The following is a 60,948-nucleotide window of genomic DNA, read 5'->3' as shown; positions in this document are numbered from 1 at the left end:
CCAGCCTGGAAGAACAAAGATTGAATGAAAGGAAAACCACTTATTAAGCACTTAGACAGTGCTAGGAATACAAATGACAAGGGAGGAGGTGTTGATCTCTGCCCTCAAGGAACTTATCTTCTCCTGGGGAAGAGAGCTCCTAAAGAAGTATGGCAGCCAGAGTGTAGAAGCTAGGAAGGCCTGTGTTCAGATTTCACCCCATGGCTTTCTCCCTCAGCAAGTTACTTAGCCCATTTGGGCCTCAGTTTCCTCATCTGTAAAATAGGGGGGATGGCTTAGATGGTCTTGAGGGGCCTTCTAGCTCTAAGGCATTGACCCACCTTTCTCTGGCCTCCCCATCTTTTCCCCAACCATCCATAGTTCATTGGACAATATCGCCACCTGGTGGCCCAAAGATTGAAGTTCTGGAGAGACATTTAAGCAGCCTCGGACCCCGAGGCGGCCTGGGCCTTAATTTAATTTAGGGAAAATGTACTGGGTTTGGCAAACAATACCGGCCAGCTCCCCTTGGAGCCAAAGTTTCAGGTCCTAATCGAGGTCTTAGCTCTGGGGGACCTCGGCTGTCCTCTGCTCCAACTCCTCGTTTCACATTCGGGGCGACTGGAGGCTCAGAGAGGCGGGATCCTAGCCAGGCTCACACAGCTTTCTAGTGTCAAAGTTAGACCTGAAGAGCCAGGGTTCAGCCACTCTTGGCACTCATTCTGGGAGGAGCCAAGGCCTGTCTGGTCTGGGTTGCCTCAGAGCAGCCAGCTGGGGAAATGGCCATTTCCCCCATTATTCCTTGATGAGTCCATTACTAGATTAGTTCCTTTTTTTAGAACTTAAAAACCAAAATAAAGGACTTTTCTAGGGGACCACTAGAGATTCGCCCCTTAAAAACATTTTTTTTTTACTTAAAACACCCCCAAAGAGCATTTTCATCTCCACAGCAGAACACAGGAGGATGATTTCTACAGGAAACTAGGAGGAAGTCAAGATTCACTTTCAACGCTGTCCTCCTCCTCTATTCTCCCTTGTGGTTTTCTGGTTTTGTCTCTTTTTAATGCACAGAATTCAGTATCACCCAAGATTCTCTACATCATCTCTTTTATGAGGTCTCTTGCGACAATTAGATTCTCTTTAACCTGTTGGAGTTTGTTCAGCCACTTTCCCGTGGTCTGAGGCCATCTGAGGAACCCAAGAAGAGGCTCATCCTTTTCCTTCCCTCCCCACCTCCTACTTTGAATTATCCCTTCTAGGTCGGAGAGCTTTTTTGGCTTCCTTCCTCTTTTATCCTTTCCCTTAACCCCACGGCTTCATCCCCACAGATCCGTTTTTCAAGTCCATTTCTAATTTTCCTGAAGATTACCCAACCTTCCAACGCATGGCCAACCCTGGCGGGCGAAAGGAAACAGCTCAAAGTTTGGCCTGGAAATTGGCCTCTGGGAAGAAGGAACATTCTCGGAAGGCTATTAGGGTGAAGCCAGGGATGAAAGACAGGCTCCTACGCCCAGGGAATGTGAGGGCTGCGGGAGCACAATGGGAGAGCAGAAAGAGAGCTTGGGACTAGGAACTGACGGACTTGCGCTAGTCTGAGAACCTGAGCAAATTCTGCTCCTGCCCCTGAGTGTATAACCTTGGCCAAGTCCATGTAGGGCTTCAGATCCCAGCCCTACAATTGTAGGGCAGCTGAGCCTCTGAGCCTCAGTTTCTTCAGCTGTAAAACAGGGACAATAAAACTTACTTTCAAATGATTTTTTCCAATAAATATTCCCCATTCATTTCTGAAAGCAATAATATAAAAAACCATCCCACTCTATTAAGGCAGGGCTCTGAAATACCCATTTTTACTAGCAAGACACTGCAGTATATTTCCATGATTCCTCTTTGACAAGTGCCTGAGTTTTTATTCAGAATAACATCCTGCTCAGCAGTATATTGCATTGAAAATGGGGCATGGAGGTGGCACAGTGGATAGAGCACCAGGCTTGGAGTTGGGAAGACTTGGGTTCAAATGTGACCACAGGCAAATCCTGTGGGACACTGAACAAGTAGTGACTTAATATCAGAAGGTTGTTTTTTTTTGTCCCACAGAACTCACGGAGCCCTTCCCAAAATGATAGTGTTTGATGCAGGAGGGGATGCCCAGGATGGTGAAGGCCACCAGTCCTACTGACATACAGCTTCTCCATGAAGCAAATACCAAACAAGGGTGAGAAGCCCTGCCGAGGTCTTCCCATCCCCAGATTGCCAGAGAGAAGGGAAGAATGGAGGGCAGAGCGAGCCAGGAGGGGGAATCTCCAATGAAGAGCAGGCTTGTTCCTCACCTGCACCCAGGATGGAGGTCTGGTGCTGGGCGCCCAGAGGAGAGGCCTGGTGTGCAGTCACTGAGTCTTCTTCCTCCCTGAGGGAGTTCCACCTCACATTCTTTGGTGCAAAATTGCTTCCTAGTTTGTGCTCAGAGGGCCCCAGGCTGTGGCAACTGCCCTGGTGGTTTCCCAGGAAGGATGAACTCTGGGTTTTTTCCGGTTTGGAGATGACGGGAGTTTGGTGTCTTTTAGTCCCAGCATCCCAGGCAAGGCCCGGGTTCCTGGAGCAGCTGCTGACTGGGATGCTTAGAAAAGAGGGGTCAGAGTTCTAATCAGTGTTCCCAAGTGGCCAGTCTATCTAGAAGCTCTGGGCCTGGAGTCAGGAAGGCCCAGAGTTCAAATCTAGCCTCACACTCAGGAACTCTGGGACTGTGGGAAAGTTGTTTGACCTCAGTTTGCCTCCATTTCCTCCTATTGTGGTGAGAAGCAAATCAGATAATATTTGTAAAGTGTTTGGCCCAGGACCTTGCACATCCTTGGTGCTATATAAATGTTTGCTCTAATTATTATTGAATGAGCCTCAGGTGGTTGCCCAAAAAGACAGTCTAGAGAAGCTGGGGGGCAGCAAGAGGAGCCCTGCTCTGCAGCGCCATAAATGCTAGCAGGAGCATCTACGAGCAGAGAAGAAACAAATATGAGATGATGGTGTGCCTAGAGATTCCTTGAGAGTCAACTAAAATGAATTGAAATAATTAATGACATCAGCAGAGTTGAAAACCCTAAAAGAAATCCCCACAAATAATTATCCTTTGTTATGTTTGTAACCTGGAAAAAGAGAGCCACTGAGGTAGTCAGCCAAACAGAGCCTTTAACCAGGAAAAAGCCCTCCATAATAATCAGCCCTGCACAGAGCCTGGTGCCAAATACTACACAGAACTGGAACCCGGGGGCTCTGGCATCTCTATCTCTGGGAGGATCAGTGTGCCAGAAGATTCTCCAAAGAATGCTGGAACTTGGGGACTTCTATACCTTTTGGAGAACTGAGGATGGCGAAGTATGACTGACTAGCCTTACTGTGGCCACTGGGAAATGGGATGTCCAAGACAGGACTATGGGGGAGAGGCTGATGCTTTACAAGGGATACTAAAGAAAGAGTCCAGCCCTTGGCTGGACTACCTGGAGAGGACTTTGATACAATGGGAGAAACTACCAGGACATTTGACTGTCTACTAGTGCCACTTAAACTGGCATCATTAAGTCCTTTAAAGTCTATGTTCAGTCTGAAATAGGTGAGTCTGGGACTTCCCTGGGGTGAGTTCTCAGGGCACAGGAGCAAACTTGGGGTTCTCCCAAGCCCAGTTGACAGTATTGCCAACAAAATCCAGCAGGAAGAGAGAAATTCCATTTAAAATGACTACAGAATATATAAAATACTTGGTGGGTTCCTTACCAAGATTGCACATGTCAATGCAACTCCAAACCAATTTTTAGGGTAATAGAGACAGAGCTAAATAATTGGAGAGATATTAATTGCTCATGGGTAGACAAAGTCAATAAAATCTAAATGATAATATGTTCTAAATTAATTTACTTATTCAGTGCCATACAAATCAAGTTACCCCAAATATTACTTTTTATAACTAGAAAAAATGATAATAAAATTCATTTGGAGTAACAAAAAGTCAAGAATATAAAAATATATAAATATAAAATATAAAAAGTTAAGAGAGATAATGAAAAAAAAAGTGGGAAGGAAGGAGCTCTAGCAATACCATTTCTCAAGCTATATTCCAAAGCAGTCATAACCACAATGTTTTGGTAGAAGTTAGAAAATAGAGAGGTCAGTTGTGGAAGCATATTCGCTACAAATGAAATTGTTGTGGGGTTCAGAGGTGGACCCTGTGGCATTTAAAAGAGTGGGAGCCATAAACTGTGATAATTAAAATGGAGGGAGTCATAAACTGTAAGAGTTAAAATGGTTGAGGTTGTAAACTGTAGTGAGTAAAATAGTTGAAGACTTAAATTGTAGTAGATATAAGAGTGGGTGAGTAAATTGTGACCACAGGAAATATGTTTTCACCACAGTGTCTTGTTTTAAATCAAATATAAGGTGGTCGCCAGGGAAATATTCCCAATTATGAATATACCCAAGTCAACTGGGTTTTATAGAGAATTTTAATTAATAATACAATGAGGAATCAAAGAAAGAGAGAGAGAGAGAGAGAAAAAAAAGGAAATAAATGAGAAAAGAATAGGCCGGCCCAGGCAGCCCTGGCCAATCCAGGCCTAAGCCCTAAAAGATAAGATCAGTCAGTCTTTAATCACTCACCACAAGATCTGTTCAAGCGAGGATTCAGGGGGACAGAGTCTCCCCAGAGGGAGTTCCAGCCAGAGTCAGCCTCCCTTGAGAGACCTCCTTAGAGATTGTCCTTCTCTCAACAACCTCCTTAGAGGCTGTCTCTCAAGAGACTCTATATCTCCTTCAACAGCCTGTCCTTTTCTTATATTGGGGGTTTTCGCCTATGTTACCTCCCCTAAGTTCTTCCATCTATCAATCACAGTAGACGTTTTCCAAAGGACAGCCCATTTTTAGTCCACAGCTAAGTAGACTAATCCTCTTAGTAATCCACACCTGAGTAGGTTAGAATCTCTGAGTAAGTTTCTCACCTCTTTGTCCCATGTAAGTTTGCCTGACCTTTATAAGTACTTAGCACCCCTTTGTATTAATTCTAAAAATAGGCATGGCTTAAGTATGAGTGTAAGTATTTTTCATTGTTCAGCAAGGAGTTTTCTCCCCTAAAGCAGTTTTAAGTATGGGTGGAGTAGAGGTCTTCCCATTTCTGATCTAAGTAGAGTTCTCACTTTCCAAATGGGGAATGGTCCCAATAGGGAATTGTCCCAATGAAGAATTCCCCAATGGGGAATTCTTTAACATTCATAAGCCTGAGAAATTTCAAGATTCACAACCCCTGGGATTCGGGAAGAATACCTTTTGCGAGAATGCAAGACTCCAAAACTTGGTTTAAAAATAAAGAGAAATGTATTAATTTGGAAAGTAATGTTGAATCTGACCAGCAAGCAGCATAGGTGAAAGTCTGCTTCCTAGGTGGAACAGCATGGGTGGAAGAGCTGCTCCTCAAGAGGACAGCAAGACCATGTGGGTGGAGCAACCTGGAGAGTTGCTCCCAGAATGCCTCAACTCTGGGGTTTTTATATTTTATAGCAGTGAGGACTTGACTCTGGAACAAGGGGTTGGGGGGAGGAGGTTTGCTGGAAGGCATGGGGTGGTTCTCCAGATTTGGAGGACAGATGGATGAGGTTTGTCTTTGTCCAACTCAAATCAATGGGATGATCAAAGGAGGATAACCCTCTCAGGGTCAGATGTTTTGGGTTGGGAGTCGGAGGGTATGAGGGGGAAAGGAATTTCCCTGGTAATAGTTTGCCTGAGTTTCTAGGGGTAAAATGCCCAAGTCAAAATGGTATAATGTACTGTGAGAAAGGAAACCGGAGAAGAGCTTGGATGAACTGAAGAGGAATAAAATGAGCAATCCAGAGGAACAGACAATATATTCCATAACAATACTGTAAAAATATACAACTTTGAAAGACTTCTGTACTCGGATACACACTACAGCCAACCACATAGACACATACACACAACCATAAAGAATGATATCTACTTACTAGCAGAGAGAGTGGATGGACCAACAAGCAGAATGAGATACATTGTTGGACAAAGCCAATGTGAGAATTTATTTTTGCTTGAATCTTCATGTTTGTGACAATAATTTGATTCTTTTCTTTTCTCCCCAGTGTTGCTGGGGGCTGAAGACCAGTTGGGAGGTGAGGTGGAAAAAAAATAAATACTGGTTAATTAAAAAAAAAAGATTTTAATGACATAGCATGAATTGAGAGTTCTAAGACTAAATTCTTCTGTCTGCATTCAAAACAATTAAAAGAAATTAGACTGAGCAGGTGCCCTATTATAGATTGAGAGCCAGACCTGGAATCCAGAAATCCTAGGTTCAAATATGACCTCAAGCACTTCCTAACTATGTGACCCTGGGTAAATTACTTAACTCCATTTGCCTAACCATTACTCTCTTCTGCATTGGAACTAATACTTAGTACTGATTCTGAGATGTAGGGCAAGGGTTTAAAAAAAAAGAAGTCAGGCCTGTAAAAGAAAGCTAGGTCAGTCTGTGGTTCCCAGAACAGAAATTGGAAGAATACCATCTAGAGTCCCCACAGATGATCCTGCACTGCCACATACAGTATGTTCTGGTCCCAGAAGAAGAAACTTACCTGTTCTATCATGATCTTTTGTGATAAATTGTTTATGTAGAAAAGAAACAAATGTTTGTGGGACCAAACTAGAAAAGCAAGAGGTCAAAGAATACTTCTGATATCATTCTACCATGGGAAGAGAGGGAGGAGAGCCTGATGATATCTGGATGTTTTGAAGGTTGGAAAAAAAATGAAACTGAAGAATTGGGGTAAGTTATTTGGTGTATTTTTGTTTTGTCTTCTGGAATGGGGAGATCAAAAGAGTGGAATGTGTGTGTGTGTGTGTTTTCCTGACTCAGAAAAGACCCCAAGTACACATTTGCATGCTCATATTCTCTATCTGCCTGCAGATGGACTCATATCATGTTCTCTGTGTTTATCTCAGTAGGGAACTTCCTGCCCTTTTATCCCACCCCCTTTTCCCTCAATCCAGGAACCCCAAAATATCCCCCATCCATCATTTCTGCTTATTCTGGAGTTTCAAAACACCCCAGCAAGTGGGGGGACTCTGGGAAAAGATCTCTTCCTTCTGCAAGTTGTAGCATCCACTTCCATTCCCCATATCCCACCTGGGTTTGTGCCTATGTGTCTTCTCTCTTTCATGGACCTTGGTGCATATCTTTTTGTCTATATTCTTTTGTGGTCTATAGCGTATAGGAATCATGGTGAAATATAATTAAAGCTAAGTTTAATTGGCTAAATTAATTCTATTACATTTTTTAAAAAGTGAACAAGCCTTTATTTTTTCTCTTCTTCTTTCCTCACCACCCATTGAAAAAGAAAAGAAAAACAAATATGGAACAAATATGCATAGTCGGGAACAAGAAAATCTCACATGGGTCGTGTCCAAAAATGTGTGTCTCATTCTTTGTCTTGAGTCAGCATTAATTAAATACCTACCAGGTACCAACCCTTGCACCAAGTGCTATGGATACAAAGAAAGACAAGAAACTGTTCGTGCTGTCAAGGAGCTCACAATCTGGCTTCCCTCCCTCTCTCAGGAGGTGGGAGCACCCCAGAAATGGAGACATGGAGCTCCATCTTAATAAACAATGACTTCCATGCTAAACATACAGGGATAATTTCTTTCATATGATCAATACATTCTCCAATTCTGTATGCTTAATCTATTTGCACTCTTGTTTTCAAAGAGTCTGCATATATATACTTTACTGAGAGCAGTCAGCCAAGGCTGTGTCTAACGATCTGGAAAGATCCCAAGTCCTGCAGGTTCTCAAGACTCAGTGTCAAGGATGTACATGTCTATGGGAAGAGGTTCAATTGCTGGCAGAGGATTTGAAGAGACAAGTTTCACTAACTTTATCTAAGTACAAGCCCTAATCAGTCTTTAGCCCTTTGATCTACTTCCCCAGCAAGTCATTAACTAGGTGAAAGGGCATTTGTTTTTCAAAGATAACTTCCAAAACCAGCAATAAATCTTTCTATACAGTTCATAGGCTCACAGAATCTGAGAGCCAGGAAGTACCTCAGAAGTCATATATCCAAACCACACCTGAACAGAAAAGATCAACCATTTCCCTGGGGAAAAAAATCATCCAAGCCTCAGCTTGAAAATTCTCAGGAACTAGAAACTCACTCCCTGAGGTGGTAACCTAGTCCACTTCAGGGTAGCTTGACTTGTTAGGTTTTCTCTTATGTGGAGGAGATAGATGACACTGCATCTCCTCCACCCCCTCCCTGACCCTGTTCCTACTTCTGTCCTCTGGGTCTGTCCATGTGACAGCCTTGGACAGATATCATATCTTTCCCATCCCACTGAATGTCCTCAGTTCTTTCACTAATCCTTATATGATCTCTCTCTCTCTCTCTCTTCCTCCCTTCTTTCTCTTTCTCTCTCTCCCTCCCTTCTCTTTCTCTCTCTCCCTTCTTTCTTTCTTTCTTTCTTTCTTTCTTTCTTTCTTTCTTTCTTTCTTTCTTTCTTTCTTTCTTTCTCTCTCCCTCCTTTATTTCTCTTTCTTTCTTTCTTTCTTTCTTTCTTTCTTTCTTTCTTTCTTTCTTTCTTTCTTTCTCTCTCTCTCTCTCTCTCCCTTCCTTCCTTCCTTCCTTCCTTCCTTCCTTCCTTCCTTCCTCCCTCCCTCCCTCCCTCCCTTTCCTTCCTTCCTTCCTTCCTTCCTTCCTTCCTTCCTTCCTCCCTCCCTTTCCTTCCTTCCTTCCTTCCTTCCTTCCTTCCTTCCTTCCTTCCTTCCTTCCTTCCTTCCTTCCTTCCTTCCTTCCTTCCTTCCTTCCTTCCTTCCTTCTTTCCTTCCTTCCTTCCTTCTTTCCTTTCTTCTTCTCCAATTACATATAAAAAGTTAACATTTTAAAAAGAATTTTGAGTCTCAAATTCTCTCCTTCCCCCCACCCCCAGATGACAAGCACTCTCATATAGATTTTGGATGTACAATCAGGTAAAACATTTTTCCATATTAATCCTTTTATGGAAAGAGATTCCAACCAAAAAAAAAATTAAGAAAGAAAATGAAAAAAGTTTGCTTTAGTCTTGATTCAGACTCCATCAGTTCTTTCTCTGGAAGTAGATGACATTTTTGACCATGAGTCCTTTGGGGTAGTTTGAAAAATGCTAAGCCGTTCACAATTGTTCGTTGTACAGCGTTCTTGTCACTGTTTTGTACAGTATCCCTGGTTCTGCTCATTTCACTCTGCTTTAGTTTGTGTCTTTACAGGTTTTTCTGAGCTCCTCCTGCTTGTCATTTTTATAGCACAATAGCATTCCATTACAATCATATATTATAACTTCCTCAGCCATTCCCTAGTTGATGGGCACCCCCCTCACTTTCCAATTCTTTGCCCCTACAAAAAGAGCTGCTTTAAATATTTTTGTATATAAAGGTCCCTTCCTCTTTCTGTTTTCTAATCTCTTTGAGATACAAACCTAGTAATGGTATTGCTGAGACAAAGGGTATATACACTCTTTTATAGCCCTTTGGGTAGAGGTCCAAATTGCTCTCCATAATGGTTAAATCAGTCCACAATTCTTCCAGCTGTCCATTGGTGTCTCAATATTCCCATATTCCCTCCTAGTATTGTCATTTTCCTTTTTTTTGTCTTGGTAGCCTATGATCTGATAGGTATGGGGTGATACCTCAGAGTTGTTTTAATTTGCATTTCTCTAATTAACAGTGATCTAGAGCATTTCTTGCATGTCTTTAAAGAGCTTTAATTATTTTGAGAACTTACTGTTCATATCCTTTGACCATTTATCAATTGGGAAGTGACTCGCATTCTTATGTCTTCAACTCATTTCTCTACCTCTTTAAGAAATAAGGCCTTTATTAGAGAGACACACTTCGTAGCTGTGTGACCCTGGGCAAGTCACTTGACCCCCATTGCCTAGCCCTTACCACTCTTCTGCCTTGTAACCAAAAGAGTCAGGCCTAGAGATGGGAGGTCCTAGTTTCAAATCTGGCCTCTGACATTTCCCAGCTGTGTGACCCTGGGCAAATCACTTAACCCCCATTGTCTAACCCTTACCACTCTTCTGCCTTGGAACCAAAACACAGTATTGATTTTAAGACAGAAGGGAAGGGTTAAAAAAAAAAAGTTACAAGAATCCCCTTCCCATTTGCGGCTGTAAACAGTTGAACCTGTTGAATGTCTTTCGATTTCCCTTTGTTTACCTTGTAATACTATGGTCCTCCCCCCCCCCCCCCCCATTTCTATTCCAGAGGCCCTCTTTGGGATTTAGTTCATCAGCCAAAATGCCTCCAATTTGAAAGTACATCTTATGCCGGATAAGAGCTTCTCTGGGGAAGACCAGCCAACGCCGGGGAAATGGAGTAGGAAATTCTTCATTCCCAATAAAGGACCATAAAATGAAACCATGAAATTGGTTTTCACTTCGGTTTGGGACTTCGTAAGGAACGCAGCTTTGCTTTGTAACGCTTCTGCCTACATGTACTGGCCAGCACTGTCTAGCTCGGAGGGCTCCTGGCCCTCACCTCACACTCCATCTCACAGGCGATCCGCTCTCCAGACCAGGAGGGCTTCCCCCTTACACTTGACTTGTAGAACCCCAAGGGGTTTCCAGAACTCAACGAATTTTTCCCAGTGCCTCCCTCGGATCCCTTTTTTAAAAATCTTGACAATTTATACTCATTATCAAATGATATAATATTTGCGAAGGCTTAGCGAGGGGCCCTGGCCCACAGTAGAGAATAGGCTGTCCAACTACTCAAATAAATCTTCCGACACTCTCCCAGAATGGTAGAAGCGTTTTTATTTCATTCTCACATGAAGGAGCACTTACCAGTCAGTGCTGGAAGCGTCACAGCCAGCTAGTGCAAAGGGAGAAAGCTCACAGACTTCCTGTTTTGCTGGTCCCTCCCCTCATCCCCCATTGGCTGGTTACTTGAGAGTTGCACTCTATACCCGGAAGCTAGCTAATCAGAAGGCAGGCAAGCAATACCTAATTATACTAAACATTCATTTGGTCCCAGCCAATCCTAGTTGAGCACATTTTTTCATCCTGCTTATCTGCATAATTTTTTTTCTTCAGCCAACCAGAGGAGGAGGAGAAGGTTATGGACTGCTCTGCAGTTTCAGTTTCCTTCTCATCTGTCCCTTCTTCTCTCTCAGCCAGATGGACTCCAGAGAGGAGGTCAGGCTCGCCATGTTTCCCAAAGTGGGCCACTGACCGGTGCTCGTCCCTTTTCCCTCTTTTATTCGTGGGCTTCCAGGAAGCTCTCGGAGGGCCGGGACTGTCCCACTTTGGGGTCTGTATTCCCAGGACTGTGACGGGTGCATATTAATGATGGATTGATTCTTGAGGCCTGACCAAAGGTCATTGATTTAGCCATTAAGAGACACGTTTCCCTTGACCGATAAAGTTGGGAATAAGAGTTGAGAAGTGAACTAGAGAAGTGAAGGCAACTCTGAATGGGAGAGGAGACACCTGGGAACCCATTCCACAATTGCTTTTTGTTTTCTTTTCTTTTTTAGGGAAGAGTTTGTTCATGTCCAGTGGAGAGCTTGGAACCCATATTCTGTGAAGGGAAAGGTCAAGTCACCATGAGGTCCATGATAGACTTAAAAGCCCCAAGCTGATGGGAAGATGCCAGGATCTTTTTTTTTTTTAAAATATATTTTATTTGATCATTTCCAAGCATAATTCGTTAAAGACATAGATCATTTTTTTCCTCCCCCCCACCCCCCATAGCCGACGCGTAAATCCACTGGATGCCAGGATCTTTTGAGGCCAAAGTGAGACAATTCCATGCTGAGAGCAATAGGGGGCCACCAATAATGATGATTCACTCCCTCACTCCCTTTGGGGTTGGAGAATTTAGTTTTGACCGCACCAAGCAGGCTTTAGATTTTCCTGAGTGCCTCAGTGTGTCTGCCTGGCACTCGGGATGCTTCCTGCTTCTCCTCTCTCCCACAGGGGCTTCTTGACCCCTGTGATCCTCATTAGCTACAGGTTCAGGTTGAAGCCCCCTTCTGATGCTCCCCTGAATAAGGCCAGCAGGCCACCTTCGTCCTGAGATTTTTACATGTAAATGCCCAGATCACCCCCCAGCCTCGATCCTCCCTGGATCCTTGGACAGCACTCACCTCCAGGTTCGGAGGAGGTATTGGGGTGAGTTTGCTTTTGAGAACAAAGACTGAGGGCGGATTTGATTCCTTCCCTTGGGGCCGTCTGTTCTAGATGTCAGGGGACTCAGGGGACACTTCATTTGCAGAGCTGCACCTTTATTTTTTGGTGGATGGGACGGAAGGTCATAAGAACTTAGCTTGGGGTTCCCTTTAGCTGCCATTTCCTACCACTGTTAGGCCCTTTGGTTTTTCCTACCACAGACATAAAAAAAGTGACTTGGCATTAGGAAAAAAGACTGATCAATGAGCGCATGCGCCTGGTGAGCCTTTACTGCCCTAGCGATATCCCGGTGCACTAACTGGGGCGTCCCTGTAGCTCAGCAAAGGCCAAATGGGTAGGAATGTCCTGAACATCTGCTTTGAAGTTCGTTCATTCAACACTTCACCACAGTCCGTGTTAAGAGTGATTTATTTAAGCCATTCCTATAACAAGCATCAGCCTTATTTTTTCATTGCTTGATATAAGGAAGGGAAAAGAACCTGGGAGCCTAAACCTGGAGAGGAAGAGGTGGTGTGAGGAGCTATAGCGGGTTCCAGGACTGGAGCGGGCTTCAGCTTTTCCTTAGTAGACGTCGTTGTCATCATCTTCATAACCCGTTGGCAGAGGATTGACGTGAGGGTTATGAAACAGAGTGTGGTTTCCGTCTCCCCACGGGAAAGCCTTACTCCGGATTCGAAGGTGGCTGTAGGGGATGAACTTGGGCCTCGGGTGAGATTCCCTGGATTTCAGGTACACATTCAGCATACTGACCGCCACACCGGGGAGAGCAACGTAGTAAGTAAGCGCCTTCCACATGCGGGCTGTGCCATCCTCGCCTTCCGCAGAAGTGCCGCTTGAGATTGCCCGCTGCCCTAGAGCGCGGACCTGGCCCAGGAATGCCAGCACTCGACCCCCAGTTGCTGCCATCTTCCACCAGTTGTCCAAAAGCTTTAAACTAGAGTTGATAGAAACAAACAACAGAGACCATACTGATGAGTTCTCTCTACTGGATGTCGGTGTAAGTCCCGTAGTTCCATAAATTCAGGCCTGAAGATCTGAAAGAGATCTTGGAACAAAGAACATGGAATGTTTAAGCTGGAAGAAACGTAAAACACAGAGTCATAGAAGGTTAGAATGTTGGAACTGGGAGGGACTTTATTTTTTAAATAAATTGATTGATTGATTTAGAATATTTTTCTATAGTGACATGATTCATGTTTTCTCCCTCCCCTCTTTCCTATGCTGGCCCCAATGGGACAAGCAATCCCACTGGTTTACACATCATTATTCAAAACCCATTTCCATATTATTCACATAAGACACTTGTCTCATTACTCAAAACCCATTTCCATATTATTCATATTTGTAATAGAGTCATCTTTTAAAACCAAAATCCCAAATTATATCCCCATGGAACCATGTGATCAGTCTTATTTTTTTTTCTGTGTTTCTGCTCCCACAGTTCTTTCTTAGGATGTGGATTGTGCTCTTTCTCATAAGCCTAGGAGGGACTTTGGAACATGGGATCACAGAAAGTTTGAACCTGAATTTCATTCTGTTCATTTGCAGGGGATGATTCAGGGCAACTCTGACCAAGTTGAGAGTTCACTGGGAGCTTAGCCTTTGGGACTGGGTGTAAAGGGTGATCACTGAAGTGGCTTCAGTCAACCTGAGGATCTTAGAAGCTCTTTTCCTATGGGACTTCTTCATCTGGGGTTCGTGAATGCCCCCAAGGGGTTCATATTTAGGGGACTCCAATCCTGAGCACTCTAGTGGCAGGACACAGGAGTCACAAAGTGATGTCTGACAGCTGTACTCCTGGGTCCCCCCCTCTACGTGGCAGAGCCAGTACAAAGTCTCTGTGGAGGAAGGAGCAAGTCGAGTTTAAAACCATGGCAGGAAGCAAATTGAGAACTCTTCTGCTTCCGCCTTTGAACAATGGTCTCTGGAGAGGCTCTTTCTGCTCCTCCCTTTTCTCTTGATCTGTGGCAAGCCCTCGTCTCAGCCATCCAGCTACAACAGAGATTTGGATCTGTCCCTAAAGGCAGGAACACTGAGACCTATTTCTCTCTCTCTCTCTCTCTCTCTCTCTCTCTCTCTCTCTCTCTCTCTCTCTCTCTCTCTCTCTCTCTTTCTCTCTCTCTCTCTCTCTCTCTCCCCCCCTCCCTCCCTCCCTCTCTCTCTCTCTTTCTCTCTCTCTCTCTCTCTCTCTCTCTCTCTCTCTCTCTCTCTCTCTCTCTCTCTCTCTCTCTCTCTCCCTCCCCCTCTCTCTCTCCCTCCCCCTCTCTCTCTCCCTCCCCCCTCTCTCTCCCTCCTCCTCTCTCTCTCCCTCCCCCCCTCTCTCTCTCCCTCCCTCCCCCCCCCCTCTCTCATAAATGCTTATAAATCTGGCAAAAAGCACCCAGATCAATTTTTATTTATAACAATGGATAGACTTCAGGGAGTCCATGATTTGGATAGGAAAAAACTTGCATCTTTATTTTTACTAACTTCTAGCTAAAATTTAACATTTCCTTCAACTATGAATGTAGGAAACAAACATTCTTTTTTTTTTTTTAATATATTTTATTTGATCATTTCCAAGCATTATTCGTTAAAGACATAGACATTTTCTTTTCCTCCCCCCCCCCACCCCCCATAGCCGACGCGTAAGTCCACTGGGCATTAGATGTTTTCTTGATTTGAACCCATTGCTTTGTTGATAGTATTTGCATTAGAGTGTTCATTTAGAGTCTATCCTCTGTCATGTCCCCTCAACCTCTGTATTCAGGCAGTTGCTTTTTCTCGGTGTTTCTACTCCCATAGTTTATCCTTTGCTTATGAATGGTGTTTTTTTCTCCTGGGTCCCTGCAAGTTGTTCAGGGACATTACACCGCCACTAATGGAGAAGTCCATTACGTTCGATTGTACCACAGTGTATTAGTCTCTGTGTACAATGTTCTCCTGGTTCTGCTCCTCTCGCTCTGCATCACTTCCTGGAGGTTGTTCCAGTCTCCATGGAACTTCTCCACTTTATTATTCCTTTTAGCACAATAGTACTCCATCACCAACATATACCACAGTTTGTTCAGCCATTCCCCAATTGATGGGCATCCCCTCATTTTCCAGTTTTGGGCCACCACAAAGAGCGCAGCTATGAATATTTTTGTACAAGTCTTTGTGTCCATTATCTCTTTGGGGTACAGACCCAGCAGTGCTATGGCTGGGTCAAAGGGTAGATATTCTTTTAGCACCCTTTGGGCATAGAGGAAACAAACATTCTAAGAAGGGATCTGTAGGCAGTATCAGACTGCCAAAGGGATCCATAATTTGGAAAAGATTAAGAACTCTAGATATAGAGATAGATATGCTCATTTGGGGTAGATATCCCCTACCTCATTGGGGACCTTTCATTTGGTGTAGCCCACAGGCTGAGCCGGCTTTAATGGGGTATGTGGTTGCTGCATGTGTTCCAGCTTCTTGGAGCCACAGTCAGGTGCACTCTAAAGGTAGAAGAGCAGCCCTGAAAAGGCTCAGCAAGCCCTCATGCCAGAGTCCCCCCCAATACCCCATATACTCCAGCTAGAGTATAGAGTTCGAAGCAGGCCAGTGAGGTGGCTCTGGGCACTGAGTCTGGAAAACAAATCTCAATTTTTGGCCTCAGGCACTTACTAGCTGTGGGATGGGGCAAGTCACTTCACCCTATTTGCCTTAATATCCTGGAGAAGAAAATGGCAAAACCAGTCCAATATTTTTGCTAAGAAAACCACACAGACAGTCTGTGAAGTCATGAAGAATGGAACACAACTGAATGACTGAACAACAATCAAAAGAGTGCTTGGCTGGGATTCATGTCAGGTTGGGCTAGAAAGACTGTGCTTCACTTTGGAAGGCTTCAAATGTCAGACCAAGACTGGGAGTTGGAAGAGACAGAGAGATCTAGTCCAATTCCTTCTAATTAAAGGGAAACTAAGGCCCTGACATATTAAATAGCCTGAGGTGGAGGCAAAGAACTTGTCCATGTGCCTGGACAATGCCAATCCCTGCCCCCCAGCTTCCTGGGGGTGTGCCTCTTTAGTAAACCTATTTTCAGGAGTCCCTGAATTTAGCCTTTTCTTTAGAGAAGGCAGACTCCCAGGCAGTTGCTTAGGCAGCCCCAGCTTCAGGAGTTATCCCTTAGGTAACTCCTGGCACTAGAGTTAGGACTCTGATTTTCTCTGCAGAGGAGGGGGATTTCTTGAGTGTTTCTTAGAAAAATGGTTCACTCCTGGGATTCTGAGACAGGAGGATCAGAAGAAGATAAAGCCATATGTGGGAACAAAAGCCAAGTTTTTCCTTTATATAATTCTTATGGATAAATTGGACAGCCCTGGTCCAGTGGGAAGGAGGCCTGTCTAGGCAGAACCCCCAAGTATCCTGCCCTCCCAAGGGTATATCATTCCAGTTGGGTGGCACTCTAAGTCTGAGGGGTGCAGCGTAGGACTCTGGGAGAGCGGGACTTGACAGAGAGGGAGGAGAATTTTGTTGGTGTCTTCTGGGTTTTTGTCAGTGCCTTTATGTGTATTCTGTTTTGTTTATGGTCTCTAGTGAGTCCTTTGCCTATGGGGATAAAGAAAGAGCATCCTGAACACCATATTTGCATTTGTTACCTTGAGTAGCTCATTCAGGAGCTGAGAAACTCTTTCATCCATACTTTGGGGCCTTAGATACAAGCTCTATTTAATGATTGTCTCTGGGTGGGGGCAATATGAGCCAAAATTTTGGGGGTTACCCCCAAAATGGGCATGCTACTCTGAGCCTGGGAGCCTGGAGTTATGGATTACACAACAAAATTCCTGCTAAGTAAAAGGTACTGTGAAAAGTGCTGGGATTACAGAAATAAAACTGAGACAGTTGTTGCTCTCTGATAGTGGATGTTCTGGACATACAAGGAGAATTGGAAGAAGACATGATTCACTCACAACTGGGGATGTCTTGGAAGGTTTCACTGAGGACTTCATTTGATTTCACAGAGACAAGTTCTTAAGAAGCCTTAGAAATTATCTAGTTCAACACTCATTTTATAGATGGGGAAACTGAGGCACAGAGCCAGGGAAGAGATGTTCCCATGGTCCAAATAGAGTAAAGCTTTCACATTCCTTCACATTATTAGTTATACATGATAGGAGTCTGAGTGCACAGTATTTAGGGGTCTGGTTTCTCTGTGGAATAATAGGAAAAGAAAAAAGTAGGGAAGGAAGGGATCCATAGATGAGGTCTGTGATCCAGGAATTTGCCTCCTTCCTTCCACTTTTAGCCCTTTGATGGTAGCAAAACCAGCCCATTTGGTCACAGATTTGAAGTATTTTTCAAATACTTTAGCCTCACAAGCATGAAAGAAATTACTTGTTTGAGGGAAGTGAATTTGTTAGGTCTTTGTTGGTGGGGAAGGGTGCAATGGACTTGGGTTCAGATCTCAGTCAGAGGTCCTAGATTCAGACCTCAGGTCTTCTTCAAGTGAACTTTTGAGAAGAGATTAGACTCAATCTTTCAGGTCCCTTCAAGCTCTAAAACCCTGAGCCTTGGTCTGGTCTTCTTGGCCTTCCAAAGTGAAACACCACCCTCCATTTCTCACCTTTTCGCCTATATGAACTCCAAACTCTAGCTAAATTGAGCTGCTCTCTGTCTCTCAAACACACCCTAAACTTTCTTGCTTCCATATTTTTTCTCTTAAGTCACTTAACCTTGTTGGCCTCAGTTTTCTCATCTATAAAATTGAGCTGAAGAAGGAACTGGTAAATCACTTTAGTATCTTTGCCAAGAAAGTCCCAAAAAGGGTTACAAAGAGTCAAAAATGACAGAAAAATGACCAAACAACATAACTGTGCCTCTCCCCAACCAGGATTGCCCTTTACCCTATCTCAAGCTTCATGTTGTTGTTTTTTACCTTCCAGTGAATCTCTCATATAATTTCAAATTTTATAATTATATATTTATATCTTAATTCCCTCATTCACTATGTTTTAACTAAACATTATGTCCCACCTAGCACCCACTTCTGTGCCCTCAATAAATGTTTGAATTAACTACTGAATGAGTGAATGAGACAGGAGAGCTTCCTCTTCCCATAATTTCATGGTTCTAAGTAGTAATATTTCAGTATTGCTTTTAGACTTGCAAAACACTTTCTTGCTTTATTAAATTTCTATTCAAAATTTTCATTTTTACAAAGAGATAATGGACAAAAAGACTTGTACAAGAATATTCATAGCTGCGCTCTTTGTGGTGGCCAAACATTGGAAAACAAGGGGATGCCCATCAATTGGGGAATGGCTGAACAAACTGTGGTATATGTTGGTGATGGAATACTATTGTGCTAAAAGGAATAATAAAGTGGAGAAGTTCCATGGAGACTGGAACAACCTCCAGGAAGTGATGCAGAGCGAGAGGAGCAGAACCAGGAGAACATTGTACACAGAGACTGATACATTGTGGTATAATCGAACGTAATGGACTTCTCCATTAGTGTCAATGCAATATCCCTGAACAATCTGCAGGGATCTAGGAAAAAAAACACTATTCACATGTGAGCAGAGGACAAACTGTGGGAGTAAAAACACTGAGGAAAAGCAACTGCCTGACCACAGCGGTTGAGGGGACATGACAGAGGAGAGACTCTAAACGAACACTCTAATGCAAATACTAACAACATGGCAATGGGTTCGAAGCAAGAACACATGTGATACCCAGTGGAATCATGCGTTGACTATGGGGAGGGGTGGGGGGGAGGAAAAGAAAATGATCTTTGTCTTTAATGAATAATGCATGGAAATGATCAAATAAAATACTATAAAATTAAAAAAAAATAAGGCAACAAAAAAAGTTTTTCATTTTTACATTGCCTAGAATTCCCCTTGTATCCTCCCTCCTTCCCCATTCCATCTCTTACAACAAAGAAGTTTTAAAAGTTTACTTTCTTTTATTTTCAGTTACTTGTAGCAACAATTTTTTACAATTGTTATCTGACATTTTGTGATTCAGATCCTGCCCTTTCCTCCCTTACCCTCCACATCCCCCAAGGAGGTAAATCATCTATTGTAGGTTAACTAGTACAAAGAATTTTTTTAATAAAAAAAAAAAAAAAAGAGGAAACAGTCAGCAAAACTGATGGACACATTGAAAACTATCTGATATTATTCTATGTCATGTTCCACGTTTCTATCCAATCTTCTTTGGGGATGTGTTTATTCCTTATAACTTTGTAACTTTCCCTTCCATTTGTTTGCACTTGTTAGAATCATTGCATGTATATTGTTTTCCTGGTTCTACCTACCTCACTTTGTATCCATTTATATAAGTCTCTCCTCCCTTCTTTGGATTCCTCATGTTAGCTGTTCTTTATAATGGCAATATTCTGTTACATTCCAATACCACTGTTTGCTTTTTGTTAGTGACCTGCTTGGGTAAATGTGTAGCAACAGGCTCTCTGGCTCAAAGGGCAGGGACATTTTAGTTACTTTATTTGTATGTTTAGAAACTCTTTTTCAGAATGGTAGCCCTGCATCCTAGTGCCACTCATAATGCATTAGGGAGTCTTTCACATGCCCTCCAACCCTGACTCTTCCCATCTTTTGTCATCATCTTGCAAAGTAGTTTAACATGTTATCTCTCTTTCCCCTGCACCCCACCAAGCCATCCTGTGAGATAGTTCAGGGATCATAATCTCTATTTTACTGATACGGAAACTGAGGCTCCAAGACCTTAAATGATTCACCCATGGTCACATTAGATAGTGTCTGAAATTGGATTTGATCCTAGTCTCATCTGATGCCTAATATAGCACCCTTTGTCCTATACCTTTTATCCTACATGCCAGCAGAGATCATATCAGTAAGAATTCCTCTGGCCAGGGAAACATAGAACTGTTTCAAGTTTGACCAAATAAGCTTTTATGGGTTGTTTTTTTGTTGGCCTCTTTCTGAGTGATGGTGCTGGTATCTTCCAGTGGTATATTAGAAAGAGTAGCAATTCCATGCTTTTCCTTTTTGTAGCAACAATCCAAGTCAGATTCCAGAAATTTTCAAGTCGAACAAGTCCTCCAGCCTTTTCTTTTCAATTCAGTCCATCTAATCAGAACTCATATTTTCTCCAAAACCTATCTTGCCTATTTTTTTTGAGGACACTGCTGTCCTTCAGGCATCCAAATTGGCAACTTGAGTCATCCTTGATCCTGCCCATCTGCCCCCTTTGCCTCCATACCTAACCAGTCAGTTGTCCAATCTTGTATTTTCTAGCTCCATGTTATCCGTTCCCTTCTATCTTCTCCAATAGGCTGGTTCCTGGTTCAGGCTCTTAACATCTCTCCTTGGACAAATTATATATCTTCATAATTGCCCTCCCTGATGCCAGTTTCACCTCTCCCTCTTTATTCCTACATTTAACTTAAACCCTCTGAATTCCGCCATGATGCTAATCAAATATTCCTCAAAGAGATCTGACCCTCTTACTCCCTGTTAAAAATTCTTCAGCAGCTCACAATAACCTATGAGTTAGGTAAGATTCTTTCAATATATTTTTTTATTAATATTGTCATTATAGCATCTACATTTCCACCTGTAACCCTTTCCCTTCTTCTCAGAGAGCTATCTTGTAGAACCAGAAGTTTTTTAAAAGAAAAAAAAGAGGGAGAAGGCAAAGGGGAAAAAAGCAATTAGCAAAATAACACATTAAAAAAACAAACAAACAAACAAACCTGGAACATACCCCTGACTCTCCTATCTCTGCAAAGTAGTCAAGGGGACTGTGGACTGTCTTCTCATTTCTCTTCTTTGGAAATATGCTTGTTTTCTGCAATTTTGCAAATTCACTTTTATCTGGTTAGTGATTTTTTTAAATATTTACTTTGTGGTTGTTGATATTGTTTTCTTGTGTCTATTTTACTCTGAATCCGTTTTTGCAAAGTCTTTCAATAGTTCTCTGATTAAAAGTAATTAAAAGTAATAGGTAAATTTATTATAATTTGCTAATTCTTTATTATGAAGCATCCTTTGCACTTTGTGTAAAGAGCTTTGTTAACATTCTCATTTTATCTTCACAAGAACTCTAGGGGCTATTATTATCCTCATTTATAGATGAGGAAACTGAGACAGAGATTAAGTGACTTGCCCACAGTCACAGAGCTAGTAAGTGTCTGAGGCCAAATTTGAATTCAGGTCTTCTTAACTACAGGCTCAGTGATTTTTTGTTTGTTTGTTTGTTTGTTTGTTTTTCACAGAACCACTAGTTGCCTGTATTCATCGTATTTGTTGCTTATGACAGCATCCGAATATTCTGTTACATTCACAGACCACAACCTGTTTAGCCAAACCCTACTCAACAGGTATTTTCTTTATTTCCCTTTCTCTGCCACCTCCAAAAGACCTGCAATTACAATGTTGGTGTCTGGAGATGGTTTTATCGGTTATCTTCTTGCCTAGTAGTGGCATCTCCAGATTACAGGGCATGGACATTTTTGTCACTTTATTTGCATAATTCCAAATTACTTTCTAAAATGGTTGCACTGACTCACAACATTTAGCAACAAAGAGATCACTGGAGATGTTGGAGAAAGCCTTTTCAGTGTCATGGGATGGGAACCAGAGAGCAAGAGGCTGAGAAGTGAGTGGGAGCTAAAGCAGTGCCCGCAAAGGCTCATTCAGCTTTTTTAGGTGTTTGGCTATGGAAGAGAGGAGAAATAGGGCACTTGGTAACTTGAGGGGATGGAATGGTCAAAGGAAATTTTGTTCTCCTACTCTCATGTTCCGTGTTGTCTTGTGGCTGGGCCCAGGAGATTTTGGTATCAGGATAGGATTAGGTCTTTGGCTCTTGGGCACAAAGGCACTGGGTAAGCAGTATAGACTAATTGTCAGAGATATGTTTCTTGGAAGGGAAGCCAAGACAAGAAGACTTGGGTTCAAGTCTTCCCCCATCTGCAAATCTGCAAATAGTGGCTGGGTAACTCTGGGCAAGCCATTTAACCTCAATTCTTCAGATAATTCTCTAAAACCATATGAGACAGTGCGGGTTCACTTATAAAGAGAGTTTCCTATAAGGATGAAATCAAAGGTCTAGTCCAAAAAAATTTTTTTTTCATTGATTGGCTGGAGAATCCATTTTTTCAAAGACATTAGACATTCAAAATACAGCAAAGAGGGTCTGACCAGAGATACAGGCACTTTGGGGCAAGGGAACAACAAGAGGAGAGGGGGAGATGGCTCTACAAGTACTGTCAGGGGGCTGGAGACCAATTAGGACATCCCAACAGGGATTATTTCTATACTTTGTGGGGTACTCGTGCTATTTAAGTTCAAAAGAGAAAAGGTCATCTAAAAGCAGAGAAAGGAGGTGTTTGGGGGGGGGGCATGAGCAGTTGCCTCGTTTTGATTGTGGGAGTGTTAAGATGTAAGGGAATGGACCACAATAGGCTGGCCACACATGAAGCGGTCAATGAAATCACTGTCCAAATCATTATGGATCTGTGTCCTTCCATGCTCCTAGAGCTACCTCTACAGAAGGGGGTGGAGGGACATGCCCCAGAGATGTGGTGAGAGGTAGCATCTTTCTGTATTTCTTATCTTTGTCCCCCTATGGATGGAGAGAGCCCTGGATTTGGGGTAGGAGGCCCTGGTGTCAAGTCCCATGCCTGTGAGAACTTGGAGGTGGTGTAAAATGGAGATTTGAACCCCAGACTTCAATCCCCAGAAGTCCTTGGTACTTCCCAGAATTCCCTATAATCTCACCTGAGTATCCACCTGGGTGAGAGATCACAATTTAGTATTTAACGGGCTCTCTGCCACCCAAGAGTACTTCCTTTTCTATGCTCACACGCAGCTCTCTCTCTTGGTCAACTCAGCAATTACAAAGTGTAGTAAGTAAAATGTGAATGGGCTAATTAGCCCTAGGCACATGGTTTATTATTTTGTATTCTTGATTTCTAATAATCTTTAATAAACCTCATAAAATATAAGACTTTTATTACTAGAGACTAATTTAATTTTTACAGTGGCCAGCCTGAGCTGACCTTCCATACTAGTGCCTTCCCTCTGTTGATTATCTCCAATTTACCCTTTAGATATAGTGTTTGTACATAAGTGCTTGCATGTTGTCTCCCACCATGAGACTTTCAGCTCCTTGAGTACAGGGACTGTCTTTTGCCTTTCTTTCTATTCCCAGCACTCAGCACAGAGATTTTTTTGTGCATAGTAGGCACTTGATAAATAATTGTTGACTGATTTCATTCCTCAGTCTTAAATCCATTATTGATAGAACTGAGAGCACTAGGCTAGATGATCCTTGACGTCTGGCTCTATTTAATCTGAGAACTGGTTTCCTCAAGGTTTTAGAGGAGGGTAGTGGTTTGGGAATGAGGAGACCTGAACTCCAGTCCTGACTCTGCTTCTGTGTGACCTTGGGCAAGTCCCTTTCTCAGTCTCTGTTTCCTCTCCTGTAAATTGGGTATGTTAAATTTTGTGATCTCTAAGATCCCTTCCAGCTCTAAGACTGTTCCCATGAGCCTCCATGATGGCAGAAACCATATCTTCTTTGCCTTTCTATCTTCCCCAGAATCTAGCTGAGTGCTTTGAACATAATAGGCATTTAATAAGTGTTTGTTAAATGAATGAATGGATGGGCAGATGAAGAGATGAAGCTTGAAAGTGGGTGAAAATGCTATGATTTAAGTGGAAATAATTCCCTTTTTTCTATCCCTGTCTCTGAAGTACTTGTCTTTATTCAGGGAATATAAATTATGTCCTCTTGGGATTCATTTTTTTCCAGATTAAAGCCTCCTCATCATGGGTCCATGTGATCAGATATTTGCTTTGTAATGGCAAGTTTTTTTGTGTTTTGTTTTTTTTTAAACCCTGACCTTCCCTCAGAATCAATACTGTGTATTGGCTCTAAGGCAGAAGAGTGGTAAGGGCTAGGCAATGGGGGTTAAATGACTTTCCCAGGGTCACAGAGCTGGGAAGTGTCTGAGGCTAGATTTGAACCTAGGACCTCCTGTCTCTAGGCCTGGCTCTCAATCCACTGAGCTATCCAGTTTCCCCTTGTAATGACAAGTTAACTGTTCCAACAACATCTGGCCCTCACCTTCATACCTCCATGCATGTTTGTTTAACCCTGTTTCACAAAGCGCTTTCTTACACATTTCCCTTGGATCCTCACAACCATCCATGGCCAGATAAAACGGATGTGGTGACCCCTCTTTTATAGTAGAAGAAACTGAGGCCCAGGGGGCAGTGGCTTGGCCCCAGCCCATGTGGGATTTGAATCCATATTTTTCTACAAGTCCCAGCACCGCTGCTCTTGCTTCTCCCCTCTCCTGGCCTCCCAATTTTATTCCCCTTGCCTAGCGCGGAGATAAGCTTTCCAGCCGCCTCTCCTTCCGGAGCACCCCTCTGTCTGTCGGGGACTTGGTTCCTCTGGGCCTGGCCTCCATCCGCCTGTAGAACGAGACCGTAGAAGCGGAGATCGCCAGTCTGGGACACAGAACACACGACGAGCCTGTCCTGAACTCGGCTCAGCCCCTGACCTAGCCCTGCGCCCTCAGCTTCCCCCAGCAGAGATTAAGGGATGGTGCAGACAGGGTCAATCCTCCGGGCAACCAGCGGGCCCCAGACCACCGCAGAACAATAGCCAGCCCAGAGCCGGCCCTTTCACCGCTGGCTTTGACAGCCGCGGAACGACATCAACAGAGAAACAGAGAAGGACTTTATTAAAGGCTCACTGTGGGCCGGGAACAGGCTGGGGAGACATACAAACAAGTGAGTCCTCACCCCCAAGAAGTTTGTATTCTAAAGGGGGAACCACACTTCGAGGGACCCTGGGGGGAGGGGGGGAGGGACCCTGCCTGGGGAGCAAGTGGCCCACTTGTCGGAGGGCCTGGGGGGAGAGTGAGGGGTGGAGCGCAGATGGCGGAAGACTAGGAGAAGCAGCTGTGCCTAGAGGCTCAGTTCTCAGCAAGATAAGGCCAAAAGCTCCCTTATCAGAGGGGCGAGGGGAGGCTGGGGGAGAGCCAGGGCCCCCGGCCAAGTTTCAGGTACGGTAGGGAGTTGGTTGGAGTGTGGGGCCAGTTGGAGGGCGGAAACTGGTTCCCAGCAAGATAAGGCAGGAGGCTCAGCTATCAGAGCTCAGAGGAGAAGCCCGGGTGGAGTCCCAAGTTTCTAACTGGGACTAAACTTGGGAGAGATGTTCTGTAGCTTTGACGCCTTGCAAGAGTGGCCAGGGCTGGGCACAGTGAGGTGCCAGGCCTGGAGAGGGGAGGTCCTCGGTTTAAATTTGGTCTCAGACACTTCGCAGCTGTGTGACCCTGGGCAGGTCACTTCTCCCTCATTGCCTAGCCCTTAGTGCTCTTCTGCATTGGGACCAATACACAGTATTGATTTAGAGACAGAAGAGGAGGGTTTAAAAAAAAAAAGAGTGGGCAGGGGCCAGGGACAGTGAGGTGCCTGGCCTGGAGAGGGGAAGTCCTGGGTTTAAATCTAACCTCAGATGTTTCCTAGCTGGGTGCCTCACCCTTGCCACTCTTCTGTCTTAGAACCAATACACAGTACTGTTCTAAGAGGGAAGGGAAGGGTCAAAAAAAAAAAAAAAGGGCAGGGCCATCAGCCAAACACATGCCATTTGGCACAGTATGTCAAACCTGTGACAGGGATAATCGCACCATACTGTACCACTACTGTTGCCTCAGTCAAGAGAATGGGTAGAATATTGGAATCTCCCAACAGACCCCTTATCTGTGCCTTTAAGCCACTTGCCTGGGATATCCTCCAGGAGTTTCATAGTCAAAGGCAGACTGGTCAAGATGGTGTGTGAAGTCCCTTCTGACCCTGAGGATCCTAACAGAATCCAAAGTGTAAGTTGGTTCCAGCCTCTCTTCCTTTTATGTATGTGCATTTAAAGCTTGTTCTTTAGTCATTCAAGTCGGTTATAGTAAGTGCTCCATTTGGGGTTTTCTTGGGGTTGGCCATTTCTTTCCCCAACTCCTTTTTTCTGGTCATCAGAGTCCCAAAGCTAGTAAGAATCAGTGATGAGATTTGAACTCAGGACAACGAGTCTTCCTGAGGCTGAGTCCTGCCCTCTCTACCCCACCTTTAAGGCAGATGGATGTTCTTGGGAGTGTCCTCTCCAGAACCCTGCCCCCTAAGGGCAACATGCTGAAGAGGGGAGCAGCTTGGTGATGTGGAGGAGAGTAGTAGTTGTAGTAGTAGTCTCTCAGTAACTGAGGATGACTATTGTGTTTGCATGTTTTTGTGCACAAAGACACTTGTGCATGAAGATTTAAGTGGAAAAGTCGATGCACAGAGACAGTCCCACTCTCTCGGCGTTGGAAGCCTGGGTCCAGTGGCACGAAAAGTCCTTACACCTGGAGACTTCCTCAGCTGCATTGGATGGCCCTGTTGTCCTTTGTGCTCCAACACGCCCTACACACTCCACAGTGCTTTGCTGCGTCGCCCTCTCAGCCGTTGAACCTTCTTGTTGGTTTCTTCCTCCTGTTCCGCCGAAGCAGTCTTCACATGCTGGGTGAGCAAAGCCCTGGTTCACCAGGCAGGGGTCGACTAGGCCGACCCGATGGCTACCCTCACAAGGTTTAGCCATTGCCTGGGGTGTGGCTGCTGCCGCATGCTAGCAGCTACTGGGAGCCACAAGTGAGAGCTGGGTGTCAGGTGGGGGTCAGAGGCTGGAGAGCTGCCTTAGGAGGGCACGACAAGCCCTCCATACCAAAGATATTATTACCCCTCCCTGAGCACCCCATACACCCCTGTGGAGGAGAGAATTTAAATTAAAAATATATCTATTACAGTGAGTGGAGAGGCCACCTTGGAGAGGCTGTCTCTCCTGCAGGGCCGGTGGACTAGACCCCAGGTCCCAGCGGCCACTTCCTTCCAGCCAAGCAGATAAATCTCTGAAGGAGAAGGCATGCCAGTCTTTAAGCAAACCCCCCTTAGGCAGATTAGTATCTAGTAGCCCTTCCACTCTGTGCCACGGACACCTTCCTCATGCCCAGGGCCAGCCCCCCCAGGATGGAATATTTCCTGTGGAATCACTGAATCTCAACGTTGGAAAGGACGTCCCTCTAATGACATAACAACGACAATATGTGTCTTTTTTTAACCCTTATTTTCCATCTTAAAAACAACTCCAAGACAGAAAGATGAGGACTGGGCGATGGAAGTCAGGTAAATGGCCCAACCAAGGTCACCCAGCGGGGAAGTATCTGAGGCCAGGTCTGAGCCCAGGACCTCCTGGGGGCCCCTTTGGTTGGCAAAGCACTCCATGGATAGTCTTTCATGGCATCTTCACAACAGTCCTGCCAAGAGGGTACCATTAGTATCTCCACTCTATGTACGAGGAAACAGAGGTAAGATTCAAACTTGGATCTTTCCTACCCCAAATCTTGTGCTGTTGTTCCCTCCAGCAACCTACATTCTATCACCCAGTGTCTGCCCAAAAACTTTGCATCTAGCTCCAGCTGTGCTTTGAGAAGGGCATTGGTGAAGCAGGGAGAATTGGGAGGAGGAAAAGCAGCCTAGTGAAGGGGTTTGAGAGGATGCCCAGGAAGAGGAATCGAGGGAATTGGAGATGGGCTCTAAGCGTTTGATGCTGGAGGCAGGATGGGGCTGGTGTGAGCATTTCCACCACAGAAACCAGCAGACACCATACACTGGGGCTTGCTTTGTTTTTTGGTTAATTGTCTAGACTTGAGAAAGTGACACAGGAAATCTGGATAGTCCAGATGTGTCCTTTTGGCCAGCTGGTTGTCAAGCATTTCCGAGCCATTTTAGAAGAAGGATTAGATTCTTAGAAGACAGAAGGAGGTAGAACGCTGCCCAGGGAGCCAGCTGGGCAACGTGGCAGAAAGGGGAACAGCTCTGTGGATGCTGGGTAACATCCTGTTTTTAAACCTTCTTTTCTTTTCCCTCAGCAAACATACATTCTCCGGCTTTCCATCACAAGAGGCAACTAGTGGCATGGCAGGTAGGCAGCTGAACCTGGAGCCATGAAGACATGCATTCTTTTTTTTTTATTAAAATATATTTTTTAATATATTTTATTTGATCATTTCCAAGCATTATTCATTAAAGACATAGATCATTTTCTTTTCCTCCCCCCACCCCCCATAACCGACGCGTAAATCCACTGGGCATTACATGGAAGACATGCATTCTAATGTAGCTTCAGAGGCTTTCTAGCTGTGAGATCCTGGGCCAGTCATTGGACCTCAGTTTTTTCAACTGTAAAATGGGGATACTAATAGCACTTCTATCTAGGGCTGTAGTGAGGACTGGATGAGAGAATATTTGTGAAAGGTGCTTAGCAGAGTCAGAAGATCACTCTATTCATATGGAAAATGACCAACTGGCACAGCAGGTAGATCAGGAATTATCCCTGAAAGTTACCAACTGGCACAGGGGGAAATCAGTGGAGCAGTTAATATTCTGTAAGAACCTACCATGTGCCCAGCACTGTGCTAAGCACCAGGAATATAAGGAAAGACAAAAGACAGTCCCTGCTCTCCAGGAGTTCATGGTCTAATGGAGGAGATGACATCCAAACAACCTTGTACAAACAAGCTAGATGTAGAAAAAACTGGAGATAATCAACCGAGGGAAGGCACTAGAATTAAGTGGGAAGATGGTGGCCAGAGGCTTGAAGTCCTAGGATCTGGGTTCTAATTCCAGCTCTGCTATTTTTCACTCTGTGAACTTAAGGTGTGTCTATCTGGGACTCAGTTTACTCACCTGTAAAATGAAGTTGTTCCCAATCTGTCCATATTTTTTTTTTCCACATGAGAGACTTCGACAAAGGCTTTGCAAAGATTTCTGGTTCTACCAGTTCTGTTGTAGAGCGGCAAATTGAGGCTCGAGGGAAAGGACTCCTCATCATGGAAGCTCCCCAAAAAACTAGAACTGGCTAGCTGGGCAAGTAGAGGTTTTTCTTTGACTGGAGGCCTTCCAACAAAGTCATCATTTAACTTTGTCTTCTCCCCTCTTTTGAGGTGATTTGACACTAAGAATTAGGGAAACAAGGTTCTTGTCTCAGCTTTGCTGACCTTGGAAGTTGCTACTTATCGGATATCTGAGCCTCAGTTTCTTCATCTGTTTAAAAAACAGGGATAGTCCCTGACCTACCTGCTTCAGGTGAGTTCTCTGAAAACCTCTTTACAAATAAACAGTGGTAGTTCAGTCATTTCAGTTGTGTCCAACTCTTCATGTCCCCATAAATGGGTTTTCTTGACCTTTCTGGAGTGGTTTACCATTTTCTTCTTCAGTTCATTTTACAGATGAGGAAACTGAGGCAAACAGGAATAAGTGACTTGCCCAGGATCATACAGCTAGTAAGTTCTGATGCTGGATTCGAACTCAGGAAGATAAGTCTTCTTAATTCCAGGCCTAGCACTCTATCCAATGTGCCATCTTGCTACAAGTTGTGGTGTTTTGTCTTTTTTTTTTTCATTAAATTGAAAAGTGTTTGTGTTGTAGATACTGGACTTTGGGCCAGGCCAGAGGGAGAACTCAGAGGTCTTAGTTCATTTCAGTAAGAATATTATTACCTATGGGAAGAAGTTGTCATTGCTAAGGATGGCCTTTGCTTGGCTGAGTCTTGGTGGGTCCAGATCCATATTCTTCACCAAGGCATGCACGGAGTGTTAGACTTTGAGTCAGGAAGATCTGAGTTCCAATCCTACCTCTTCCACTTAGTAACCAAGTGATCTTAGAGATCTCTGAGCTTCATTTCTCTCATCTGTAAAATGGGAATCATGATACCTGTAGTACTTCCCTTGTGGGATCACTGTAATGCTATAGGGAGTTAATGTATGAAAAAAATTTTTTGAAAGCTTTAAAGAAAGATTTCATAATGCAGTTCTCAGCTTTGCTGAATATCAATTGTTGCTGATTTATTGTGATTATATTCTCTCATTGGGTAAAAGGCCCAATTTTGCCAAAGGGCAAAAACCTCTACCTTCTGCCTTCGAATCCATACTGTGTATTGGTTCCAAGGCAGAAGAGTGGTAAGGGCTAGGCAAGGGGGATTAAGTGACTTGCCCAGGGTCACACAGCTAGGAACTGTCTGAGGCCAGATTTGAACCTGGAATCTCTTGTCTCTAGGCCTGACTCTCCATCCTCTGACCCACCCAGCTGCCCCTACATACCTCTTTAAAGATAGAGCTAAAGGACCCTCAAGACTCAAAGCCTACACATAGACTGCTTGATGGGTAGAAGGTGCTCCAGTGTTTAGGAATGATTCTTGGCCTTCTAAGACCTGAGAGCAAAAGCTAGAAGGGCCTTCATAGACCACGCAGTGCAAATAATCATTTTACAGATGAGGAAACTGAGACTCGGGAAGATTCAAGGATAATATTTGGAATGCCATGCATTTTGTATATGGTCATTTCTTTTTTTTTAATTAAAATATTTCAAAGTATTTTTCCATGGTACATGATTCATGTTCTCTCCCTCCCCTCTTTCCTACCCTCTGATAAGCAATTCCACTGGATTATACTCAAATCCTATTTCCATATTATTCATTTTTACAATAGAGCAATCTTTTAAAACCAAAACCCCAAATTCTATACCTATAAAACCAAGTGATAAATCATATAATTTTCTTGTGTTTCCGCTCCCACAGTTCTTTCTCTGGATGTGGATAGCGTTCTTTCTCATAAGTCCCTCAGAATTGTCCTGGATCATTGCATTGCTATTAGAAGCAAAGTTGATTACATTTGGTCATCCCACAATGTATCAGTTGGTCTCTGTGTACATTGTTCTCCTGGTTGTGCTCCTTTCACTCTACATCTGTTCATGGAGGTCTTCCCAGTTTTCATAGAAATCAAACAGTTCCTCATTCCTTATAGCACAATCGTATTCCATCACCATCATATTATGGTCATTTCTTTCTTGATGGAAGACAGAGATTTAGGAGGTTTGGGATAGAGAGAGCTTGTGCTGAGAATATAAGTATTCTCAGTGGTGTAAACTCGAGACGTTGTCGTGGTCTTCCCCTGATTGCCCTGGAGCTGCCTTCCTATGCCTGGCTTAGAGGAGAAAGGCTTCCTCACTGCCTAACAGAACTATAGTAGCACTGGGAGTCAGCTCACCCTGGTCACAATACCCAAGCTAACTCAGGCTCTTCTAAGCTTGGCACCAATGGAAGATGTGTTCCCCAGAGGGGGAAGGGAGGCAGATTTGTAGAGGGTTGTGATACCAAGAAGGGAAAGCTTCAGACCTAAGAATGAACAGTTTAACATGAACATAAAAGTAGTCCTAGAGTATTCGGAAAAATGGGATCGAGATCAGTCAGTCGGTCAATAAGCAGTTCTTAAGCACTCACCAGTGGTCAGACGTTGGCTGGAATACAAAGAGAGATGAAGACATACTTCCCCTGCCCTTGAGGAGCTCCTATTCTAACAGGGAGAGACAACATGCCAACAACTATGCACATACGAGATATATACAGAGGATACAGAAGGTAACCTCGGAAGGAAAGGCAAAAACAATAGAATGAATCTTCAGAGTCATCTGGTTTGACTCCCTTATTGGAGAGCCAAGGAAACTAAGCATCCACATAGAAATGACTTGGTTCAGGTCTCAAGAGTAGTACGTTACAGAAGTGGGATTCGAATGCAGAGAGGTGGTATGTCCTACTGGATAGGACACTGGCCTGGAAGGCAAGAAAAATTGCATTCAGATCTTTTGGACACCAATAATAATTATTAACTAATAATAATAATAATAGCTAGCATTTATATAACATTTTAAGGTTTGCAATGCATTTTATCATTATCATATTTATCATAAAACATTATCATATTTTGTCTTTACAACCATTCTGGGAGGTAGATGCTGTTATTATCCCCATTTTATAGTCAAGTAAACTGAGGCAAACAAGGTTAAGTGATTTGCTCAAGATCACTTAGCTAGTGTCTGAGGCACAATCTGAACTCAGGTCTTCCCGACTCCAAGCTCAGATGTCTATCTACTGTGCTCACCTAACCAATACATATGTGATCCTGGACAATTCACATAATTTCACTGTGCCTCAGTTTCCTCATATGTAAAATAAAGGAGTTGGTTTCAATGACTTCTAAGGTTTCCCCTAGCTAGAAATATGTAATCCTATGTTTGATATCTGCTATCTCCTACCTTCCCCACCAATGGCAATCAGCAATTTTCTATGTGAGTTGATATATTGAGCTTCTGTTGTCAGGAATGATGTATCTCCAGCTACGAGAAGGAAAAAGAACATTTGAAAACAGGAGGAAAAGCTAGCCCCAGTATGTCAATCGATAGCTTCATTACTTTCCGGTCAGTATATACCTATAACTAAGGGATGCAATCTATTATCTTCTCCTTTATCCTTCATCTTTAGGACAACTAAGGAAAGAGTGTGTTCAGCAGTCAGTGTACGGTGGACCAGGATCACATCAGCCTGAAGCAGTGATGCTATCACTTCCTCCTCCCTCTAAGAAGCTACCAGCCTTGGTCATTTGGTCAAAGGGTAGGCCCATGTCTGAGTATGTTTCATTTCTGTCTCCCTGGTCAGGTTGGCATCATTTAGGGGCAGTTTTCAGAAGCCAACTGATGCTAGTGGGAAAATGTAAATAAAAGCCATGGGAAATAATGAAATCTTTCCCTCTTGACAGCTCTGTTGTATTGAGAGCAAATGAAATATTTCCAAGGTCACGTTCCTCTTTGTGTGGCCAGCCTGCCTGCTCTAAAAGCTTGCTTTTCAAGGAAACATTCAGATCAACTCCCATTGGAAGCAGTTGATTTTTTGTATCCTGTGTATCAAGAGAAGATGACCTTGTGTCTTCGTGAGCCTGGGAAGAAGAGTAAAGAGTACTTCATTAAATGTAACAAAAACTGGAGAAAGGAAAAGAAATTAGCATGGAAATGACACAAAGGATTAATTGTCCATAATTATGATTGGCTAAGATTTATCAAGGAGAAACAAGGTATAAAACAGCATTAGATTGTGAATTAGAAAACGGATGTTCAAATTCTAGTTATCCTACAAGAAAAAGACAGGTAGAGAAAGAAAGAAAGGAAGAAAGAAAGAAAGGAAGAAAGAAAGAAAGAAAGGAAGAAAGAAAGGAAGGAAGAAAGAAAGAAAGAAAGAAAGAAAGAAAGAAAGAAAGAAAGAAAGAAAGAAAGAAAGAAAGAAAGAAAGGAAGGAAGGAAGGAAGGAAGGAAGGAAGGAAGGAAGGAAGGAAGGAAGGAAGGAAGGAAGGAAGAAAGAAAGGAAGGAAGAAAGGAAGGAAGGAAGGAAGGAAGGAAGGAAGGAAGGAAGGAAGGAAAATGAAAGAAAGAGAAAGGAAAAGAAAAAAAGAAAGAAAGAAAGGAAGAAAGAAAGGAAGGAAGGAAGGAAGGAAGGAAGGAAGGAAGGAAGGAAGAAAAATGAAAGAAAGAGAAAGGAAAAGAAAGAAAGAAAGAAAGAAAGGAAGAAAGGAAGAAAGGAAGAAAGGAAGAAAGGAAGAGAAAGAAAAAAGAGAAAGAAAAATAAAGAAAGAATGGGATAAAGAAAAGAAAGAGAAAGAAGGAAAGAAAGAGAAAGAGAAAAAAGAAAGAAAAAGGAAGGAAGCAAGAGAAGGGAAAAAGGAAAGGAAGAAGGGAGGAAGGAAGGACTCTAGACGAGTGCTGATCAAGGAAGAGGTGCTTAGGTCTCAGAAATCCTAGGAATGTTGAGTGGAGCCATAGAGCATCAACTCCCTGGGTGATCTTGAACAAATCATTTTACCTCTCTAGATCTGAGCTTCCTCATTTGTAAAATGAAGGATCTGGATGAAATAGCCTCTGAGGTCCTTGTCAACTCTAAAGTATGATTCTATGCTCTCAATGCCAGTGTCTTACTTCCAGTCTCCTCAAGAAATCACAAAATCTCAGAGTTTCAGGGAACTTCATCATACTGAGTCCAAGCCGGGGGCAATAATAGTCCCTCCTATGAAATTCTAGACAGGTAGCCTTCCAGCCTTTGCTGTGAGCTGACCAGGGAGAGGGCAGTTTCTCTCCTAAAGTGTCCACTTCCCCTCAGGATAGCTCTGTTTGTTAGAACATTCTTCTTTCACCAGATCTAGATTTGTTCTCCCATTTTCCTTCATTACTTTAAGCGCTTCCCCTGGGGATAAGCAGAACAAATCTTCAAATGAAGACAGCCACCTTTCCCTCATCTCCTCTTTTCCAAAGCAAACAACCTCAATTATTTAATCTAATTCCATCCGCCATCTTGCCCCTTCATCCTTCAACCACAGACACAGAAGTATCCCATGGAGGCCCACAGCCCTGACATGGGGATATGTCCTCTGGCCCACTTGGCCTCAGCCATGTTTCTCCTTAAGCTCAGGCCCTCCACCCTGCTCCTGCTTGTTGTACTGGACCTTCATCCTGTCTGCTGCACCAGTTCATCTGGGCCAGGGAAGTCAGGGCTTCTACTACCCCCCCCCCCCCTTTAACTCATACTTACTTATCATGCTTTGATGTCCAAGAGTTACGTTTAGAAAGCACCAGTCTGCGGAGGGATTTGGAGGAACTGGGCTTCTAATTGCCTTGAATCCACATAAAAACTCACAGGGGTGGCACTTCACATGAAAGTTCAGGGTACGCTTGAGGTTTTCACACTGAGAGGCAAGCAGGAGGAATTGATAGGATGATATGGGAGTTGTTTCATATTCTGTAGCAGCATCTAGTGGCGGTGAAGCAAGTTGGACATGCTTTCATGAAAACGGGATATTCGATCGCATTGACTAAGGACGACTGGTCTCTGGAAATCTAAGCATCATTTTAATAGCTTGGTTTGTGGACTCTTGAAAGCAGCCATCTGAAAGTAGCTGGTGTTGAGATTTAATCCCCAACGCCCCCAACTCTAGGTTGCTTTATTTCCCCTATTGTCATATGTAAACTGGGAATACCACCATTGACCTTATGGGAGAAGGAATCACAAAAATGCTAATAAATCCTATTGCATAATGCTAGCATCAGAATATGGATGTAGTAGTAAGGGCATTTGAGCAGTCCTGCATTTGCAGTCAGGAGACCTGGCTTTGACACCCATTGACTGTATGACTTTGGGTAAGTCACTTATTCTTTCTGAGACTCAGTTTCCTCATCTAATAATAAAAATTATATACTAGCACTAATTTCTAGGGTTATCCTAAGGATCAGATAAGATAAAGGACCTTTTTATGAGCCTAAAAGCACTAAAAATGTGAACTCAGTGCTCTTATCCCTAAATGGATTCCCTTCCACAAATCAAAACCACTGATTCCTTGGAATTAATTATATATCTTTAGCAGGGTCTTGAAGTCAATTTAATGACAAACCAAAAGACAGGACAAAACTTATCATTTTATTGAACTCCTAACTAATTAATTTTTAAAATGGTCTCCCCTCCATATTTCTCCACCATGTCTGAGCTGCCTTCTTGCCCTGGAAGATTGATTCCTCCACCCCTGTGGCCACCTCCTGCCACTGATAAGTTCCTTCTCATGAGGAGATGCCCAGACCAGTCAAGGTTTGCTCCTTTCTTCTCCACCTTGTCCCATATATTGTCTCCTCATGCCCATCTGCACCCATTTTTAGCTCCTTCAAGGAAGGGTTTGTCTCCTTCTTGTTGGTAGCATTCATCCTTCCTTGGGTCTGAGGTCACAAATGACCTCTTTACCGTACCATCTATTGGGTTCTTCTCCAGCTTCACGCTCTTAGATTGTCTGCAGCCTTTTGCTCCAGTGACAACCCCTTCTGCATCCTGGCTTCTTTTTTGGCTTCTCTTCTGATTCTCCTCCCACTTCTCTGATTGCTCCATCCCAGTCTGATTCCTTGGGGAGAGAAGAATGTGATTGCTGCTCTGGATGGTGGTGGGATGATGACAGAGCACCAGCCAGCTTTCAGGAATTAAGAAGACAGCTTCTTGGAAATCACAGAGTCAAACCATGAACTGGCATGAGATTCTAAGCCAGGCACATATAAATACACATATATAATAATAAACAATAAATATAAACAAATAATAAAATAATCAATGATAAATAAACAAATATCACACACATAAAACACATGTATCCATGAATATATTCAAACATGCTGGTGTACAGAAACACACGCGTATACATATGGAAGGGACAGCTAGCAGGCTCGGTGCCTAGGCTGCTGGTCCTGGAGGCAGGAAGACCTGAGTTCAAAGTCGGCCTCAGACACTTGCTAGCTGTGTGACCCTGGGTAAGTCAATTAATCTCTGTTTGCCTTAATCCCCTGGAGAAGGACATGGCAAACCACCCCAGTATCTTCTCCAAGAAAACCCCACAGACAGTATGGTCCACAAGAGTCAACCACAACTGCGGGACTGAAGAACAACAAATGCATATGTCTACACAAATACTCATATAATGTACATGTGCCCATGCAAATATGTACATACACATGCATAACATATACCTACGCACATGCTACATTTATACACATATACATATATTGGCATATATAGTCACACAAACAAATATAATGTGTACATGTATGCATATCAGATGTAGAATATACATGTATTTATGCATATACACACATATATTAAATGCTGCATAGAGAAAAACTTATTGAGAGTTTTAAAAAACACAAATTTATTTTAAAAACTAAAATCTAAAACTATGGCTATGAAAAAAATTTTGTATCTTAGGGACTAATTGGTTCAAGCAAACTCATGCTCTTTTTTTAACTTAATAATATTTGATTATATTTTTTCCCCAATGACACGTGGAAATAATTTTTAAGATTTATTTTCTGGGGGCAGCTAGGTAGCTCAGTGGATTGAGAGCCAGGCCTAGAGACGGGAGGTCCTAGGTTCAAATCCGGCCTCAGCCACTTCCTAGCTGTGTGACCCTGGGCAAGTCACTTGACCCCCATTGCCTACCCTTACCACTCTTCTGCCTTGCAGCCAATACACAGTATTGACTCCAAGACGGAAGGTGAGGGTTTAAAAAAAAAAATAAATAAATAAAAAGATTTATTTTCTGAAAACATACAATTCTAATTCCCAATCTTCCCTCCCCTCTTGCTGAGACAAAAGGTAATCTGATTTAGGTTTTATGTTTATATGTGAGCTGCCCTGCAATATGTATTTCCATATTTGTCATGTTGTGAAAGAAGACACATACTACAAATCTGAGAAAAAGCTAATGAAGGAAAGAAAGAGAAAAATGACATGCTTTGATCTGCATTCAGACTCCATTGGTTCCTTCTATGGCATTGGGTAACATTTTTCATTGTGAGTCTCTGGAAATGGACCTGGATCCTTATTTGGCTGATAAGAGTTAAGTCATCTACAGCTGATCATCATCCTTCATTGCTATTACAATGTACAACATTCTCCTGGTTCTGCTCTCTTCACTTTGCATCGCTTCATCGAAGTCTTTCTAGGTTTTATGGTGACCATCTTGTTTGTCATTTTTTATGGCACCATAATATTCAATTACAGTCATATTCCACAATTTGTTCAGCCATTCCCCAATGAATGGGCATCCCCTCAGTGTCCAATTCTTTCTTTGCCATTACAAAGAGAGCTGCTATAAATATTTTTGTACAAATATTTCCTTTCCCCCTTTCTTTGATCTCTTTGGGATATAGACTAGTACTGGTAATGCTGGGTCAAAGGGTATGCACAGTTTTGGAGCCCTTGGGGCACAGTTCCAAGTCGTTCTCCAGAATGGTTGGATCAGTTCATAGTTTCACCACCACCCTATTAGTGCCCAGTTTTTCTCCATTACTTCCAATCTTTTTCATTTTCCTCTTTGGTCGTATAAGCCAATCTGATAGGTATGAGGTGTACCTCAGAGTTGTTTAAATTGCATTTCTCTAATTAATAGTGATTTGGAGCATTTTTAAAAATGTAACTATAAGTTTATGGCTCTTTTCTTACAAGTATTTGAATGTGCTGTCAGAGAAAGCCCTGATTGAGGGTCAGAGATAATAATCCTAGCTTTGATGGTGCCATTTATGTTTTGAAGTGGACCATCAGTTAGCTCAAACTGCAGCCTGACCCAAATTGGGCAAGCTTTTTCAGCTTCTCAGTTTAAATACCAAAGAATCATTTGGATTTTTGAAGGTAGGGTTTTTACTTTGAGAAAAAAGGCTATATACAATTTTCTTTTCTCATTTTCTTTTAATTTTTCTGCATTTTTTAACTGAATATTTAGGATATTTGGTTTAATGTCTTTTAAATAAAAATGTGTGTACTCAAGTCAAGCATTTTAACTTCCAGAAATAGGGATAGAGATCTTTTTAATGGAGAAAAATTTAACTCAAGAAAGTTGCCAAATAGCCTGTCCCAGGCTTACCTTTTATGGAGAGAAAATTTCTATTTAGTCCAGTATTGACTGTTTACATTTTGTTTTTTTACTAGGCATTTTAATCTCCCAAAGACCTTAATTGGGGAAATTTTTAACATGTTTGTCTCCCAATAGAATCACAGGGGGGGATTGTTGGAAGAAAATTTCTCTCTCTATTGTGTCCCTTTTTTGTAATGTCATCTCTCAGTGACCTGGAGGTGAAAGACCACTGAGTAAATTCATGTATAGATAAGCCCTCATTGACCTATTGACCATTTCTATGTGGCAGCCATAGGCAAAGACATGTTTTAGTGTTTTATTTTTTATTTATAATCCTTACTTTCCATCAATACTGTGTATTGGTTCCAAGGCAGAAGAGTGGTAAGGACTAGGTAATGGGGGTTAAGTGACTTGCCCAGGGTCACATAGCTAGGAAGTATACGAGGCCAGATTTGAACCTGGAATCTCTTGTCTATAGGTCTGGCTCTCTATCCACCTAGCTGCCCCCATTTTAGTGTTTTAAACAGAAAAAAAAAATTCCCTACCTTGTAAGAGCTTAAAGTCTAATAGAAGGATATGACATATATATGTATACTTATAAGTATGATATTAAGTGGCATGTGATAGGGCAAAAGGAAGGAAACAAGCATTTATTAAATATTTACCATGTGTCAGGCGCTGTCCTAAGCACCTTACAAATATTGTCTCATTTGCAATAATACAAGTAAAAAAATATTTGAGAAATATAGGTAAAATGTTGGGAAAATCTGATCTGGGAAAGCTTATTTGGAAGTCAGCTGTAGCTGGATGGGGTCCTCAATACAAGAGAAAATAAATACATATTAGTCCCAGAAGCAAGAAAGGACAGAACAAAATCGAGGAACTGTTTGGCTTATAATGTAGAATAAATGATAAAGAAGACTATGAAGTGGGGCTGAGAAGAAAGGTTAGAGCTAGATTGTGAATGGTGAGCAAGACATTGTTCAGTTGTGTCAGATCCTTCATGAACACATTTTGGGTTTTCTTGGCAGAGATCCTGGAGTGGTTGGCCATTTCCTTCTATAGCTCCTTTTACAGATGAGGGAACTGAAGCAAACAAAGTTAAGTGACTTGACCAGGGTCACACAGCCTAGATACTGGAGTGGTTTGCCATTTCCTTCTCTAGTTCATTTTCTGGATGAGGAAACTGAAACAAACAGGTTTAAGTGGCTCACCTGGAAAATGGGGTGGGGGGCAGAAGGGATGTAAAGGAGAGGGATGAATCAAGAGAAAGATGCAGGGATTTTTTTTGGACACATTATTCTGAGGTGACATTGGGTGCTCTCTTCAGGTTTTTTTTTTTTAAACACCTTCTTTACTTCAGCCTTATAAAGGAATCCTGAGCTCATTTTCAGGTTCAAATGTAGGAATAAGATACCAGTGGGGCCCCCCCAAATAGTCACAAAGCACAGACAAATGGAAATAGTGGAGGTTAGTGGGAGCCAGGGGGCACTCTCTTGGGTAGGACCCCTGTTCCTCCAGTAGGACAGTGTTTGCCAGTCATGGCCCTGTGAAGTTAGGAATCCTCCTGAAGGTATTTTCTCTCACCACCAGTGATGTTGGTCTATGCCTTCCAGAGAAGCTGGCTTTGAATCCAACTTTATGTGAGGAAAGAAAAATTCCTACCAAAGAGTAGTGCCAAGACCAAATGAGGCTGGTGTTGGGCAGAAGGCACTACTTTTCTTGCTTTTCTCAGAGTTCCATGATTGCTCCTGGAAGGATGGAGATGCCCTGGCCCCGGCTCCCCTCCTTCCCTCCTAGGCCCTCCCCCAACCCCTACTTCTGACACAATCAGGTCAGTGTTGGAGCTTGAAATGAATGTGTTCATATTTTGCTTTAAAGGGAAAAATCTGCTGGTTTCCAAGTATTTCTTTTAGTGGGGAACAGAGCCACAGTAAGCATGGTGATTTCTCCAGTAAAGCATGTGTGCTCCGTTGCTATCCGTGCCAAGGGGCTGTTCTCTGGAGGTCCAGGAGCTGACCACCTTCTCATTTCTCACCCCAGGTATGGTAAGAGCCTGCGTCCGATGCTGTTTCAGGCTGTAGCTTGTATGTGGTAAAGATACATAAGTATTTAGTATTCACAAAGTCCATTTCTTCCTCAGAAGTAGTCCTTGGATGCCTCATTATAGCACGGAGTCTATCCTGGGGTTACCAAGGCTAGGCCAGTGAAGCATAGATCCAGAAGACCCCATGAGATGAAAATGTTGGTCCTGATATGCCCAGGAGTTCACTGCTAAAAGGAAAACCACCATTTATAACAAAATATTTATATGAACACTTTTAAAAATAGCAATATTTAGAAATAAAGCAGTCACCCATTGATCAGAGAATGGCTAAATAGGTGGTGGTCATAAATATAACAAGCTATAAGAAAGAGTGAATATAATGAATACAGAGAAGCTAGGAAAGACCTCTATGAACTGATGCAGAGTGAAGTAAGCAGAGCCAAGAATACAATATACACAATGATCACCATAATGTAATTGGAAAGGAGAATCACAAAAGAATCATAAATGAATGATACAAAATGACAAAGTAGGAACAAAGTTCTGAAGAAAAGACACAAGGGGCAGCTAAGTAGCTCAGCAGATAGAGTGCCAGGCGTGGAGTCAGGAGGACTTGAGTTCAAATGTGACCTCAGACACTTCCTAGCTTGGGTGACCCTGAGCAAGTCACTTAACCCCCATTGCCTAGCCCTTGACATTTTTCTATTTTAGAATTAATACTGGGGGGGGGGGGGCAACTGGGTGGGTCAGTGGATTGAGAATCAGGACTAGAGACAGGAGGTCCTGGGTTCAAATTTGACCTCAGACACTTTCCATCTATGTGACCCTGGGCAAGTCACTTAACCTCCATTGCCTAGTTCTTACCACTCTTCTGCCTTGGAACCAATACACAGTATTGATTCCAAGATGAAAGGTAAGGGTTTAAAAAAAAAAAGAATACTAGGAAAGATAGTAAGGGCTAAAAAAAAAGATATGAGAAGACCCCATCCCCGTCTATTTTGCAGAACTCGAGGGAGGAGGGGTTCCATGGATGTGGAACATTACTTCTATTGGCAGATATTTTGGGGGGGGGATGAATTGATCAGTTTTCTGATTTCCTTGTACTTTTCCTCTATTCCCTCCAATTCTTTGTTATCTGGAATGGCTCTTTGGGAAGGAGAGGCCCACAAGGAAATCTAGGTGGTGTAAAGACAAAAGATATCAATAACTTTTTAATTTTTTAAAAAGAAAAAGATGGGCTTACTTAGGGACAGGCTGTGTGCCTCTTGTCTGTAGAGCAGCTTAGCTAATTTTAGGGATGTTCACCATGTTGCCAATATAGCGATGCATTTTTCAACCCTGGCAGCTCTCACAGTCCATCCACCAGATTGCAGAGGAGTGCTTTCATGGAGGGAGGACCTCCACTGATGGAATTTCACATCCTTAAAGGTAAGATTTGGGAGCTGAGGCCTCTGGAGAGATAACTCTTCCAAAGAGGGACAGCCCTTATTTGCTCTGTGTTTCCAGGAAAAAAAGGAACATGTTGATGTTACTGCAGAGGGATGAGTCAGCTGGCATCATATTATCCCATTCCACTTTGGCAGGACTCTGCTTGCTAGTTCCTGGGACTGCAGACATCTAGGTGGGAAGGGGAGGAGAGCTGGCCAGCTGCCTATAAGTAACTCCTTCCCACTGAAAGGGGACAGTTTTTTTCAGAAAATGTTTTTCCATGGCCCTGCAGTCTAGTCCGGTTCCCTGTGGCTCAATACACCTAGAGATCTGGGTCTGGAGTCAGAAATACCCGAGTTCAAATCCAGTCTCTGGATGACCCTGGGCAAGAGACACTCTGTGCCTCAGTTTCTTAATCTGTAAAATGAGGTGATAACGACAGTGGCTACCTACCAGGATTGTTGTCAGGATCAAACAAGATATTTATAAAGCACTTCACTTCCGTGTTATAAGGCATCAAAGGAGGACTTCTGAGGATGAAATTAATTAAGCACATAGTAGGTGCTTAATACAGTCTTGCTCCCATCTTTCCTTGTGACTATGGATCCTTGGGTCTCATTTAAGCTCAGAGAACATTTTCAGAATTCTTCTGGTGGCCGAGCATGCAGTAAGATCACTTTAAATGATTCTTAAAATGTTCTGTTTTTGATGGGATCAAGTAACACGAAAGAGTATTTCTAAAAGAATACAAGGCTGGTGGCAAACCAGTCTGTGCGGTAAGGAAGGCAGCGAGGGGTTCACACTGAGAGTTGGAGTTCTTGCTTGGCTTTGAACTTCAGCTCAGGGCTTCAGAGCCGTGAGACCTTGGCCAAGTCATCTTCAAGATCTCTCCTGGTCTAAGACTAGGGGGCTGGCCTGGGGGATTGCTGGGATCTTCTGCAGTCTAGTCTAACAAGTATTTGCACTCCTTCAGTGCTTACAGAAAGAAGTCCAAGACCCTCTCTGTCCTTGCCTGATTGATGTTTCCAGCTCAGAAGTAGACCCTGAAAAGGGAAGCTGCCTCACTCTGGCAACCTTTGGCTCCCTCTTGGACACGGGACCCTGGGGAAGGAAGAACGGGAATCCAGACCTGGAGGCGGCAGTCCCCCCAGGTAGTGTGGAGTGGGATGAACTGTGGAAGGAGGAGACGACTCAGAGGACGCCTCCTTCCTGAGCAGGCAGCTTCCTCCTCTTGCGACGTTTCCTTTTTGGACCGCACTTGTGATGTCACGGCGAGCTCTCCTGAGGGCAACTTCCTTGGTTGGTGCATATCTGCTGCCCGACTTAGCGAGTCTCAGGTTGTCGAGGTGGAGGGGGGAGGGGTTTGGAGGTTGGGGGAGGGGGGAGAGGGTCCGAGAGGATAGTATCCGGCCCGGGACCACGCGGCCAGGCGGTTTCCCAGGCTGGTCTTGAACTCATGACTTCCCAAGTTCTAGCGGGGCTCGCTCTCCTTTATGCCTCTCTTCCTGTCTGTCTTCAGACTCGCGGGTGCAGTAACCAGGCTTCCTCTTTTAAAAACCCGCCAACACACGCTAAGATACGGTCTGGCAAAGGATCCTTTTCTGACTGGTTAATTGGACGGTTGCCATACCCGGGGGCAGCACAGCGCTCATTAGCAACTGATTCTCCCCTCAGCTGGGTGGGAGTTGGCTCGGGCATGCCCCTGGCAGGGGCTTCTTAGTGAAGAAGGGCAGATCCGCAGAAAAGCAGTCTTTGCCTCTGTCTCTCCCTCCCCGCCTCCTGCCCTTCTCTGTCCCTGTCTCTCTCCCTCCCTCCCAGCCCCTCTCTTGTCTCTCTGTCTATCTCTGTCTCTGTCTCTCTCCTCTCTCTGTCTCTTTCTCTTTCCCTCCCTCCCCCAACCCATCTGTATCTATTTCTCTGTCTTAGTCTCTCTTTCTCAGTCTGTCTGTCTGTCTCTGTCTCTCTCTCCCTCTCCCAACCCATCTGTATCTATCTCTCTGCCTCTGTCTGTCTGTCTGTCTGTCTGTCTCTGACTCTCTGTCTCTGTCTCTCTTTCTCTGGGTCTCTGTCTCTCTGACAATCCTCCCACATTTCCCATTTATAAAAGCACAAAATTTAAAGCCTGAACAGACCTGAGAGATCATTTAGTCCAGAAGTTTTCATTCTTTTTATATGTGTCCTGGACCCTCTGGGCAGTCTGTCCCCAGGGCCTTTGGACCTTCTCAGACTTGTGCCTGGGCAGGATCACCTCTACGTCTCCTGTCTGGATCTTGTATGGGCACAGTTATTTGTTTGTTTGTCTTTTTAAACTTTACCTTTTGTCTTAAAACTGATACCAGGAATTTGTTCCTAAACAGACTCTCAAAGGCTAAGTAATTGGGGTTAAGTGACTTGCCCAGGGTCACACAGCTAGGAAGTGTCAAAGGCCATATTTGAACCCAGGACCTCCCATCTCTAGGCCTGGCTCTGGATCCACTGAGCAACCTCACTGCCTCATGTACATAATTATTTGCACGTTGTCTTTTCCTTTAGACTGTAAGCTCCTTGTAGGCAGGGACTGTTTTAAATTTTCTTTGTATCCCTAGCCTGTAGTAGTAGTACAGGGCCTGGCTCATGGCAGGTGCTTGATGAAAATCTGTTGACTGACTGACTGATCTGGGTTTGTATTCCCCATCCTGTCTGCTATACACACAACCCTGGGTGAGGCACTTCCTTTCTCTGCCTTTGAGTTTTCCCCTTTGAGAAAGGAAGGAAAGAAGGAGGGAAGGAGAAAAGAAAAGGAGTTGGGAGAGAAGGAAGGGGAAGCACACCTATTATGTGTCAGACATTGTGGATTTAATTCTCCCATTTGGTTATCATGACACCCCTAGGAGGTTGGGCTATTCTTATCCCCATTTTACAATTGAGGAGATTGAAGCAGGCAGAAGTGAAATGATCTGCCTAGAATCACACAGCTCTGAAGGATCTGGGGCCAGCTTTGTATTCGAGTCTTCCTGGCTCCAGACCAATCTATCCATTGAATTGTCCAGCAGCCTCTGATCTGTGGTCTCCAGACTAGATTTCAGAGGGCTGTGGAGCTTGGATGGGAAAAGAAGTCAACAAACATCTTTATTTCAACATAAGCATTGTTGGTTTTATTTGTAGTCCTCTCTGATTTATTTGATGCATTTAAAAACAATTCTGAAAAGGTTTTAAATCTTGTGCTCTTATCAACAGGGAATGTGGGAGGATTGGCACAGAGGCAGACACAGAGAGATACATAGAGACAGAGTGAAAGAGACAGTAGAGAAGAGAGAAAGGAAAAAGAGAGAGGGAGGGAGGGAAGAAGGGAAAGAAAGAGAAAAGGAAGAGAGAGAGAGAGGAGAAAGAGAGGGAGGGAGGAAGAGACAAGAGGGAGAGAGAGAAGAGAGAGGAGAAAGAGAGAGGGAGGAGGGAAGGAAACAGAGAGAGGAGTGAGAGACAGAGAAGAGAGAGAGGAGGGAGGGAGAAACAGACAGAGGAGAAAGCTGAAAAAGAGAGAGAAGAGGAAAGAGAGGAGAGAGAGAGATAGAAAGAGAAGAGAGAGGCAAAGACAGAGAAAAGAAAGAGAGGAGAAAGAGAGAGAGGGAGGGAAAAAGAGTAGTGGAGGATTCTGGGGGGTTGGAGAAAAAGGTGAAAAGACAGGCCTGTGGTGGAAGAGGGGTGAGGGAAGGGGAGCAGGGACTTGGGGAGCAGCCAACCAAAAGGATAATAGCAGCACTCCATCTGGGGTGGCAGAGCAGAAATGCTGGTTTCCCCAGAGCCTAGGAGCCAGAGCAGCTAGGGCTGAGCTCTGAGAAAGCCACAATACTCAAGTTAAATTTTAGACTCTGGGAAAATGGCTATGAACAGCTTTGAATCCTATGGCTTACCTTAAGAACCAAGGGACAGCTAGATTGCTCAGTATATAGAGCCAGATCTACACTTGGGGGGTCCTGGGTTCAAACCTGGCCCCAGACCCTTCCTAGCTGTGTAACCCTGGGCAAGTCCCTTAACTCTCACTGCCCAGTCCTAACCTGTCTCCTGCCTTGGAACCAATCACAGTACTGGTTCTGAGACAGAAAGTAAGGCCAAGAGTATATCTCAGAAGGCTGAGTTCAGAACAGACACAAACCAGAGGCTTCTGGGTTGTTCTTCTCTTCTAGCTGCAGATGGTACCATTGATGATCAAGACCCAGAGAGCCCCTCTTGCCCAGCAGTGTCCCTTGTGCTTAGCCCTAGCTTTGACCAAAATGGACAGGAAAGCCTGGAGCAAGCTCTCCAGAGGCCATAGCACAAGCCCTGGACTCCTGGTGTGATACAGCAGCAGAGACGGAAGACAGGACAGTAAACAGCAGAGTGCAGAGGCTGGCTTTTCTAGCTGGTCGCATGTGTTTATCTTCATGTAACCTGCAGAACGGTGGTTCTTTTTCCCGGGACACCGCCTGCCCCCAAAGGGACTGTGCCTAAATTTTAAAAAGTCTGTGAACTCGAATGGAAAAAAAAAATCCCATCTTTACAATCATTAACCTCTCATTGAATTCCAGCATTTTGTCTGATTGGAAATATTTTAAAATTCCACTTTAGTTCATTTCTGTGGCCAGTTCTGTCCCACCTCTCCTTCCCTCCCTATGGAGAAAGCAAGGGAGGAAGAAACTTGTCCCAAATATGGATAGCCCAGCAAAAACACCTTCGCCCCATTAGCTCTGTCCAGACAAATCTGCTTCCGTCTGCACTCTGAGCTGATCACCCGATATCTGGCTGCCGACAGCATTTCTAGCCGGCAGCTTTCACCAGCCTGTCAAAGGGACCCTCGTCCCTAGGAAGGCTCCAAAGTACTGCTTTCAGCTCCTCTGCAGCACACAGGGGTCCCTGGGCCAGTTGGAGAAATGCCGACACAGGCCAGCGTCTTCCTTTTGCAGATGACAAGGCGGACACCCAGTCAGGGCCTCAAGCATCTGAGCATCCCCATAACCTTAGACTGCCCCGAAGCCCACGAGGCATCATCTCACACTTCTTTGTCGGCTCCCTGGTCGCAGAGGTTGTCAGAATGTGATGAAATAAGACCATTCTGCTCAGCTTTAAAGGCAGAATCCGAAGGCCCCGCCTGCCACCAACCCATTTTTGACTGGACTTTGAAAAATAGGACTTCAGGGAGTGAAATCAGTGCTCTCAGCTACCTCCCACCCCTTCCAGGGTGATGCTGTCCAGCACAATTTGGTCTTCTAATTTCTGCCTTCTTTCTACTTATCAGATTTTGTCAACATTGTGAGATGAAGAATTTATTAAACACTTTTCTGGGTCCTGACACATTCCATTCTAGGCATTATGCAAATATAAAAAAAGACAGTCCCCATCCTCAAGCAGTTTTCATTCTAATTGGGATGATGACAGCACATAAATAGGGAGAGGGCATCTACCAGGGTATGAGGCTTCCAGGCAAGAGGTGGAAAATCCTGAGAGTCAGTGGATCTAGAAGAGATGGCCCAGGTACTCTGTGCAATGTTGATCTTGGCTCACCAATCAAAGAGAGAAGCACAGAGGCAGAGCCATCCCTGGGGGTGAGAAGGTTACTGACAAAGAAATGGAAAAGTCTAGAGAATCAAGACAGAGCCAAGCAAATGGGGGGGGGGGGGAACTATTCATGATTGCACTGGTTCTCCTTTTGGCCCTCTGCATCTCTTCATCTATGTCTTTCTTGGTTTCTCTGTGATCTTCATATTTGTCCTTTTGCAGTGTCTTGTCACATTGTCACATTGATGGCATATCACACTTTTTTTCAATCATTTCCCAATCATTGTGCATGTTGAATTAAGGGTTTCACTAATTGCTATGCATATTTTTGCAGAGATAGGTCTTGGTTTCCCCCTTTAACCATAATCCTTCCTAGCAGTTGGATCACAAGGTCAAAGAGTATGATCGATTTTTGTAACTCAGCATGGATTGCCAGACAGATTTCCCAAAAGAAATAACCAGTCTATAGCTCCACTAATGCCATGATGACAGGCCTATTTCCCCCCAGAGCTGCCAACATCAGCTTGATCATTTTTAGCTACTTTTACCCATTCGGGTATAAGGTGGTATCTCAAAGTTGTTTGAATTTACCTTTTTCTAATTAGAGGGTATGAACAATCTTTTTTCGCTTCCTTCCTTCCTTCCTTCCTTCCTTCCTTCCTTCCTTCCTTCCTTCCTTCCTTCCTTCCTTCCTTCCTTCCTTCCTTCCTTCCTTCCTTCCTTCCTTCCTTCCTTCCTTCCTTCCTTCCTTCCTTCCTTCCTTCCTCTAGAATCTAGTATCAATTCTAATATAGAAGAGCAGTAAGGGCTGAAGCAATTGGGGTTATGTGACTTGTCCAAGGTTGCACAGCTAGGAAGTATCTAATGCCAGATTTGAATCCAGGTCCTCCCAACTCCATCCACTGTGCTACTTAGCTGATGCTAGACAAATTTTTTAAGGACATCAACTACTGTTTCCTACTTCTAGATCTGCTTATTCATATCCATTGGAAGATGGATTACTCTTGCATATTTGAGTCTTTTTCTTATAGATTTAGAATTGCATCTTTTTATCAAAGATATTTTCTACAAAATTTTTCTTTCCCCTGATCTGTTTGTTCTCTATATTTTAGACACATTGCTCTTTTGTTGTGCAAACGTCCTCTATTTTTATATAATCAAATCCATTTATTTTCTCTCCCATAATTTCTTCCATTTGTAAATACTGGGCTGTTCTTCAGGGAACTAACTGCCAAACCACTCTGGGACAGGGGTCTTACATTTGACAGATAGGAATTTTCCTTCTCTCTACAATTTAGAGAAATCCATCCATACTTTTTCTTCTAATTTAGTGGAACAATGTTCAAGTGACAGCAAAGTGAAGGGAAAACAATTTCCAGAATAGAATTAATCTCAGAGAAAAAAAAAAGCTGAGGGTTGGGAACAAACTGGAAAGAATGAACCTACATTCTTTTCAGTTTGTGTTTTTAAAAAAGGGTTGGTGAAAAGAGGGGAAGGGTGGGAGGAAGAAGACTTCCCCCTTCTGAGTCTTATTTAGTTCATTCTGTTCTTTATGACTGGAATGTCCTTTCCTTCTTCTTCTGTGGAATTCCTTGGCATGGAGGGAGGGAGGAGAGAAGGAAATGAGAGCTATTTTCAAGTATTTGAAGGGCCATCAGGTGAAGGCCCCAGAGAGCAGAATCAGCATCAAATGGTAGAAACTGCAAAGAAGTATATTAGGAAACACTTCCTAAGGACAGGGACTGTCCCAGAATGGAATAGGCTACCTAGAGAGATGGTGGGAGACTAGCCTTGGTGGCTATATTGGAGTCAATAATAGTGGATAAGTTGGACTGGAGAATTTCAAGTAATTATCACTGGAGATAACAGAAAGCTTTAAGGGAAACATGGCATTTGAGTTGGGCTTTTAAGAGGAATTATCACAGAATTTGAGAGTTGCTATCTCTCTTTTGAATATTTTTATGTATTATTTTGTATGTTACTTATATGTCTGTATTTCCTATCCTTCATGAGAGCAAAGATCTTGTCTGATTTAAATTTTGTACCCTCCCCAGTCCTAGCATAACACTCTGCACACAGTAAGTGCTTACTAGGTATTTGAGTAGAATAAAATAATTACAGTCAATGAGTTTACAACTCCTTTAATGAGATGTTGTTGAAAGGACTATTTTAAAAAAAGTTTTACCTACCTTTCCTTCCATCTTAGTATCAATACTGTATATTGGTTCCAAGGCAGAAGAGCGATAGGGCTAGGCAATGGAGGTTACATAGCTAGGCAGTTTCTGAGGCCACATTTAAACCCAGGACCTCCTGCCTCTAAGCCTGTCTCTAAATCCATTGAACCACCTAGCTGCCCCCTGTTGAGAGGATTATTGACCAGTTAGAAGTTGTATTAGATGACCTCTAAGGACCCAAGCAACTTGGATCGAAAGCTTCCAGTAGATCCTCAGAATTCTGGCATGCCCTGGGCTCTTGGCTTCATTCCATCCAGCCCTCTGGGTGATATTCTTCCAATCATTGACCTGAGATAATTTGATTCTCAGAAATGATCTAAAGTGATATAATTCTGGTGGAGGCACCTCCAACAAGAGTAGAGCAGAGCAGGCTCCATATTCCTGAAGCTCTTTGAGGTTGACCTGGAGGTCATGCAGTTAAAGAAGCACCAGACTAGGTGTCAGAATGCCTGGTTCTGGCATGGGCTCCACAACTCAAGTGTATGACTAATTGGTCAAGTCATACATTATAGTATGGACAAGTTGCTAAATCTATGATTGGGCAAGTAACTGAAGCTCCAAGAAGGACATTTTCTTCAGCTGTAAATCAGTGGCAATCAGGTATCTCCCAGGTTTCCAGGGGTGGGATAAGAATAGATTTACAAATGGGGGAATGAATGAAAACCATGTTTTAAGCTCTTATACTATATGCCAGGTAATGTGCTAAGTGCTGGAGATACAAATACAAACAAGCAAGTTAGTCTCTCAAGACAAAACATAAAGGAGACATAGAGATGTTGGTGGAGAGGCGTAGGATAGAAAGTTTGCCCATCAGCCTCTTTTGTGGAAGTCTCTTGGAAGTCAGTCAATCCATATTTCTTTATTAAGCATCTACTATGCCAAGCACTGAGCTAAGTACAAGGGATGCTAAAAGGGACAAAAGATAGTCCCTGACCTCTAGAAACTAAGACTCTAGACAAGAACACAAACAAATGACTAAAATCCAACCAACTCTAAAAAGGATGAATGGGAAATAACCAAGAGAGGGAGAGGGAAGGCACTTGAACTCAGAGGAGGCTAGGAATGGTTTCCTATAGAAATTGGGACTTGAAAGAAGTCAGTAGGTGGAGTTGAGGAAGCATGAGGGACAGCCAGGGAAAATGCCCAGAGCTGAGAGATGAGAGAGTCTTGTTCCTAGACAGCAAAGAGGCTAGAATTATTGAATTGAACAGTATGTGGCAAGGAGTCAGCTATAAGACTAGAAAGGGGGCCTGCTTGGGAAGGGCTTTCAACATTCAACAGAGAATTGTGTATTTTATCCTTCAGGCGGTAGGAAGCCATTGGAATTTATTAATCAGTATGGTGACATGATTGGTCTTGCGCTCTAGGACAACAACTTCAGTGGCTGATTGGCGAAGACCCTAGAGTGAAGGGAATCTTCAAAGGCAGGCAGAACCCCTCCAGCAGCTATTGCAATAGCCCAGGCAGGAGGTGATAAGAGCCTGTACTAAAGTAGAGGCCATGCCAAAGGAGAGAAGGGGGAGTATTTGAGATATGCTGCCAAGGTAAAATCTATAGACATCAGCAACAAATCAGATATGAAGGTGGGCAAAAGGGAGGAGCTGAGGATGTCTCTTTCGTTGTGAGACTGAGGGTCTGAGAAGATGCTTTTGCTCTCTGTAGTCCTTGAGAAAGTAAGACAAGGACAGGAATTAAGGGAGAAAACACAAGCTCCATTTTGGACACTTTGAGTTTAAATGTCTACTGCATATCCAGTTTGAAATGTCTGAGGAGCAGCGAGAGATGTGAGATTGGAGGTTGACAGAAAAGTTAGAGCAAGATAGGTTTTAAAAATAGAATTTTAATTTTATTTAATTAATTAAATTAAATTTTATTTTATTTAAAAATCATTTCTCATGGTTATATATAATCCCATGGATTCATCCCCTCTTCCCTCACCCCTCCTGGAGCTGACAAGCAATTCCACTGGGTTATACGAACATTACAAGATAGGTATTTTTGAGAATCATCAGCATGGACATGGTCATTAAGACTCCTGGGAGCTGAGGAGATCAAGTGATGCAGTAAAGAAGAAGATAAGGGGGACGAGGACAGAGCCTTGTGGGAAACCTACTTAGTTAGAGGACATGATCTGGATGAAGAGCCAAAGGGGATACTGAGAAGGAGTGGTCAGATAGGTAGGAGGAAAATCAGGTCTATAGTGTCCTGAAAACCTAGAGAGAAGAGAGCATCTAGAGGGAGAGAGTGATCAACAGAGTGAAAGACTGCACAGAGGGGTCAAGGAAGAAAAAGGCTGAGAAAAGACAGCTGAGACCCCTTTAATAACTTTGGAGAGAAAGGTGTCAGCGGAATGATGAGGGCAGAAGTCAGCTGTAAGTTGTCAAGGAAAGAGTGAGAGAAAGTAAAAGCTCCTATTATAGAGAGATAGCCTTGATGTTTTGTCTTGAGGGACTAAATTGCTTGTTTATATTTGTATCTCCAGCACTTAGCATATTGCCTGGTACATATATAGCATAAGCACTTAAAACATGGTTTTCATTCAAGTCACTTAACCTCTGTTTAACTCAAGTTTCTCATCTGTAAAATGAGGATAATAATAATTAACCTCACAGCGTGTTGTGAGGATTAAATGAGATAATTGTAGAGTGCTTAGCACTGGGCCTGTTAAGTGCTGTTAGCTATTTTATTAATATTTGGGGGCTATTATTATTATTGTGGAGACAAAACAGAAGAGACCACAGAACCAGGAGTAGAGCTTATACTGAAGTGAGCGTGGATGTCCTGGCTACCTCTTCAAATGATGGTCCAGAATAGAGCCAGGAAGTACAGACATCTCCAGGCTCCTTAAAAAGACCTGGGAAAGTCCGAAGAGCCTGCTGAGGAACTGGCAGTAAAGTGGACATTTCTAGCAGATAGATGGGACTGAAGCTCCAAAGAAAGATTAGAACTAGATGGAAAGATTTGAAAGGTGCATACATGATTGGCTCATATGACAGAAAAGGAAAATGATAAATGTTGGAGGGAATATGGAAAAACTGAGACACTAATGAACTGTTGGTGGAGCTGGGAACTGATCCAGCCATTCTGGAGGGCAATTTGGAATCATGCCCAAAGGACCATAAAACTGTGCAAACCCTTTGATCCAGCAATACCACTGTTAGGTCTGAATCCCAAAGAGTTTGTTCTTTTTTTTTAAGGGCTGAGAGACCTAATTGTAACAGAAATATTTATAGCAATTCTTTTTTTTTTTTTTGTGGTGGCAAAGAATTGGAAATTGAGCTGAACAAGTTGTGGTCTATATTGGTGATAGAATACTGTTTTTCTGCAAGAAATGATGAGCTGGATATTTTCAGAAAGACTTATATGAACCGATGCAAAGTGAAGTGAGCAGAACCAGAACGGCATATACAGCAACAGCAATATTATATGATAATCAACTGTGAATGACTTAGCTATTATCAGCAATGCATGATCCAAGACAACTGCAACATCTCATGATGAAAAATTGTATCCACCACCAGAGAAAGAACTGATGCAGGTTGAATGCAGATCGAAATATATAATTTTTCATGTTATTTTCTTCATTTTGGGGGGCAATCTGTCTTTTTCCACAACATAATGAATATGGAAGTATGTTTTGAATGATAGAACTTATATATTCTATATCAAATTGTTTTCTGTCTCAAGGACAGGAGAGGGGGAAGGAAGGAGAGAATTTGGAACCCCAAATGTTAGAAAGCATAAGTTAAAAATTGTTTTTACACATTCAGGTATCCCTTCCACATGACAACTTTCCCCATGCTTTCATCCACCAGGCAAACTTTTTTTTTCTCTTTGGATTACCTTTATTTTTAATTCTTCCAAGATCATGATGATTTATGATTGTCAAGCCATTTAGCATTCTGGGAGAATAGGCACAAGCCTCCACATCCTTAAAAATCCTTTCTGTGGCCCCACCATCTCTAAACAGGCAACTTTTAATTTTTTTTAGCTCAGTAATATGGAAGTATGTTCTGTTTGGTCTTTATTCAGACTTTCATCAGTTCTTTCTCTGAAGGCTGATGGCATTTTTTATGATAAGTCTTTGTTACTTTGTACAACATTCACAACATTCACCTGGTCCTGCTCACTTCACTCTGCATTTGTTCATATAAATCTTTCCAGGTTTTCTCAAAACCATCCTGCTCATCATTTCTTATTGCCCAATAGTATTCCATTATAATCATGATACAACATTTTTAGCCATTCCACAATGGATGGACAATTCTTCAATTCCCAATTCTTTGCTACCACAATGAGTATTTTTTTTTAAGGAAAATTGGGAAAATTAAAAAACTTGTGTAATTACTCTATGCCTTAGAGAGAGCTTTCAGTGTCTGTGCACTGACTATATGGCATGTTGGAAATGTGCTCCTTCATCTCTAGCTCTTAAGACTCCTTAGTTTCCTTCAAAATCAGGTCAAAGATCTTTCCAGCTTTCCCTAGCTGCTAGTGCCTCTCCTTCCTTTCCTCTAAATTTGCTTATATTTAATCTCTCTCTCTCTCTCTCTCTCTCTCTCTCTCTCTCTCTCTCTCTCTCTCTCTCTCTCTCTCTCTCTCTCTCTCTCTCTCTCTCTTTCTGTGTGTGTGTGTGTGTGTGTGTGTGTGTGTGTGTGTGTGTAGTTTGCCCCCCTAAAAGATATAATCCTTGAGAATAGAGATTGTTTTACCAATGAATGCACTTGGCACATAGTAGGCACTCAATACAAGCTTGTTGATCAAATGGTCGGTGGATTTTTAGCATGGCATTCCTCAGGCCTCTGAGACATCCTTGAACCAGAGATGGCTGTTACTCGCCTGCCTGGCGGTCTGCCTGCCTGCTGTGGTCCTTGAAGGAGAACTGTTTCCTCTGGGTGTTGGAACAGCCCCATCCTTCCCCACCCCCCGCCCCCACCTGCTAGAGCAGGACTGCAAAGCCAGTTTGTTCCATTTTATTTTAATAAAACCAGTTTCTGTTTCCCTTAGCAACTGGCAAAGGGGTGGCTTAGCCTGAGCCCCGGGAGCTGCGGGCAGAGGACAATGGCCATTCAGCTTCAAGGTGCCGGGAGAAGGGGTTTAGGAGGGCTGATGCAGCTCCTGGTGGCTCCCGGAGAGCCTGGAGAGAAGAGCAGCCCCTCAGGCAGAGGAGGAAGTGGCTCTGCGGAGATGCGCGTCTTGGGGGAGGGGGGAGCCTGAAGCCCGACACCAGCGCTCCCCCATCCTCCGGCTCATAAACCTGCTCTCCTTGCTACCTCCGGCTCCACACAGGCCAGTTGTCAGCAGTTAGGAATGAGTAGTGAAGCCATTCATGACAACAGTGGAATTTATGTTTGGGCTTAATTAGTCCTAAATGGGCAATTTCCCGCCTCTCCCTTGGACCTAGCAGGTTGTTAACTGATGCCTATGGAGAACCCTATAAAGAAGAATAGATGCAGAACGCCAATTAGGCAGCTGCAGGGGTGGAAGGATCCGGCGGGGACTGCCTGTAAACAGCTGGGTGGCTTAGGGGATACTCGGACAGACAGTTAACATTTAAGTGCCTACTGTGTGCCAGGCACTGTCCAAAGCGCTGGAAATAATAAAGGCAAAAGATAGCTCCTGCCCTGGGAGAGGCAGACCTGTGTTCAAATCCTTCCTCAGGCATGTTCACTAGCTATCTAACCCTGGACAAGTCACTTAGCCTCTCTCAGCCTCAGTTTCTCAGCCTATAAAATGGGGATAATAATAGCACCTTTCTCACAGGGTTATTGTGAAAATTAAATGAGATAAGAACATGAGGCACTTTGCATACTTTAAAGTGCTATATAAATGCTAGTTTTTGTACTCCCCACACACATACCCTTACACACTAAATTCTTACCTTCTGTCTTAGAATCAATACTGTATATCAGTTCCAAGGACTAGGTGATGGGGGTTAAGTGACTTGCCCAGGGTCACATAGCTAGGAAGTAACTGAGGCCACATTTGAACCCAGACTTCCTGTCTTTGGGCCTGGCTCTGGATCCACTGAGTCACCTAGCTGCTCCCTTGTTGAATTTTTAAATGATTTAAAATTTTTTCTCCATTATACTATCATGCAAAACACATTTCCATATTATTCATTTTTGTAAGTGACCTTATAAAACCAAAACCCCAAATCCTATACCCAAATACACAAGTGATAAATCCTGTGTTTTCTGCATTCCTCCTCCTTCTTTCTTTGGAGGTGGGTAGCATTCTTTTTCCCCAAGTCCCTCAGAATTGCTCTGAATCATTATTTTGCTCTTAGTCGAAAAGTCTATCACTAAATGGTTCTTCCTTCCTTCCTCCCTCCCTCCCTCCCTCCCTCCCTCCCTCCCTCCCTCTCTCCCTCTCTCCCTCTCTCTCTCTCTCTCTCTCTCTCTCTCTCTCTCTCTTTCTCTCTTTCTCTCTTTCTCTCTTTCTTTCTTTCTTTCTTTCTTTCTTTCTTTCTTTCTTTCTTTCTTTCTTTCTTTCTTTCTTTCTTTCTTTCTTTCTTTCTTTCTTTCTTTCTTTCTTTCTTTCTTTCTTTCTCTCTCTCTCTCTCTTTCTTTCTTTCTTTCTTTCTTTCTTTCTTTCTTTCTTTCTTTCTTTCTTTCTTTCTTTCTTTCTTTCTTTCTTTCTTTCTTTCATTAAAACCCTTACCTTCTCTTGGAATCAATACTGTGTATTGGCTCCAAGGCAGAAGAGTGGTAAGAGCTAGGCAATGGGGGTCAAGTGACTTGCCCAGGGTCACACAGCTGGGAAGTGTCTGAGGCCAGATTTGAACCCAGACCTCCTATCTCTGGGCCTGGCTCTCAATCCACTGAGCTACCCAGCTGCCCCCTAAATGATTACTTCTTAAGGAATAACCAAACTGGAATCTCTGGTGTCAAAGATTCCTACAAATTGTGCACAAGCCCAGCTCACTTGCCTGAGAGCCAGATGGGACTGTGACTCACCCAGGGTCACACAGGTAGCAAAGGATGGAGCTGAGATTCAAACGTGCCTCTCCTGACTCAAAGGGATCACACAGCATCAGCATTGGAAATGCCTTGGATCTTCCAGTCCAACACATATCCAAAGGGGAATGACTATGCCTGACAAAGGGTGATCAATCTCCATTCAAAGGTTTCCAGTGACAATGAGCCATGCTCCTCCCTCTGAGGCATCCATATATTAAACTCAGATCTTGTCTGAGCCTGCCCTTCATCCTAGTTTTGCCTTCTGGGATTCAGAAGAACAAATCTAACCTCTCTTCTTGCTGAAGACTCTAAAAAATACAGTAGTCTCCCTGATAGTGAAAAGAAGCCCAGGGCAGCTCAAGAACCCCAGATAGGGAAGCCCATTCTCTTGTTCAGAGGGGGACCAGAATGCCTCAAATTGGGGCCCCAGAAGGAATGGGGTAACCTCTCCTCCGAGACATGATTTGATAAGTGTGCCTTCTATGCCTTTTTCCAAGTCACTGATAAAAATGCAGAAAACCACAGATCTCTGGGGTACTCTGATAGAGAATCTCAGAACTAGGAAAGACCTTAGAAACCTTCTAAGTCAACCACATCTAATCAGAAATCTCCTGAGCATGAGTGGCCATCCAGCCCTTGCTTGAAAACCAGTGAAAACGAAGCCATTACTGCCTGAGACTGTGTTGGGAATTTTCGTTTTTATTCCACCTTAAATTTGGTTGTCTTGACTTCCATACATTGTTCCTGGTTCTTTCCCCTTGGAACGAAGAAAAAAAAGTCTGAGGAAAAACATGGAAGAGTGGAAAGAGTACTAGACTTGGAGTCAGGAAGGCCTGGGTTCAAATCTTGCCTCAGCCATTGACTAGCTCTGTGATGCTTGGCCAAGTCACTTAACCTTTTTCTGATTTGTAAAATGGGGATGTTAGTAGCAATTACCATTGAGGGTTGTTGAGAGGATATAATGAGAACATTTGTAAAGAGCGTTGCAAATCTTAAAGCTATAAAAGTGTTACCTATTCTTGTTGTAGTTATCGTCTTTTTATTCCTTCATTATTTTTATTACTCAGTTTCCTCATCTATAAACTGAAGGGATTAGGCTTACTAGATTCTAAGATGCTTTCTTCCTTTCCCTTTATGATCCCATCATACCTCTCTAACCCCTTTCCATCTAACAATCCTTTAAGGAATATCTGAAGATAATTCTCATTGTCCTCCCTAAATCCTTTTCTCCAGTTTAAACCAATTCCTCGACCTTCCATACTTGGTATGACTTCAAGACCTTTCACTAGCCTGACCATCTTTCTCTGGATCCTTTCCAGTTATCATTCCCTCTCCTGAAATGGGGTTATGGAACACACAGTAACCCAGATCTGGTCCAACCAGACTAGATTAGTGTATGACCATCATCTTGGAATCAATACTGTGTATTGGCTCCAAGGCAGAAGAGTGGTAAGAGCTAGGCAATGGGGGTCAAGTGACTTGCCCAGGGTCACCCAGCTGGGAAGTGGCTGAGGCTACTTTTCCACATCCCCTCCAGCATTCATTACTTTCCTTTGCTATCATGCTAGCCAGTTTTCAGCAGGCATTTCTTAAGCACTTGCTATGTTCCAGGCACTGTGCTAAGTGCTGAGGATACAGAGAAAGCAAAAAGACAGTCACAGCCTAATGGAAGAAACAATGTGCAAATATACAAAGATATAGACAGAATCAGTTGGAGATCACAAAGAGAGGGAAGGTACTAGCTGAAGGGAGGCTTCCTGGAGAAGGTAAGTTTTCAGCTGAGTCTTGAAGGAACCTAGAAAAGTCAGGGAGTGCAGATGAAAAGAAGGGAAGTTCCAAGCATGAGGGACACCAAGTTCCAGTGCCTGTAGTATCTAGCAATGGCACCCTTTCTGTTGACCTTAGAATTCATCGAGAGCCCTCTGTCTCTGGCCAGAATCCTATCATCATATGCCCTAAGACAATGTTTAAAAAAAATCTCATGGACTTCTTCCTGTCAGTGCTTATGACAAACATAAGAAAACGGGTCACCATTAAGATTGTTGCCACATTGGCACCAACATCCACTGGCAAAGGAGAAATAGAGAACTTCTATACAAAACTCATCCAGATCATCCAGTCTAAGTCACCATACTTCTTGGTTCATAGTGACTTCAGTGTAGAAATGGACAGAGGGGACGATGGCAAAAAATAAAATAAGTAAGAACTATGGGTTGAGAGTCAACATAAAGAAATGAAAGAGGGCAAAGCCCTATTAGAAATTTCATGTCTATATCACAAACACTTGAAGGAGATCTAAAAGTTTCTGTATATGTGAAGAAAATAATATTTAAAAAATCCCCTAAGCCAATGGGATTACTAAGAGGTGGCTGATGGGGTAGTGGATAGAATGTGAGCCTGAGATCAGGAAGACCTGAGTTCAAATCTGCCCTCACAAACTTATTAGCCAAGTGACCAAACCATTTAACTTCTGTTGGCTTCAGTTTCCTCAACTGTTAAAAAACAAAACAAAACAAAACATCTCTGAGGGTTGTTGTGAAGACTAAATGAGGTAATATTTTCAAAGTGCTTAGTGCAGTGTGGTAGTCACTTAATAAATGCTTTTTCATTCTTAAAAACAAACAAACCCACTTCTTACCTTCTGTCTTAGAATGGATACTGTATATTGGTTCCAAGGCAGAAGAGCAGCAAGGACTAGTGTAATAAAGAAGTAAACTGAAGGAAACTATTACTGATTGAAATAGAGAATGTAAACTGAGGGGAAACTATTTCTTCTTGAAATAACTGCTGTTCTCTGGCTTTGACTGGAGAGGACTGCTAATAGGGACCTGAGAAATGCTGAGGGATGCCACACACAGGGATACTGGTACACAAGGGACTGCTCTAGGGGATCTGCCTATTAATTCCTACTGATGACTGAATCTATTTCCTAACTTCCTTCCTCCCTCACTCCCTCCCACCAACCCTTTTCCTCCTGCCATCCTTCTTTTCCCAATTCTTCCCTCCTCCTGAGTGAATTATAAAATACTCTAACTTTCTTTCTCAGGTAAGGGGTTTATTGGGATAACAGGATGGAAAACTGAGGTCAGAGGGATGAGGATTTCCCTAATCTAAATGAGATAAAATTGAGGGTTTGGGAAGTCAGAAGTGTGACTCTTAGACAGTTAGGGAGATGGAGGACAACAGCCTTTTAAGATCTTTCTTCTTCTTCACAAGAAATCAGTAAGGTCTCTCAGCTAAACCCAGAAAAAAACAAAGTTCAAAGTCTATAAGTTTCTCCTGGGCAGCTCAACTCTCAAATAGACCACCAACCCAAAAGCTTCTCCTTCTTGTCAACTTCAACTGTCCAGAATCAGAGAACCTCAAGTAACCAAGTCAGCTCCACCAGAGTCCAAAAGCCAACTCAAACCTCCCAGGAAAGAGAATGACTTCCAGTCCCCTCCCCCTGTCAGCTCCAACTGCCAACTCCTGGGAACATTCCATTGGAACCCTGGTTCTTGTATTCTTGCATCTTGGTCCACAAGTCCTGCAAAACCTCTCTCTCTTCATGTCTATCACACTAGTCAGTGGGGGTTAAGTGACTTGCCCAGGGTCACACAGCTGGGAAGTGTTTGAGGTTAGATTGGAGTCCAGGACCTCCCATCTCTAGATCTGGCTCTCAATCCACTGAGTTACCCAGCTGCCTCTAGCTCTGGCTCTCTAAGCACTGAGCCACCAAGCTCCCTGCCTTCCTTCTTTCTTAACAAATAGGAAACAACTGAATTCACATTAATTTTCATACCTAATGATTCATTAGAATAAAATTCAAAATAAATTCCAAATTAGAAGAAAGGGCAAAGATGAGAAGATGACACTGTGCCATTCTAGAAGTTTTTAAAAGCTGTTGCCATCCAAAAGTAAAAAAGAGAACGATAAAAATCAAGGCAATGATCTCCATCATCATTTCTTAGAGAAATGTAACCAATTCAAAATGGTTACTACTCTAAGGAGGCTGGAAGATTTTAGAAACCACCAGCCAGTTAAAATTTAAATCTCTTTGATAAGGCAAAATCAAGCAATCAACAGGCATAAAGCAGATGTCAATTATGTGCCAGGTACTATCTAGCTGCTGGAGAAACAAATATAAAGAATGAAACTAAATTTCCAAGGAGTTTACATTTTTTAAACCCTTACCTTCAATATAGATTCTAAAGCAGAAGAATGATAAGGGCTAGGCAATGGGGTGAAGTGACTTGCTCAGGGTCACCCAGCTAGGAAGAGTCTGAAGCCAGATTTGAACCCAGGATTTCCCAC

At 43.2% G+C, this 60,948-nt stretch overlaps 1 protein-coding gene and 2 long non-coding RNA genes across 3 annotated transcripts; 1 reads left to right on the top strand and 2 right to left on the bottom strand.

The window, feature by feature from the left end:
* The first annotated feature begins 6,261 nt into the window (after positions 1–6,261).
* LOC130454256 (uncharacterized) lies at positions 6,262–10,791 on the top strand. Its single transcript, XR_008911916.1, has 2 exons — positions 6,262–6,784; positions 10,262–10,791. It is a non-coding gene; the product is annotated as an uncharacterized LOC130454256 (long non-coding RNA).
* A 1,788-nt stretch (positions 10,792–12,579) lies between these two features.
* Positions 12,580–13,247, bottom strand: LOC130454255 (cytochrome c oxidase subunit 6A1, mitochondrial-like). Its single transcript, XM_056797302.1, has one exon. The coding sequence runs from the start codon at positions 13,093–13,095 to the stop codon at positions 12,751–12,753; it is 345 nt and encodes a 114-aa protein (XP_056653280.1). The 5' UTR covers positions 13,096–13,247; the 3' UTR covers positions 12,580–12,750.
* A 14,904-nt stretch (positions 13,248–28,151) lies between these two features.
* On the bottom strand, positions 28,152–34,759 carry LOC103100826 (uncharacterized). Its single transcript, XR_459880.3, has 3 exons — positions 34,627–34,759; positions 32,310–32,390; positions 28,152–31,827 (listed from the first exon to the last, which is right to left on the bottom strand). It is a non-coding gene; the product is annotated as an uncharacterized LOC103100826 (long non-coding RNA).
* Positions 34,760–60,948: the final 26,189 nt, after the last annotated feature.

This window comes from Monodelphis domestica, chromosome 1 (genome assembly GCF_027887165.1).
Source record: "Monodelphis domestica isolate mMonDom1 chromosome 1, mMonDom1.pri, whole genome shotgun sequence".
NCBI classification, from domain to species: Eukaryota; Metazoa; Chordata; class Mammalia; order Didelphimorphia; family Didelphidae; genus Monodelphis; species Monodelphis domestica.
The sequence above is the reverse complement of the archived record's forward strand: the minus strand, read 5'-3'. Positions and strand labels throughout refer to the sequence as shown.

Coding starts and splice junctions, on each gene's coding strand:
- LOC130454255 (XM_056797302.1), bottom strand. CDS start 13,095: ATGGCAGCAACTGGGGGTCGAGTGCTGGCATTCCTGGGCCAGGTCCGC.